The 71663-nt window shown below is 47.1% G+C and overlaps 2 protein-coding genes across 3 annotated transcripts; one reads left to right on the forward strand and one right to left on the reverse strand.

Annotated features, from left to right (window-relative positions):
* Positions 1-22362: 22362 nt before the first annotated feature.
* On the forward strand, positions 22363-30188 carry MYL2 (myosin light chain 2; the record flags this gene model as incomplete). Of its 2 annotated transcripts, XM_079762229.1 has the most annotated exons (6): positions 22363-22422; positions 24961-25036; positions 26883-26987; positions 27810-27888; positions 27977-28025; positions 30090-30188. In XM_079762229.1, exons 1-6 carry the CDS (start codon positions 22387-22389, stop codon positions 30186-30188), a joined length of 444 nt encoding a protein of 147 aa, XP_079618355.1. In that variant the 5' UTR covers positions 22363-22386. The 2 variants fall into 2 exon arrangements, with proteins under 2 accessions (XP_079618355.1, XP_079618356.1); XM_079762230.1 differs by lacking the exon at positions 24961-25036 and having other exon boundaries at positions 22372-22422; positions 26849-26987.
* A 2114-nt stretch (positions 30189-32302) lies between these two features.
* On the reverse strand, positions 32303-56389 carry CCDC63 (coiled-coil domain containing 63; the record flags this gene model as incomplete). The annotated part of the gene is made up of 10 exons (XM_079762947.1): positions 56316-56389; positions 52894-53083; positions 50897-51016; positions 48386-48567; positions 47403-47584; positions 46492-46712; positions 40400-40474; positions 36136-36328; positions 34715-34918; positions 32303-32454 (listed from the first exon to the last, which is right to left on the reverse strand). The coding sequence occupies exons 1-10, from the start codon at positions 56372-56374 to the stop codon at positions 32303-32305; spliced, it is 1578 nt and encodes a 525-aa protein (XP_079619073.1). The 5' UTR covers positions 56375-56389.
* Positions 56390-71663: the final 15274 nt, after the last annotated feature.

The raw sequence follows: 71663 nt of genomic DNA on the forward strand, positions 1-71663 counted from the left end.
ACTTCCCAATCCTCTTTCCTAGGCAAGTCCCTTCACCCCTTTGAGCCTCAGTTCCCACATCTGTAGAATGGGGATGATGATGGAACCCACCTTATGGGGACATGGTGAAATATAAAGAAAACAAAGTATCATCACCCTGGCTATATACATCACTGGAGGGGGTGGCGGTACTAAAGGTGATTCTAAGTTGGACAAAGATTAAGGGTTTTTATTTTAACGATTATGTTTTTATTTTTAAGGTTACTATCTGCTTTTGGCAAGTGATACTTGTTTGCTATTGATAGCAGTGACCTAAAGTTCCTTTTCAAATAAAAAGGAAGCCGATTTAAAGAAAAATATTAGGACAAAAACAGTACAGATGGAACTTCCAAAAACTGTGAAAGGAAACTCTAATGATTAGTTTGCTGGGATAATGCCGATACTTGAGATAATGCCCGATGCCTGGCACACAGTAGGTGCTCAATAAAAGTGTATAGATTGAGATGAGATGGCACTTGTCCCTGGCTGCAGGCAGCTGGGCTGTGACTGAATGAGAGAGAAGATGCCAGAGGTATGTGACCTGATGCTCTGATGCCTCTTAAAGGGTCAGACACACACTATGTGAACTCAAATGGTCCTTAAGGGGAAGCATGAATCTCAGAGGAAATGATTCTGAGAGAAGTCAGCCCAGGGGAAGCCCTGGCAATTGCAGCAGCAAACTCTAATCCCCTCTTTGGTCTGGAAAGCTTCCCACCTCAAATGCCTGACCCCTCTTGACAGCTGTCATCACACCCACCACGTAGAAGGAAGAGGGAGCCCAGGACAGAGTCCTGTAAGATGAGGACTTTTAGCTGCTCCAGGAGGCCACAGGGACTGGTGGGGGCAGATCACCTTCCCTCTGGAACTTGGAGACACAGTCTTCCCTAGAGTGAGGAGTTGAAGGGGCCCAAGTGTATGTCTTTTAGGGATCCTGAGAGACTCATAGATCGATGGAACAGAATAGAGAGCCCGGAAATAGACCCCCACTCACATGTGGTCAATTGATTTTCTACCAGATTACAAAGGTAATTCAAAGGATAGTCTTTTTCAACAAGTCCTGCTAGAACAACTGGACATCCATATATAAGACAAAAACAAAAACAACAGCAACCTACACCTAACCCTCTAAACAAAAATTAATTTGAAATGGGTCACAGATCTAAATGTAAAACCTAAAACTATACAACTTCCAGGTGACTTTGGAGAAAATCTTTGTGACTAGAGTTAAGCAAAGATTTCTTATACAGGACACAAAACCAAATAGTAAAGAAAAAAATGAGACATGGGACTTTATCAAAATTGAAAACTTCTGCCCAGCCACTGTGGTTCAGTGGTTGAGCATCGACCTATGAACCAGGAAGTCATGGTTCCATTCCCGGTCAGGGCACATGCCTAGGTTGCCGGCTTGATCCCCAGTAGGGGGCGTGCAGGAGGCAGCCAATCAATGATTCTCTCTGAAATCAATAAAAACATATTTAAAAACATTGAAAACTTCTGCTCTTTCAAAGACACTGTTAGGAAAATGAAAAACCAAGAAGCTACATCCTGAAGAAAATATTTGCAAAACACATATCTTATGAAGGATTTGTATCCAGGATAAGTAGATAAAAACTCTCAAAACTCAATTTTAAAAAGAAATCCAATTTTATTATAAAAACAAACAACCCAATTTAGAATGGGCAAGTCACTATCTGTCCTGCACTGAATTGCCTCTGCACCTTTGTTGAAAATCGGTTGTCCATTTATGTTTGGATCTATTTCTGGACTCTGTTCTGTTTCATTGATCTTTCCACCAACAGCACACTGTCTTGAAATCATGTAGTGTTAGTTCTCCAACTTTGTTATTATTTTTCAACATGGTCTTCACTGTTCCAAGCCCTTTGCATTTCCATATGAATGTTAGAATCGGCTTGTCAATTGCTATAAAAAGCCTCCTGGGATTTTGATTAGAATTGCATCGAATCTATAGTTCAATTTGAGAAGAATCGACGTCTCAACAATATTGAGTCTTCTGACCCATGAACAACAGACCTCTCTTTTTTTTTTAGGTCTTCTTTAATTTCTCTCAGCTTTGTAGTTTTCAGTCTACAAGCCTTATGCATCTTTTGTCAGACTTACTGCTAAATATTTCCTATGTTTGATCTACTGTAAATGGCCCTGTTTAAAAAAGCTTCCAATTGTTCACTGCCTCTATGTAGAAATACACTTGGCTTTTGTATAAACATCTTGTATCCTGCAACTTTGCTAAACTCACTAATTCTGGTAGCATTTTTGTAGATTACGTACGTTTTCTAAGTAGATGATCAAGTCATCTGCAAATTTTACTCCTTCTTTTCTAATATGAATGCCTTTTATTTCTTTACCGTGCTTTATCAAGGTAGACACAACCTCTACTACAGAGGTTAAACAGAAATGGTGACAGCAGATATCCTATACCTTGCCCCATATACAAAAATTAGCTGAAAATGGCTTATAGACCTAAATGTAAAAATATAAAACTATAAAGCCAGGTTAGCACCAAGACGCCAGCCAGATGAGTCTTAGTGGATCTTCCCACGCCCAGTTGAACTGCCTCAGAGAGGCCCCATGGAGCAGAGACAAGCTGGCCCCACTGTGTCCTGTCCACATTGCTGATTCATGAGCAAAATAAGTGATTGTTGTTTTTTCAAGCCAATAAGTTATAGGGAGGTTTGTTTCACAGGAATGAATAGAGCCCTTACCTAGAGATATTTTTAAATAATATAGAAATGACCCCAGAGCCTGGCCTGTGTGACTCAGTGGTTGAGGATCGACCTATGAACCAGGAGGTCATAGTTCGATTCCGGGTCATGGCACATGCCTGGGTTGCAGGCTCGATCCCCCAATAGGAGGCATGCAAGAGGCAGTCAATCAATGATTCTCTCTCATCATTGATGTTTCTATCTCTCCCTCTCCCTTCCACTCTCTGAAATCAATAAAAACATATATTTTAAAAAAATGACCCAGAGCTAAAGTAAGAAAAGATTGATAAATATTTTAAATTGTAAAACTTCTGCATGTGAAAAACTGTCATAAAAGAAGTTAAAAGTCAAAGTTAAAAGTTAAGGACACACTGCCCTGGCCGGTGTGGCTCAGTGGATAGAGCATAGGCCTGTGGATTGAAGGGTCCCGGGTTCAATTCCAGTCAGGGGCACATGTCTGGGTTGCGGGCTCGATCCCCAGTAGGGGGCGTGCGGGAGGCAGCCGATCCATGATTCTCTCTCATCACTGATGTTTCTATCTCTCTCTCCCTTCCTCTCTGAAATCAATAAAAAAAAAAAAAAAAAAGTTAAGGACACTTACTTCTGGGAATATACACAAAAGAATTGAAAGTAGGGACTCAGACATATTTGCACACTCGTGTGCAAAACATTATTCACAATAGCCAAAAGGTGGAAACGACTCAAATGTTCATTGATGGGTGAATGTGGTATATCTATACAATGAAATATTATTCAGTCTTAAAAAGGAAGGAAATTATGTCACATTTTACAACATGGATGAACCTTGAAGGCATTATGCTAAGTGAAATAATCCAGTCAGAAAAGGACAAATATTGTATTATAAGAGGTTCCTAGAGCAGTTAAATCTATAGAGACAGAAAGAATAGAGGTTACCGGGGCCGGGGAAGGGAGAAATGGGGAGTTAGTGTTTAAAGGGTACAAAGTTCCAGTTTGGGAAGTTGAAAAAGTTCTGGAATGGATGGTGGTGATGGCTGCATAACTATGTGAATGTACTTACAATGTCACTGACCTGTACGCTTAAAAATGGTTACAATAGTAAATTTTATAATATATGTATTTTACCACAATGGAAATGAAATAAAGACAAATAGAAAAACTGGAAAAATATTTGCAATATAGTTGCAAAAATAACTAATATTGCCAGTTGTTGATTTTTTTTTAAATTTCTTTATTGATTAAGGTGTCACATATTTGTCCTCATCCCCCCATTCCCATCCCACACCCCTCCCCATGGATGCCCCAACCCCCTGTTGAACTTAACCATTGGTTAGGCTCTTATGCATGCACACAAGACCTTTGGTTGATCTCTCCCTTCTCCCCCCACCCTCCCCTATCCTCCCTCTGAGGCCCGATAGTCCGATCGGTGCCTCCTTGTTTCTGGTTCTGTTCTTGTTCATCAGTCCATGTTGTTCATCATTTCCCCTAGATGAGCGAAATCATGTGTCACTAGAGATGTACTTATAAGAATTGAATGTGCGACGAGCAATAATAGTTATGCTGACAGGCAAATGAATCAGTCTGTAGTGAGTTTCTTTCTGGACCAACAGTTCTTTTGAGACCCAATATCAATGTCCACCAGTTCCTTATGAGTACATGTCAGCACTGACCCCTCAGCTCTGGATGGTGGACAAATGGTGGTAATGCAGGTCCGACTCCCTCTGGTTTGGTCTCGGCCGGGCCCAGGGGCACGGCTTCACCCGGATCCAGGCAGTTGTTGATTTTTTAACATGGGAAAATGGCAGAAACATGCAATGTGATATAAGAATGAGGATGAAGAGAAGGAGGAGAAATAAAAATGGCCAAAAAGCACTTTGGAAATATATTCCTTCTCCCAAGTAAGCAGTTTTAGTGAGGCTGTGGGATAACATCATATACAGCTGGTAAGTGTGTAAATTAGCATCTTTGGAGAAGGCAGTTTGGTTCTATGCATCAAATCTCTTTAAAAAGTGCCATTATCCCACAACGGCACTACTAGGAATTAATTCTAAAGAAGTAGTCAGATAAGACACCAGGAAAGCAATAGAAAATGGCTTTTCATCAGGAAAAAATTTGAATCACCCTAGTGGTCCATTAAGAGGGAGTTTGTACATAAATGCTGATCTGACAAACAAATAGGTATAATTTTGATTCATTCACATCAATGGCTATTGCTGTGTTGGCTATTGTCATTTTTTTACTTGTCAATCTAAGGGAAAAGAGGTCAGTGCTCCTGACTAAATAGTCAGGGATTGCACGTTTTAAAAATTCTTGCTGCACACCAGTGTGCTGTGGCACACCGGTTGAAAATCGCTGCTTTAGTTATCTCTTAGATATTGTTAAGTGATGAAAGCAAGAAGAGAAGACATGTTTAAATGAGCCCATTTGGTTGTTTTAAAATGTGTGGCATGATCTTAATTTGATTGACTGATTGATTGATTATTGTTTTGACAGTATTCTTTTCTTAGTGAAGTAAAATTCACAAAACATAAAAGTAACCATTTTTGGTTACTTTTATTCAGTTGCATTTAGTACATTCACGATGTTGTGCAACCATCACTTCTATCTAGTTCCAAAACATTTTCATCACTCAAAAGGAAACCTCATTCCCATTAAACAGTCCCTCCCCATTCCCCTTCCTCCAACCCCTGACAACCACTAATCTGCTTTCTGAGTCTATAGAATAACTTATTCTGGATATTTCCTAGAAATGGGATCATACAATATGTGACCTGTTATGTCTGGCTTTTTTCACTTAGCGTAATGTTTTCAGGGCTCATTCATGCTGTAACAGGTATCAGAATTTCATTCTGTTTTATAGCTGAATAATATCCCATTGTCTGTGTATAGCACATTTTGTTTGCCCACTTATCAACTGATGAACATGTGGATTATTTCCACCTTTTGGCTATTGTGAATAGTGCTGCTGTGAATGTTTGTGTATGAGATTTTGTTAGAGTACCTCTTTTCAGTTCTTTGGGGTATAAATCTAGGAGTGGAATTGCTGGGTCTTATAATAACTCTATGTTTAACTTGTTGAGAAACTGCCAAACTGTTTTTCCACAGTGACTGTATCATTTTATATTCCTACCAGCACTATACAAAGTTTTAAGTTTCTCCACATCCTCACCCATACTTTTTATTTTGCTTCTTCTTTTTTTATTGTAGCCATCCTAATATTTGTGAACTGATATTTCATTATAGCTTTGATTTGCATTTCCCTAACAACTAGTGAGGTTAAGTATCTTTTCATGTGCTTGTTGACCATTTGTATATCTTCTTTGGAGAAATGTCTCTTCAGGTGTTTTGCCCAGTTTTAAATTGGGTTATTTGTCATTTTGTTGTTGAATTGTAAGAGTTCTCTCTTTGGTTTTTAAGTATATGCATGTTTATGTGTGTCATTCATTCAACAATATCCATAAATGTTTATTGAGCACCTACAATGTACCAGCCATTGGACAGTGCTAGTAGACAAGACAGACAAAAATGCTTGCCTATAAAGAGCTTCTAATCTAATAGGGGAGAGCGAAAATAAAGAAGCAAGTAAACAAAATCTACTCCGATTACAACAAATATTAAGAAGAAAGTAAAGTGATGTGAAAGAGTGAGAGGAGGACTTCTTTACTCAAGTGGCCAGGGGAGACCTCTCTCTTAGGAGGGAACATCTGGGCTGACACAGAGATAACAAAGAACCAATCTTGTAAAGATCTGGGAGAAGGGCTCCAGGCAGCGAGAATAGTTGGTGCAAAGGCCCTGAGGCCAAATGAGCTTGGCGTGTTTAAGGAGCAGTGAGAAGGCCAGTATAGCTGGAGCAGAGTGAGCACAGGAGAGAGAGAGATGTGTCAACAAAATCAGACACGTGGACAGGGGCTGGACCATGTCTAAAAGCTGGACACACAAATCGACAGTGGCTACTTCTAGGGAGATGCAGATTTTCCTTTTCTACTTTACATATTTCTCTTGTGTTTGACTTTTATAAAAAGCATGCATTTATTTTGTGAGAAAATTTAATATAAAAAGCAATGCATGCCCCAAAATAAAATATTTAATATAGAAACACATAAAGAATAAAATTAAAATTACCCATATGGCCAGACCCTGGAACCAAGCCAGCATTGGGATATTTGTTTCTCTTCAGGAAGAACAATTTTTTACCAAGAAGCATAACCTTGGGCCCCTGTAGGGTCCCCCTGAAACCCTCCTAAAGGCACTCTCAAGGAACACACAGCTCTCACATAAAATAGCTTCCGAAGTGTGCACAACCTTGGGCCCAGCATTTCCACTTGTAGAAGCACCCCCTAGGGAAAGAACTGGGTACTTGGATAATGTAAAAATGTTACAAGAACGGTGCCTGCATCACCATTTATTATTGAGAAAAAAGGGAAACAGCTGAAATGCCCATTAAAGGGGGAGATGGTTGAATAAAATATGGGACATCCATACAATGGGATTTTAATGCTGTTATAATGATGTGGATCAATAGTTATTAACAAGGAATGATCTTCTAGTTATGTTAGTAAGCAAACAAATGCTTCTAAAACTACTAGAGGCCTGGTGCACGAAATTAGTGCACTGGGGGAGGGAAGAAGTCCCTCAGCCCAGCTTGCGCCCTCTTGCAGTCCAGGACCCCTCAGGGGATGTCTGCCTGCTGGCTTACACCTGCTCCCCGTGGAGCGAGCCTAAGCTGGCAGGCAGACATCCCTCTTGCAGTCCAGGACCCCTCGTTCCTTACCGCCCCCCCCCCGCTCACTGCTCCTTACCACTTGGCTCGCTACTCCTTAGTGCTGCCGTGGAGGCAGGAGAGGCTCCTGCCACCACCACTGCACTCGCCAGCCATGAGCCCAGTTTCTGGCTGAGCGGCACTCCCCCTGTGGGAGCGCACTGACCACCAGGGGGCAGCTCCTGCATTGAGCATCAGCCCCCTGGTGGTCAGTGTGCATCATAGTGACCAGTCATTCTGGTCATTCTGCCATAACGGTCACTTAGGCTTTTATTATATAGACTAGAGGCCCGGTACACAAAATTCATGCATGGGTAGGGTCCCTAGGCCTGGCCAGCAATCAGGGCCGATCGGAGCCTTCCGGCTGCTGGCCAGGGCCTTCCTTCATTCTGCGCCACCCCGATAGTCAGCACACATCATAGCGAGCAATTGATCTCCTGGTCGAACTCCCACAGGGACAATTTAAATATTAGGCTTTTATATCTATAATAATAAAAGCATAATATGCTAATTAGACTGGACGTCTTTCCGGACGTCCTTCTGGACGACCTTCCAGATGAAGCCGGGCTGAGGGAAGCCCGGGTCCTGGGTGCCAGAGGGAAGCCGGTGCTGGCAGCCAGGGGAAGGAAGGCCTACTCTTGCATGAATTGTGCATCGGGCCTCTAGTTTTATTATATAGATTATATAGATACTAGATGCCTGATGCACGAAATTCATGCATGGGTAGGGTCTCTAGGCCTGGCCAGCAATCAAGGCTGGTCTCTGGAGCGACCCTTGGGAGGCGACCAGCAGGGTGATTGGGGACCCCCTGGCACCCGTCTTAGCTGGCCTGTGGCCTGTGGGCTGGGGGCAGCTCCTGCACTGAGCGTCTGTCCCCTGGTGGTCAGTGGGCATGTCATAGAGACCGGTAGTTTCACCGGTCATTCCACTGTTCGGTCAATTTGCATATTAAGCTTTTATTATATAGGATATATGGAATGACCCCATTTTGTAATACATATGTATACATATATCTTGTATATATCTGTGTGTACATATTTACTGTATATATTTGTGTATTTGTACATGTGTATGCTTAAAATAGACCACAAAAATATGAATCAGTTACTTCTAGGTAAGAATTACAAGTGATATTTTTCTTTTTCAATATCTAATGTACCCACAAGTGGATATTACTTTGTACTTTTAAAAACTAAAACAAAATAGCATGCCAGCTCAGCCTCACCAGGGCCTTTGCACTGGCAGTTCCCTCTGCCCGGAATATTCTCCCCGAAATCCTCCACTTTCTCCAAGTCTTTGCTCAAATGTCATTTCTCCAGGAGCCTTCCTTCCCTCACCACTCTCCTTAAAATCGCCATCGCACACCTCTCTCTCTTCCCTCTTCCCATGCTGTATGTCCCTCCTTTGTCTCACAGAACTTATCAACTTCTAACCTGCTATCTAACTTGCTTATTTATTATATTTATCGTCTATATTTTCCTCTCCACCCCACCTACCCTATCCCTCGGCCCCACTGCAGCCCCCAGCCAGAAGTTCATCTTCAGGAAGGCAAGAATTTTTGTCTGTTTTGTTCCCTGTTGATTCCCAGAACCTAGAACTGGGCTTGGAGTATATAGTAGAAGTTCAACAAATATTTGAGGGATGGATGGATGGGTGGATGAAATATAAACAAGCAAATGGTTTTCCTTTATAAAGACTTCCATCCTCGCCTTTCTCTTGTTCCGAAGTGATGTCGATGAGATGGATCTGGCAAGCCCGGTGAGGGACAGGTGGCAGAAAAAAATGTCCCTCTCCCTGTTCAGATTTCTTCTCCCTTCATTTGCAAGCGAGAAGACAGCTGTGTTGAGTCCTAAAGTAGCACCGCCCCCTCCTGGAAAGTTTGGAGAACTGCAGCGTTCAGCTGTCCCAGATACAATTCATACTATTAAACCCAGGAATTTGGAAAGGAACAAAGTAGGGAGGTGATTGGGAGTGAAGCCTCCATGTTTTCCTCTGGGCAACCAGATAAACCTGTGGGGCCTTTTCGGGCTGAAAGAGGGGCTGAGAAGGAAATGGGGCGCACTCTCTCCAATGCGGGGCCCTGAGTTCATCTCTCACAGTGGATGGATTTCTCCTGATGAGAAATTTGGCCAAGACTGGCCCTGATGGAAATCAGATGTGGCAATTCAAAGTCAACTCTCCAGGGATCTTTGTTGGACCTTCTGGCTTCCCTGGGGTCAGTTCAGGTCTAAGGTATTTCTCAGGTTGTGTATCTGTTATCACCCCACACAATGAGAATTTCAAACCCAGTTTTTACCCAGCCTTTTGTGCTGGCTCCATTACGGAGGGTGGAAATGGATTGGCCACGCCAAGTTTGTTCATTGACTCAGCATTTTTATTGAGCAGGTTACTGTGTGTCAGGCATGGTCGGAGGTGCTGGGGCTGCAGCAGAGAAAAAGACAGACAAAAATCTCAGCCTTCATGGCGTTGATATTCTGGCGGGGGAGACAGATGCTTGACACATAAATACATTCAAATATCTAATTTAAAACTGCAGTAAGTGCTCTGAAAGAGAAAAGCAGGGTGTTGTGAAAAGAGTAATGGGGGTAGACTTCAATTTTGGGAAGTCCATATGAGGATGTGTTTAAATTTGGCTTTTTCTCCCAGTAGCCAGGGGCAGTGTGGAGGAAGGGAGGAAGTGTCCAGGCTTTCGACCATGGCACAGTATCTCCCCAGAGAGGAATAATTTGTCCATTTTAGTCAATGTTTGCTCTGTGGAGTATGGTATCCTAGTGGTCTAGAATCACAACCCTGGGTTCAAATCCTGGCTCTGCCCTCTTCTTTAGTTCCCACTTCCTTGTCCCATGGAGTTATTAGAAAGATTTAGTGAGATAATAGAGATAAAGCAATTGATAACGTGCCTGGCAGGCAGTCAGTGCTCAATAAATGCTAATTGCTATTATTAAAGGCTCTAAGAAGTTCTGAAACTAAGAACCTATTTAACTAGACTCACTCTTCGGCTATAGAAACATTTTGTTGCTGAACATTTTGTATTCCACTATTTATTTTTGGGAAATATTACCTAAGCTATATAAGGAGAGGTGGGGATGAATAGACAATATTCATTGCCTACCCCAAATCTATTTGCCTTTTTTTTTTTTTTTTTGGCTAACAGAACTCTGTTCAGGATTTGGCTAAAAAGCCTTTGATCTCATAGAAGAAAGGCCACGCTTGATCTAGACATGGGCACCTTACTTTGTTCTGGCCAATGAAATGTTTGGAGAGTCTCCTGGGGGCTTCTGGAAAAGCTAGCTATTTTCCCCTGGTAAGAAGGAGATATGCTCCTAAAAAAAAAAAAGAGCTACCGTGACACCCAGCAATTTCACTTCTGGGTATCTAGCCAACGAAATCCAAAACAATAACTCAGAAAGATATGCACATCCCTATTTTCACTGCAGCATTATTTACAATAGCAAAAATATGGAAGCAACTTAAGTGTTCATCGATAAATGAATGGCTAAAGAAGGTATGATACTTATATAGAATGGAATATTCCTCAGCCATAAAAAGAATGAAATATTATTATTTGCAACAACATGAATAGACCTAGAGGGTATTATACTAAGCGAATTAAGTCAGACAGAGAGACAAGTACCTTATGATTTTGCTTATATGTGGAATCCAAAAAACAAAATAACTGAACAAACAGAACAGAAACAAACATACAGATTGGAGAACAAATTGATGGCTACCAGAAGGGAGGGTGTTTGGGGGGTGAATGAAAAAGGTGAAAGTGATTAAGAAGTACAAGTTGCCAGTTATAAAAATACTCACAGAGATGTAAAGTACACATAAGGAATACAGTCAATAATCTATATATATAAAAACCTAATATGCAAATTGTCCCCTCAGGAGTTTGACCAAGAGACCAGGAGTTCAATTGCTCAGTATGACGTGTGCTGACCACCAGTGGGCGGCACAGAATGAAGGAAGGCCCCAGCCGGCAGCAGGCAGCCAGGGAAGGGAGGCCCCAGCTGGCAGCCAGAAGGCCCCAATTATCCCTGATCACTGGCCAGGCCTAGGGACCCTACCCGTGCATGATTTCGTGCACTGGGCCTCTAGTATAACAATAACAATATATGATGTCTTATGGGTACTAGACTTATTGGGGTGAGCACTTCATAAGGTACATAAATGTCTAATCATTATGTTGTACCCCTGACACTAATACAATATTTTATATCAACTATAACTGAAAAATAAATGTAAAAATAAGTAGATGTGTGTGTAAAGAAACACTACCCCTGCCCTGCCCCAGCACCCTAGGATACTGGGATCTGTGAATGCCATTTGGGAGCATGAAGGGAAGTCAATAGAAACACAGTAACAACACCAGGATCCCTGATTATGTCCAGCTGCTGAACAACCCCTGGACTGTCTATTATTCACAAACTCCTGGTTATGAGAGAAAATAAACTCCCATTGGTTTAAGCAGCTACTAATGGATTTCTGTCATTGCAGCCCAAAGAATTTCACACTGATCCAGGGGTCCCTGCTCTCTGTTCAGAATTAAGATAAGCCTTGCTTTCTCCATTTATATTAATATTCACTCGGTTGCCCTGAGCACAGCCTCTGGGCATTGTACCAGGCAGAACCGTTCCCTTCACTGGGCCTGTTCCCTTCGTAAAACCATGACTCACCTCAGAGGCCCTTGTTGGCCTCACACCTTCATTCCACAGCGGATTCCATAATCCACCCCTCTTTGTCTTTCCCATTTCACCCGTCTATTTTTGTTCTTTGTAAAATGCCCTGGCCTCTGGCCAGGATACAGAGGTATTAGGACACACTCTCCCTTAATCCCTCCGGCTCCTGTTTCATTGTCTAAAGTCACCCAGGAGAACAGGGCAAATGTAGCTGTTTCTGTCTGGCTTTTCCTGGGGAAACGGAATTGCTCCATTGAGTGTCGCAACCTCTGAATTCTCTCCTATTGTCCTTGCCTAGGACTTGCTTTCTGTCTCACGTCTCAGAGGACACCTACAACGGAGGAATGGCAACTACATGGCACATGGCAGGTGTGCACCACTCCCTGATCCAGCGCCCATGGCAGACATTGCTAATCAATCACGGCTCAATTGGAGTTGGCAGGAGAGATGAGCTGACATTCTTGACCTTTCTCTCAAGGTTAGAGGCAGGGGATAAAGAATGTCATCCACACTCAACTCAGGAAGGTTTATCTGAGGCCTGTCACCTTGATGCCCTCTTAGCCAGAGGGGGCCCAACCTGAAGCCTTGACAGTAGAGGTGGGTGCAAGGAGCAGTGACTTCAGTCCCCAAGACACTGCATTGCAAGTGTGCCCAGGCCTTTCCCGCCTGTGTTCTGGACTAACTTTGGGACCATCCTCAGTTCTTTCGGAATAAAGTTCCATGAAACAAGTCTATAGTGATCACCTACTATGTGCCAGGACTGAGAGCCCTACAAGGATGAGTGAATCCTAGCCTCTGTCCTGACAGAATGCAGTGAATGCCGCAATAGAGCATCCCTCAGCTATTCAACAAATACTGATTGAGTGCCTACTACGTGTTAGGCACTGTGCTGGGTGCTGGGGGAAGATGGGGAGCAAGATAGGCATGATCTCTGCCTTCTGGCACTACAGCCCAAGCAGGAATCAGATGCTCATCGAATTATCAGACAAATACATGTGCCATGCAGCTGTGGTAAGTGAGTGAGCCAGGAGCCAGATACTGAACACCTTCATCCGAGGAGTTGGGGAGCAATGAATAAAACTTAACTAGCCCAGTGGTTTTTCAATGGGGATGATTTATACCCTGAGGGGACACGTGGTGATGTCTGGAGACATTTCTGATTGTCATGACTGGGTGGCATCTAAGAAGCCAAGTGGTGCTATTTAATATCCTTCAATGCACAGGTCAGCCACCCCACAAAGAATTATCTGGCCCTGAATGTCAATAGTGCTGATGACCTCTCTTGACCCACCCACCCCATCATGTGAGAGAGGTCAGGATGTCAGCTTCTCTCTCCTGCCAACTCCAATTGAGCCATGATTTATTAGCAATGTCTGCCACGGGCGCTGGGTCAGAGAGTGATGCATGCATGCCATATGCCAAGTATTTAATATTCCATCTCCTTTGTAGGTGTCCTATGGAAGAGTTTTTATCTTAAGAAAGTGGGCAGCCATTTAAAAGTAGGGGTTGTGACTGGCTTTGAAAAGGTCTCGCTGGCTGCCAGGTGCCCAGGACTGTAAGGGCCAAGGACTGGAGGCAAGAAGACAAACAGGGAGCCTGTTTGAGTCACAGGTGAGCGGTCACAGGGATGTGATCCGTGTAGCTGTGTGCTCACTGCAGGCTGGCACTGACACAGGACAGAAGACTAGACATGAATTCCAGGGAATTGAATTTTGGTTACCACTTGGGGCTGGACGTTCTGAATAGTGAAGACTATATTTGGGACTCAATGACTATAGAGTAAGCAGAAAAGTCTTTTCCTCTGACGGTGAGCATAGATTACCCCAGGATAGGATCTGTGAAGACAGCGGGAGGCAAGAGCCAAGTTCCGTTTTGTTCAACATTCTCTCAGTCCAGCCTCACAGCATCCCATGAGGTTGGCATTCTTATTCAACCCATTTCACAGATGAGAAAAGGCAGGTTCAACAAGGAAAAGCACTTGTCCTGTATCACCAGCGAACAAGTGACAGAGGTGGCATTCTATCCCAGACCCGACTCCAAACTTCCCCCCTTGCCCACGGCCAGGACAGGAGACACCAGCAGGAAAGGCAAAGGGTGGTCCGTGGACTTCAGCACCCCTAAACCATCTCAGAGTCTACTGGCAGGGAACCCGTCTCTCTCATCATGGTAACGATTCTCTAGGTCAGACTGGGGATGATTTCTCCTTTAAGGGGACAGTTGGCAGTATCTGGAGACATCTTGGGGTGGCGGGGAGAGGTTTGCTACTGGCATCTACTGGGTAGAGACATGGTGCTCAACGTTCTAGAAGGCCCAGGACAACCCCCTGCCCCTAACAAAGAATGATCTGGCCCAAAATGTCAACAGATCTGAGGCTGCAACTCCTGCCCCAGGATCTCAGCCCCATAAACACCAGTGATAGTGCCAGGAAGGGGTCAGGGGTGTGTTAGCTAAAGACACGCTGAAAGGTCCTTCACCTGAGAACCTCGGGTCGGATAACTGAGTTGGAAGCTTGTCCTTGAAGCAGCTCCAGAGCAGGCGTTACTGACAGGCATTCGTGACAGGTTCAGCTGTCAGGGCACCACACGGTCCAGCAAAGGGGGACTCCAACAGGCAGGCAGCGGAGAGTGCGGAAAAGCTGGTGGGGGAGGTCGGGGCAGCAGCTGTCACTGGAATCTGGGCCTCACCAAGAGGACAATGCCCCCGGAATGCCAGGCGTGCCACCAAGACAGCTGAGCCTGCCGGGGCGGGTGAGGGTGAGGACGGGCAGACGGACATCTGAAGGGCACCAGTAAGAATGGAACTGTCTAGGTGCCTCTGTCCCCGACACGGGCAAAGCAGATGATCGACAGCTAAAAATACCAGGAACAAAAACACCATCAAAGGGTTGTGTGGCTGCCTGGTGCTGGTGCTCCCTGGAGTGGTGAGAGCTGGGGTCCAGATGCCCAAGCCCTGAAACCCCAATAGCAAGGTGAGGAAAAGTGCAGTGGGGCCCTACAAAGTGACTGCTCTTCTGAGCCTCGGTTTCCTCATCTGAAAAATGGGTCTACTATTAATTAGTGCCTTCCTCACAGTGTTGTGAGGATGAAATATATGATAGGTAATGCACTTAGCACAGTGCCTGTCACACAGGAAGCTCTAGATAAGTGGGATGGTGATGATTTTATTTCTTTGGGATCACAGTTTGGCAAGCTCACAGAGCAGTGGCTGGATGGAGGCCGTGGTGGGCAGGCCTGCTTTCCCCAGTCCTTATTGCCTACCCTCAGGGATCCAGAACAGCCTTAATATCCTTTCCAGGACTCGGTCAGTTTGCGTGTATCCTTCCTCCACCAGGAAGTTATCACTGAAGCCAGGAACAACTCCACAAATGAAATGTAGCCAACAAGTGCCATGGAGCATCTTCCCAAGAGCTCCGCACGAGGGACCTGGAGGGTGGGGTGGGGCTGGAGTAGGAAATGAGGCTGGAAAGGTAACTGATAATAACCACACACACACACACACACACACACACACACACACATGAACTCATGGTGCAAGTACTCTGTGCCTGGTGCTGAACAAAGCCATTTACACATATTGCATGAGTGGTAACATAGAGGGCACTTGGAACAGTGCCTGGCAGAGTAAGCACACAATAAATGTTAGCTGCGATCATTAGTATCACAATCACCTGGGTTTACTATAAAGGATATGTTCTTAGCAGCGTTATTTACAATAGCTAAGATCTAGAAACAGCCCAAGTGCCCATCAGAAGATGGATGAATGGATAAAAACAAAAACAAAAAAACCGTGGTACATTTACACAATGGAATACACTGCAGCAGTAAAAAGGAAGTGTCTCTTACCCATTGAGATAGGATGGAAGGACATGGAGAGCATTATGCTAAATAAAATAAGCCAGTCTGAGATAGACAAGTATCACATGATCTCACTCATATGTAGAATCTAATGAACAAAATAAACTGATGAACAAAATAGATCCAGAGACATTGAAGCATGGAACAGACTAGCTTATTTCAGAGGGAAGGGAGTGGTGGTGGGAAGAGATTAACCAAAGAACTTATGTGCATATATGCATAACCCATGGACACAGACAATAGTGCAGTGAAGGCCTGGGGAGGGCGCGGGAGCAGGGTAGAGGGGATCAATGGGGAGAAAATGGAGACATCTGTAATACTTTCAACAATAAAGATAAATTTTTAAAATGATATTAAAGACAATCTCCTAAGATCAGCACTATTGTTTCTCCCATTTATCAAGTAAGAAATCTCAGGTTAAGTCACTGACCAGGGCCCCACAGCCAAGAGGCATTGACCTGAAATCCAGCTTTCAAACACTGCACCATTCTCGTAGGTCAAGGTCAAGTGGCAAAAAGTCTTAACACTCAAGCCTAAGAGGCGAGATTTTGTTAGGTAGTGGGGAACCATTGAGTGTTCTGGAACATATGTGGGTCATCATCATATGTTCTTGGGGGAAAATATTTAGAGTGTATTGGAGGCAAGAGAGGAGAGGCACCAGACCAATCAAAAGCCACTACCATAAGCCAGATCTGGGCAGGACAGGGGGAGGAGAGAAGGAGAGAATGTATTCATAAGACATTTTAGAGGCAGAATAGATAGACTTTGTCACCAAGGGATAGAATCAAGATAGCTAAAGATTTGGGTCTGGGTGCCTAAGAGAGCAATGAAGTTATTAATAGAAAAGGGGTTTGGGAGAGGAAGAGGAGAGGAAATTAATTCATATTTGACCCTGTTGTCTCTTTTACCCCATCTCTCTCAACACAGGTGACAGCCAGCACTCTGGATTAAGAGCTGACTTTTACTGGACACTCACTTTGTGCCCAGCAGTGCCCTAGTACTTCACAAGTATTAGTTAACACATTCGAACACCATGAGGACGCTTGAAGGTCCACTATTGTCCCCATTTCACAGATGAGAAAACTGAGGTGTGGTCTACTCATGTTGCTTGCCCACATTGCACTCGGTACACAGTGGGTGGCCCATCAGTGTGGCTGACCCATTTCCCCTGGGTACAAGGCCCAGTCCTCTAACTGGCAGCTCTCGCTCACGCCTGGGGGCCCTGACACAGGGAGATAGGCGCTATCACTTGATGACAGAGTCTATCAGCCACCCTGCTTTGGGCTGGCAGGGCCTGGTATGCCTTTGTTCTATACGAGATGGCTGACTTCACCTCCGTCCTTAAAGGGGCATTACACCCCAAGGCAAGCTGACCTGCTAAGCCAGTTACTTCCAATGATATCAATATAAGCACTTCCATGGCACTTTCCTGTGCCAGGCATTTTCCTAAATATTAATAGGTTACTAAGTTAACTTTTAATTTACTGACATCAACATATGAGTTCACTTGGTCTGCTGAAGAATGGCACTGAACAACCACACAGAGAAGGGCTTCCCTTTCACCCTACCAGGTAGGATATAATGACTTAGACTTGAATTCGGGGAACTGAAGAGAAGGACACAGGTCCTCAGCGTAGGGCTGGTGCAGTGGTCGGCAAACTCATTAGTCAACAGAGCCAAATATCAACAGTACAACGACTGAAATTTCTTTTGAGAGCCAAATTCTTTAAACTTAAACTATATAGGTAGGTACCTTGTTATTAACTTAATTAGGGTACTCCTAAGCTGGCCTTTGCTAACAACTCAAGGGGCCAAAGAGCCGCATGTGGCTCGAGAGCCGCAGTTTGCCGACCACTGGGCTGGTGAATCTCCCCAAACATAACACATCTGTGCAAACAGCCCCTGGGTCAAGATACATTCCCAGTGCCCCAGATGGCACCCAATGACTGCGTGTTTTTCTCAAATTCCGATTTAACTGGTATTCTATATGCAGTATGTAGGTACCAACAGCAGAGATTCGTTTTGCCAGTCCATCCACATATCATTTTGAAATTGAAAGGTTAATGTTTACTTTAGCAGTGATCTGCAAAGCGGGGAATCAAAGGCTTACAGGAATGCAAACGTCCCTTACCTGTCTCCTCTCCTTCCAAGCCCTCCTTGCATGACACTGAAAACACAGGGGACTCAGGCTGAGGCGTTGGACCCAATTTCAAATGGAGGTTCCGACCCTGCGACGCTCCACGGCGGGCTCCAAATAGGCGGTGGAAAGAGGATAGTTCCCGGCCAAGGATTCCCCTCCACCTGGTGAGGCCACGTTTTCCAGGCCTGAGAAAAGGTTAGAAACTTCCTGGTCCCAAGTGTGGGGGGTGCACCCAGGTCTGAGAGCCAAGCACCCCAAAACAGTCACGGTGGCTGACAGTTATCACGTGCTCACAATGCGTTCATCCCATGTCATCCTCCTGAGACCCCTAAGCGGTGAGTGCCACGGTCATGCCCATGTTACAGATGAGGAAACTGAGACGCGGAGAGAACAGACCTGCACGGGAAGGTCACGCAACCGGCCTGGGTTAGCACCTTGGTTTCTCCGATTCCCACAGTCTGAGCAGCCGCACTAGGTCCTCTGGAGGAGAACCAGGAGGAAGTGTGCCTCCTCCTCAATCGGGCGGACGACAGGCCCCTCGGGGGCCTTGGTGGCCTGTGGGCCGCAGCCCCCTGTCCTCGGCTCGCCTCCAGCATGACCACAGGAGAGTCCGATGCCGGTCAGGGTGTCTCCACTGGAGCTCTGTTCTTTCCCCCCGGAAGCCCGTCAGGTTCTCTCTGAGTCCTGGGAGTTCGGTGAATTTTACCAGGACATATACTGGGGTGTGCGCGTTGTTTCCTCACCCACCCAGCGTCAGAGTCCTGCCCAGCTCCTCCCGTCCTCGGCGGAAGAAAATGTCCTTCCGTAACAGCTGACCCTTGAGCAACGCGGGTTTGAACGGCGGGGGTCCACTTACAGGCGGGTTTTGTTTTGTTTTCCCCCCAGAAATACAGGTGGCCCTTGGTCTCCGCGGGTTTCGCATCCGGGGATTCAACCAACGGAGGGTCTGAGACAGCATTTTCACACGTGCAGCCGCAGATTCGCAACCGCGTGTACATTACGCCGCCTGTGTGTGTGTGTGCACCGCTTCCAGGTGCAGTTTGGCGAATCTGCGAATCTGCGCATGCGAAGGGCCGTCAGTCAGAAGTGATCCACGGGTTTCCTGGGGGGGTAAGCACCCCTAACCCTCGTGTTGGTTGAGGATCAACTGTGCCTGCTCACTTCCGGCCTTTCCTTCTGGACGGTTTATTATTGGCATCTCTCGGTGGTTTTACTCTGAGGTGTTCCCTGCACATCATTTTCCCAGCCACTGTGTGGACGGCAACACCCTTGCTGGAAATGCACCTCCTTGTTTTAGTTCACAAATCAGGTCGTAAAGTCCAGGAAGTCATTTTTGGGTTTCGCTTGTGTTTCCCTAAGTTTTGCTTGTTTTAGCTTTCGTTTTATGTAGTAAACGAATACTTGAACTTTAAAAATAATGAAATAATACACTGCTATACTATCAAAATAGATCACTGTACCACGTTACAGTTGAACATGAATTCCTACTCTTGTCAAGTTGAAGTTTATGATGTGTGTGTCCCTTACCTGAGTGAGGGAAGCTTCAGAGGTCATCAGACCCTTAGCGTGTTATCAGAGAATCTTGGGCAGAAAAGCTCTTGACCTGTCTGTGTGCTTGAGCATGTGTGTGAGTGTGTGTGCCAATGTGTATGTGCATGGGTGCATGGGAGTGTTTTGCCTGTGCATGTGTGTGTGTGTGCGTGTGCAGTGCAGGTGCCACTTGAGTGTCTGTGTACACACCTATGAATACACAACAAAACACGGATTTTGTTATTAAAGACTCTGTTAGAAGATGCTTCGGGGTAATTCTAACCCATGTATAACTAGAGAGAGGGGGGAAAACACATCTTTTTTTGTCAAGGCTATAAATGGTTCTTGGGTTTGTGCCTCCAAAATGAAATTTTTTTTTCACCGAGAAGGAAAGTGAGTGATGGCTGCCATTTACCGAGAACCCGCCTGGCCCATAGTGAGTGCTCGGTTGGTAAGTGAGTTATTTCTTCAGTCACCCAACAAGTATTTGTTGAGCAGTTGCTTTGTGCCGGTCATGAGCGGGGAGCCAGGGAGAAATTGGTGAGGACCCTGCCCTCTGGAGCTGTCTACCGGCACTGAACAACAACAACAACAAAAGTAAGTGAATTCCGCTCACTCTGTAGTGCATAGTGCATTAGGGGGTGAGAAATGCTGTGGAGAAAACAGAGAACAGAGTGCAGGGTGTGAATGGCTATTTCACTCAGGTGGTGGGGAAGTCTCACTGAGAAAGTGACATTTGAGCAAAGATCTGAAGGAGGAGAGGAAGGGAGCCTGCAGATGTCGGATGGAAAAGCATTCCAGGTAGAGGGACCTGCAGGTGCGAAGGCCCTGCGATGGGACCCGTGCCTGATCACGTGAGACTTCTAATCCCCTCTCCCTGCCATTTTCCATCTCAAACTGACAAGCACAAGTGTCGCCCGCCCAAGCGCTGCAGAAAGCATCTCTCCCCACGACCCAGCCGCCCGCCTCTTTAACCTTGAATGCCTTTTTGGGTCTCAAGTGTCACCAGGTGTCGAATGAGCTGCCCTTACTTCAGAAGAACGGCATGGGGCGGGGGCGGGGGGGCCTTACCTATTAACTGCCAAAAGTGGTCATGCGGTTATTTTTAAACACGGGGAGGAAGTATTTATTGTTCGGGCGAGGAGAGTGGGAAGCCTGTGGGATTCTTCTAGGGAACCAGCGCTGAGTCCCTTCCACCATGGTGAGTAGCCAGGGCTGGGTGAGAAGGGGACACCACCTATAAGCAAAGGGCTAAGGGGGCAGGAGGGGGTGGGGCGGTGGCTTTTGAGGACCCCAGGCTCCGGTGGGGAAAGCGCTGCTGGCTGTGTACGCACAGAGGAACCCCAATCAATGCCCTGATAAGCCACAAATAACAGCAGCTCCCGGGGACTTGCAAAAACAAAATAAGAGAGTTGGCTTTTTTATGGCTTGTCTACTGACCTCCGGAGGAATCAATAACTCCCAGGGCTTGCAAAATGGGATTGAACGCTTTTAAGGATCAAATTGTAATTCTTTTCTCTTGTTCGGGCAGCTGGGGAAAAGATCTTTTTGTTTTCACCTTTTGAACTTGCAAAATTAAAACCTTTTTCCAGGCGCAGTTCGGTTAGGTGTCCCCCTCCCGAAGCAGGAAGCCCCCAAATTAGGGCCAGCATAGGAGAGTGGTCGGGAGCACAGACCCTGGAGCCAGACTGCCCAAGTTCAACTCCAGCTCTGCATTTTGCTTTGTGACTATGTGACCTTGGGCAAGTGACCCAACCTCTCTGAGCCTCAGTTGCCTCCCCAGTAAAAAGGTGACGGTAATAACAGCCTCTACTTGATAGAGCAGTTATGAGAATTAAATAATGTATGTACCAGTGTTTAAGCTGTAACTATTTAAAGTCATCTTTGCACTGTCTGTGTGGTGCAAGGCTGGAACATTTAGAGAGATTTCGCTGCCATTTGGATCAGGGGGAAATTGTGTGTGGGGGTGGGGGAGCGAATGGGTTTTAACACCCTGAAAAAGTGTCATTTCATCTCGACATTCCTCATGGTTTAGTGAGCCCGACTCCCGCCCCCAATCAATTCTCCTTCTGTGCATTACTGAACTTTTTGTGAAATGCATTGGAACAAAAGCGCTGGACCCTGCAGGGGCTGATCTGAAAGCATGGCTCCATCCCCAGAGACACACCTCTCCTAGTTTTAAAATATTTTTAAATATGTTCTTATTGATTTCAGAGAGAGGAAGGGAGAAGAAAAGAGAGACAGAAATATCATGATGAGAGAGAATCATCCATCAGCAGCCTCCTGCACGCCCCCCTCCTCCCCGCACTGGGGACCTAGCCTCCAGCCCAGGCATGTGCTCTCACTGGGAATCAAATCACCGCCTCCTGGTTCATAGGTCGACACTCAACCACTGAACCACACCAGCCGAGCAAGTTTTTAAAAGGAGGCTGCTGCAAGATCCTCAATCTCTTATGATCCACAAGAACCCGGGGGCCTTTTAGAAATGTCATGTTGTGTCTTTTTATCCCTCCAGCATCACTGTTTTGAGAGGAGTGTGGACACCATACCCCCATTTTACAGATGAGCAGCTGAGGCTCACCCAGAGACAGGGTCTGAGCTAATTTTCTAATTTCTGACTTTTTTAATCGATGCCTTCCCCCCACTCTAGGCACCCAAGAAAGCCAAGAAGAGAGCAGAGGGCGCCAATTCCAACGTGTTCTCCATGTTTGAACAGACTCAGATCCAGGAATTTAAGGAGGTGGGTGCAGCTATGGAATCATTAGCCTGGAGGCAGATTCCCACCCTTTGAGGAGCACCTTCCCCTCATTCCGTGTTCCTTATGGGAACCTCTTGCTTAGATGTCTTTAGCCTCCAAACAACCCCAGATTTTTAATAACTTTTGCTAATCATCAAAGTAAAGCTTTTGTTGTTGAAAATGTGGGAAAATTTTCAGAACACACAAATGACCTATAATTCTACAACCCAGAGGTAGATTATCAGTTAACATTTGGGTATACAGCCTTCTAGTCATGTTTGTTATACATACATATATATTTTTGTTGTTGTTGTTGTTGTTGTTAAACAAAGTTACAGTCTTCTGCACCTGCCAATGGGTGTCTGCTAATTTTCTTTGAGCAATACAGTATCAACATTTTCTATCATTTATTTATACCACTTCCTACAGTGGGATGTTATATGTGTTTAGAATGTTTTATTTTTTCATAAGTAACACATTTTTGCTTGTATCTTTGGTTATTTCCTTGGAGTAAAATTCTAAAAGCAGGATTGCTAGGTCAAAGGAATTAAATACATACATACATACATACATACATACATACATACATACATAGCAGCCCTGGCCTAGTGGTTCAATTGGTTAGAGCGTCATCCCGTACACCAAAAGGTTGCGGGTTCAATCCCCAATCAGGGCACATGCGGGAGGCAACCAATCAGAAGTTTCTCTCTCGCATTGATGTTTCGTTGGTCTAAATTGTCCTCCAGAAATGAGATGCTAATTCCTGCTCCCATTGGCCCCAAGAGGAAAAAGTGCTTTTTTCTCTCACATCTCTGTCAACATTGGCCAATAGTCTAAAATATTTTTGCCAATCTGGGAGATGAAAAACAGTCTCTTGGATTTCAAATTTTGCAGTCCTCGATTGTTGAATACCAGCGAGGTCTGAAACCCTATCACATTCTACGGGACTGTGCCTTAGGAAGCAAACTAAGTACCAATCAGGCAAAATGAAGCCACCACCTGAAGGCTTTGAAGGACAGACAATTAATTATTTTTCCAGCAGTTGTGACTGGCTCACACTGAGTCACCCACGCTCCCAAACCTGGCCCTTCAGAGGAAAATATGCTAAGCTTTGCTAAAGAGGCCAGTGTGTTTTACACCAAAGGGGAGACCACTGGGATGTCCAAATGGGATGTGCACACTTGGACCTTTTGTCCGCACTAACATTCAATCACAGGAATGTTGTGTCCCACAGGCCACCAGGGAACGAGGAATTCCTGGGATGAAATGTCATATCTGAACTTAAAATAGTCACCTTCCAGGGAGGAAAAGCCACTACCCCTCTCCTTCACCCCATCCCAACCTCTGAGAGGAGATCAGCTGCTGGAGGTGGGGACAGGGGACATGGTTCCAGCTGCTGCCAAGAACTCAAAAAAATATAGTGATGACATGTCATTTATAAAACCCTTGGGCATTTACACAGCTCTTGGAGTCTCCCTGCTAGCTGGCTGAGAAAGACTACCAGCTCTCTTTTACAGATAATGTGGGCTGGCGAGTCGGGGGGCAGACACGAGATCCTAGTTTTTAACTTGTTTTCTTTTTCAATAACAGCTTTATAGAAATATAGTTCACATGCCACAAATTGGCATTTTAAAAGTAAGTGTACAGTTCAGGGGCAATTTAGTACAGTCACGGAGTTTTGCAACCATTATCCCTATCTAATTTCAGAACATTTTCATCACCCTCAAAAGCAAGCTCATACCTGTTAACAGTCACTCCACACTTCCCTCTTCCCCAGCCCCTAGTGACCGCTGGTCTATTTTCTGTCTCTATGGACTTGCCTACTCAGGACATTGCGTAGAAATTGAATCACACAATATGTGGCCTTTTGTGCCTGGCTTCTTTCACTTGGCATCGTGTTTCAAGGCTCACCTACATTGTAGTACCTGCCATTATTTCCTTCCTTTTTTACGGCTGAATGGTATTCCATTGTATATCAGGGATGGGGAACCTTTTTTCTACCAAGGGCCATTTGGATATTTATATCATCATTCACTGGCCATATAAAATTATCAACTTAAAAATTAGCCTGCTATATTTGGTCCAACATTTAATTAACTCACCCCTGGAGCCTTGGCAGGGCCAGGCCAAATGATTTTGAGGGCCTTATATGTCCCGCAGGCCGGATGTTCCTCACCCCGGGTATAGATAGACCACATTTTGTTTATCCATCCATCCATCGATGGACAGTGGGCTGTTTCCAGTTTGGGGCTATAATGGACATGCTGCTATGGACATTCATGTTCAGGTTTCTGTGTGGACAGATGTTCTAATTCTCTTGACTGGAAACCTGCCAGATGAGTTTCTGGATCATACGGTAACTCTATGCCTAACATTTTGAGGAATTGCCAGGTTGCTTTAAATCTTTGACTCTGGATTTAATGTCCTTCAATGTTCCTTGAAAATCCCAGAATCCCACTTCCCCTACCCCCTGGCCCAGCCTCTTGGGCTCCTGCCCCCGATTTTTCCTGGGCTGACCAGCCAACCACCTCCCTTCCACAGGCCTTCACCATCATGGACCAGAACAGGGATGGCTTCATCGACAAGAATGATCTGAGGGACACCTTTGCTGCTCTTGGTACGTTGCCCCTCTAGGCCTGCAGGAGGGTCCATCCCACGCCCATTAGGGCCAGGAGGTGGGACCATTGAAAAGGTGAAGAGCTTGCCCTTTTCCAAAGAAACAGCTCAACCATGATTGACCTTCAGGACAAATTTCAGAGGATAGGAAAGAAGAGTTTAACTGTTGAGTGTCCACATATCTTTTCTTTTCTTTTTATTACTTTGTGTGTGTGTGATTTGAATGCAGGGCCAGCTCACAACAGAAAACTTGGAAAATTTAGAGAAGTATAAAGGAGAAAACAACAGTACCCATTAGGCCACACTCCACTGTTAACATTTCAGCCTCTAAGTCTTTTCTAGGTATATTGGAGGGGGAAGTTAATAATTGGAATCATTCTATTTTGGATTCAGCTTTTTGAAATGTACATCTCAAATGTGAGCATAAGTGCACAGAGCTTTTTCATAATATACTAGAGGCCCGATGCATGAAATTCGAGAGTAAGCCTTCCTTCCCCTGGCTGCCGTCACTGGCTTCCCTCTGGCACCCGGGACCCAGGCTGCCCTCCAGCTGCCGGCACCCGGGACCCGGACTTCCCTCACAGAAGCCCACTGGCCAGTGGCCTGGGCCTCCCCCTGTGGGGCAATCATGGGTGATGGCTGGGCCCCCCAACCAATCACATCACACCCGCCTTGGCTGGCCTGGTGCCAGTGGGTGTCATAGTGTGGTCCCGGATGGTTGTCCGGATGGTCATCTGGATGGTCATTCCACTGTTCAGCCATTTGGTTGATTTGCATATTACTCTTTTATCTAGAGGCCTGATGTATGAAGATTTGTGCAAGAATAGGCCTTCCTTCCCCTGGCTGCCAGCACTGCCTTCGCTCCCGCCCAGAGCTGCCTTCCGCCTAACCCCTTGTTGCGTCAATTTGCATATTCCCTCCTTATTGGCTGTGGGCACCGCCATCTTTGTCTCGGAGTTGCAGTCAGTTTGCATATTCCCTCTTTATTAGATAGGATATGTCCCACCTGCCACCACTTACCCCCCCACACACACATACACATTCTGATCCCCAGAGCTCAGGGTCACTGTGAACAGCAGTACAGGTTGTGCAGTGCACAGTTCGACAGAGGACTCTTCATGTTTGTAGCCGTTGTGGATTTTTACATTTAAAACAAATTATCCTGCCCTGGCTGGTGTGGCTCAGTTGGTTGGAGCATCATCTTATATACTGAAAGGTTGTGAGTTTGATACCCAAAGACAGCCAATCCATGTTTCTCTCTCACATCAATGTTTCTCTCTCTCCCTCTCTCCCTCTCTCTCTTTCTCCTCCCCCCCCCCTCTAAAATCAATAAGCATATCCTCGGGTGAGGATTAAAAAGAATAAAAATAAATTAAGAAGGGGTATCTTTTTTAAATTTGCGCAAAGGTCCTATATAGGCCTGCGGCAAGGACTAGCGTGGGGATGTATGTCAGAATCTCCAACTCTGCCTGGGTTACAGCAGGCATAATTTGAACAAGCACCCTCCAGGGACTCTGATCTGTCTCTCCCACCTCCGGCTGAGAAGGGCCAATTTATAAGATGACCATTTCCCATTGGAGTAAAATATTAAAATATCTGTATAAAATGTTCCAGGTTCTAAAGACACTATTTTAAATGTAACTAACCCCTCCTACATAAGCGTTTGGCCTGGCTATTATAAATAAATAACACTGTTGGGAACATCTTCTCACGTGAATCTCTGGCGGGTCCGCTCTGATTATTCCTAGACTAGATTCCCTGAAGTGGAATCACAGGGCAAATGCCGGTGTGCTGCGCGCTGTTTCAGTCCCCGCTGGGAGGCTCTGAGTTTGTGTTTCCCTTCCTAGGGCGCGTGAACGTGCAAAACGAGGAAATCGATGACATGATAAAGGAAGCCCCAGGTCCCATTAACTTTACGGTGTTCCTAACGATGTTTGGGGAGAAACTTAAGGGTAAGCTGGTGTGCACCTGTGTGTGTGTGTGTGTGTGTGTGTGTGTGTGTCTGTCTGTCTGTCTGTCTGTCTGTCTTTATGTGTCTTCATCTTTGGGTATGAATTAAAGCACTAGAATAGACAAGGATTGCCAGAAGACAGAGGCAGGGTAACATTGCGGGCGGAGGGAGGTACTGCTCAGGAACGGAGAATAAAAACAGCAGCTAGCCCGGCCAGCATGGTTCAGTGGTTGAACATCGACCCATGAGCCAAGATTCACCAGTTTGATTCCTGGTCAGGGCACATGCCTGGGTTTCAGGCTCAATCTTCAGTAGGGGGCATGCAGGAGGCAGCCAATCAGTGTCTCTCTTTCTCATCGATGTTTCTCTCTCTCTAAAAAAAAAAAAAAAACGAAGACAGCAGCTAATGTTGCTCCAAGGCACCCACTGAGCCAGAGTTCATGCTAAACACTTTGTACGCATCACCTCATTTAACAGCATCTAGGAGTGGGTTCTATTCTGCTCCCCAGTCTGCAGATGGGGACTGAGGCTCAGAGAAAGTCACATAGCTAACAAGTGCTGGAGTCAGGATTTGAACCCCAGTCTTTCCAAATCTAGATCACCTTTGACCTTGAGTTTTGCTCAAAAATAACTGGATTCTTAACCCACTCTTTAAAAAATATCAAGGCTCCGTGCTCAGAGGAAGGCAGGGTCTCTCCTCCAAGCAAGACAGCCTTTGCCCTGGCCCCCCAACCTGGGCGGAGGGGAGCTTAGGTCCTGCCTCCTGGGGTCCAACAGGTTCCAAGCCACCCGCAGCACCTTTCAACCCTGTTTTCTGTTTCAGGGGCAGACCCTGAAGAGACCATTCTCAACGCATTCAAAGTGTTTGACCCCGAAGGCAAAGGGGTGCTGAAGGCTGATTAGTGAGTGGGGTCTATGGGGGAGGACGTGGAGGCTCCCTGCTTCCCCCACACACACCTTGAGCCAACACCTGCTTTTCTCTCTCTGCAGCATTAAGGAGATGCTGACCACACAGGCAGAGAGATTTTCCAACGAGGAGGTAACAGGGCCCTTTGGACGCTCTCTGCACCCCAGCTCCTGGCATCACCCTTCCGGGGACTCCATCTTCCTCTTTTCTAAAACATCCCTGACCCACACTGAGATAGAACCTGCCATTGTTTACTGAGCCCTTATTTCATGCCATTCTCTCAATCACCCCACGAGGTCAGAACTAGTATTATTGTCATTTTATAGATGGAAAAAACTGAGGCCCAGGGAAGTAAAGTCACTTGCCTAACAGGACAACACTGATGGTAAATGCAGGTGGTACCTCCCTCACAATGCAGGGAGCCCTGGTTAGAGCACCAATCCCCTGATGGAGGAAGGGCAGCGTGCAGGTACCACGGACTGTCATGTAGGCTTCACACTACACAATTCGCCTGGAAGATGTTCTTATAATATTCACTGAGTGGCCAGATTATTATGATCTCTGAATGCATAATAATCTGGCCACTCATTGTGTATATATATTAGAGGCCCGGTGCATGAATTCATGCCAGGGTGGGGTCCGGCCAGCCTGGCCAGGGGAAGGGGACATGGGCGGTTGGCCGGCCTGCCTGCTGGTTGAACTCCTGTGCGAGGGGACAATTTGCATATTAGCCTTTTATTATATAGGCTATACACTGAGTGGCCAGATTATTATGCGTTCAGAGATCATAATAATCTGGCCACACAGTGTATATCAGAGTGTGTATTTGTTGCAACAGTTTTCCAGCAGATGGCAGTAAAGTGTCTTTACATACATATTTTAATCAGAATATATAATTTTCTGGGAGGTAGCAGTAAGGTGCCTGGAAGAAGGGACACTTAATACTTTGCCAAAGGTCCTATATGAACCAGCAACAGTCCTATCGATATTATTAATGTTCCCTAAGGAGTCTATTTAAAACTAGAGGCCTGATGCACGAAATTCGTGCAAGGGGCTTGGCCTTCGCAGCCGCAGCGGCTTGCCTCGGCCCTCGAAGCCCCGACCCTTGCAGCCCCGGCTTTGCCTGGAAGGTCATCCAGAATGTCATCCGGAAGGTCATTCGGCCCTCTGGTCTAATTAGCATATTATGCTTTTATTATTATAGATAGTCCCTTCTCAGGCCTGATTCCATCAAGTTCCACATTTTACTAAAAATTCTATTTAGATTTTTCCCTCCAAAACTCAAGCAGATAAAAGAGCCTGCCTTCACCTTTGGACCTGCTCCTTAACCTCCCTGTGCCTCAATATCCTCATCTGTAAAGTGAAGACAATAATAGAACCTACCTTATAGTACACTGTGAGGATTAAACAAGTTAGTATGTGTAAAGTGCTGACATGTGATAAGGGTAATGTTATCACATGTTAGCTATTAGTAGCCAGTATGGTTTTTTAAGATAACTAGCCAATAGTTTTTAAGTGTGGAAACTGCATGTTTTTTTTAAAAAAAATCTAGATTTCTAGACTCAGATTCCCTCAGAGTCTGATCTCCTTAACCACGTGGCCATAAACAGCTGGCCCTGAGCAGTTGCCACTTTTGTAGGTGGCCCGTGTGTCCCCATTTAGCCATAGTCCCCACCAGGCCCACGTTGCTCCCTTCCATAACCTGTCCAGCTCCTTTGCACACTTGAGTGAGTGATACCTGTTTTACTGTCTCAGGTTGGGTTCTGGGGACATCCCTGCAGAGTGGCCCTTGGGGTCAGCACCTGGGAAGGAAGGACAAGGAAGCAGATGGGCTGGAGGGAGGTGTTGACCCAAGATTCAGGCCCAAGGAGAGTCCTGGTCGACACTCCCTGTGGCTAGAATAGCCCTTCCGAGAGGTCCCGAGCTGGGCCCACTCTGATCAGTAGGCTATGGGCTGCCTCAGGAAGGGCGTGACCTTGGGTCCTGCAGCTCTGCAGCAACTGGGTGACAAGACCTTCCTGGAGGGGGGTCTAGTGATGCATCTCCACGTCTACTACCCCGCTGACACGAATCCTCACCATCCCCATCCCATACTGTGATCCCCACTGCCTCGCCACTCAGGCCTGTCTCTGCACACAGCCCTCCTTCCTTCTTGCCCTCCCATCATCCTCTGCACCTCTTGCTGGTTCATTGCAGATTGACCAGATGTTTGCCGCCTTCCCCCCTGATGTGACTGGCAACTTGGACTATAAGAACCTGGTGCACATCATCACCCATGGAGAAGAAAAGGACTAAGGGAGGGGCTCACTGCCCCACCTGGGCTGGTCTTTGTGGGGAGGGGGAGTCCCCGCTCTCCTATCACTTGGCCCAGGAAAGCCGCCATCCCTGCCCCTGGCCTGTTAGCTGTGGCTGCTTCATGTATCTACCTCCACCTTCTTTGCAGCCTGGGTGGCTTATCGACACCACATGACCATACATCCATGCAGAGGCCATGTCCAAATAAACAGGAGGTCGTGTATTTGTTCACGGTGTTTCTCTGACAGTAGTGCCTGGAGAATGGATGGCCCTTCGCTAGTTCCCACAAAGGCAGTGTATAAGCTAGTGATGGCCCTGCTGTCATTATTATTGAATCTTAGTGGCTTTTTATTTAAAATAGACCTTTGCAGCCACTCAGCACTATTTCTATCAAGGGCCACATTTTACTGGAATGTTAACTAGAGCTCAAGCAGTTGTACAGCCCAGCTTCCCCGACACCCTTTCCCCCAGGACACCATTGGAGTGCTTCTCCAACAAATGTGCTTAGCCAGGCCCCATGATGATTTAAGAGGAAGAGGCTGCACGTGCATGCTGAGAATATGTTCATTTGGCCAAAAAAAAAAAAAAAATCACATCTGTTCATTGTAAGAGATCAATTTCTAATTTGAGATAAAGTAGAACTTGTCTACTTCTCTCTAGGAAGTTGGAGAATGGGTACCTACTTCTGACTCTGTCTGAGGTCCAGGAACTAGGCCTAGGCATGGATCGACTCTTGATTTTGAGTGATCAGTCATGGTTAAAGCATTCAGGTCTATTTTGGCTGTGAGAATACCAACTTAGGAAACAAATGGGTTCACGTAACTGGGAAGTCCAAGGGCCTCAGGCACAGCCGCATCAGGAGCCCACACGGTGCCATCAGTACCCGAGGAGGCCTCTCCACTGCGCTGCTTTCTTTCCTGTTGCTCTGCTCTCCAAGGGAGCAAAATGGCTCCTGTCCATCCCCTCAGCAATCTTACTGGAGAGGGCACATCTCTCCCAGCTCCACACCCATCCCAGAAGAGGGCCTTTGGGCTATCTAACAAACCCTGAAACAGGAGGAGTGCTCTGACTGGCAGAGCTGGGTCACATGATTAACCCTCATCTCATCCTGGGGCTAAAATCAGCCCCTTCCCCAAACACATGGCTGTTCCCCAAAGGAAAACCCAGATGCCTTCAGGAAGAAGAGTGAACGTCAGACCCTCGTAAGTTTTCAAGAGAATCTCAAGAACTCAGGACACAGCCCAAGCGAATGATGGGATGGGAGCCAAGAGCTGAAAGTGGGGATGGGAATGGCAGCTGGAGCCACCTAGAAGGAATGACAGGGTCCAGGCAGTCAGAAGAGCCAGAACTGGAGAGAGTCTTCAAGGCTCAAGAATAACCATGAGCCCCTGTAGGAGCTCAGTCAGGGGCAGCCCCATCAGCACGAATGATGACCGCAGCCTGGGCTGCCAGGAAATGGGGCCCCTTTCAAAGTCAACAGCAAGCTGGGCAGGCAAGGACTCAGGGTGCCCCACCATGTTCCACTCACTGCAATGACCCACATGCCTCATGCCCAGAACCTACTTCCTGGGGCTCTGCAGAAACACAGCCAGGACCCGGGAAGGCCTGGGAGGGGCCCCAGCTCAGAGCATTCAAGTGCAGCGTGTGTTTCAGGGCAAGACGCCCTGGATACAGCTCTGCAGTGATACGTTCATCCACCACACACACACACACACACACACACACACACACACACACACAGACGCAGAGGTTATGTGGCTCCCAGTTCTTGCCTGTGAGTGGCTGCTGTACCCCGATGTGATTCTGCGACGTGAAGTTAAATATTTTGGCTTTCCCCAGGCCCCTACGCTTTACTCATCCCTGCTTCACCGAGTCGACATGACAAGGGGAGATCTGTGCTGGCCACAATCTCAGGTTCTCCAGGGCCATGGTGGCCTCACACAGCTCTTGGATCCTGTGCGGGCTTTAGACCTCAACCCCTCCTGCTCCTCTACCCTGTTCCGGGGTGGCTCCCAGCGCCCTAGTCTCCTAGTAGTGAATGTGAAGAGGCAGTGGGGTTACAGAACAAAACATTTATTCTCTCAGGTTATGGTACAAATGTGGCCCCACCCATGTCAGATGCTGACTTGGGCCTTCTTCTTGGGCCTCAGGTCGTCCCCCTTTTCAGGGATGCTGTCCGGCGGTAAATCCTTATTTCGAGACTCCCTCGCGGTGTAGTTGCCGAGGACCATCCGCCGAAGGCTGCTGTGGTCCAGGGGGTGGTCCACTGCGCCAGAAGTGAGACTCGGGTGAAGAGTGTGAAAGTCGAACCCAGCACACCGCCCTCCCAGGGACAGTGCCTCTCTGCCCTATTCGTGGGTGCCCAAGGCAAGAATGTCCAGGCCTGGTTTGGGTTCCTCCACAATGCTGGGGTTGGAGTATGACCGTTCTCGAGGTTCGGGGAGGAAAAGGTTAGGCAGAGATGTACTGCTCAGGGATGCCCGGACAATAGCTGTTGTTTTCTCCCGGGTGAGTTTGGTTTAATCTCAAGGAGACAGGGCCACTCCATGTGCCATTGTTCAGGAGGTAGACTGCACAAGGATGCCAGGTGGAGACAGATGAATGAATGAATGAATGAATGATGAATGAATGGGCTGAAATCCAGCCCCTACTACATTGCCAAACCATGTGTACCCAAAAGGGGCACCTTTTTCTAATTAATGTGCCCAGAGGGGGTGTCTCTTTTAATCCACACATGTGAGCCACAGGGGTGAGTGAGCTAAGAGAAGCCAATGTTTATCAACATTCCCTTGAACAGAGGAGAAGACATCTGACCTTGCCATCTATGCCCACAAACCACCTCTTTCAGGAATTCAAAGGGCCAAGGGAAGCTGGCCTAAGGCGGCTGACACCAGACCCAGCTTTCACTCCGGCTAAGTTTCGGTTGCCTCAGCTAAATCGAACAGAAGGCGTGCCCACACGTGCACATGCGTGTTGGCATGTCTTTCTATCTGTCCCTGGCACACCTGCACACTTGAAATGCTGCTCAGAGAGGCGGGGCAGCATTTTCAAAATCTACTTTTTTCTCTGATTACTAAAGTGATACAGGTCATTGTAAAAAAACAAACAAAAAAAAAACAACAACAACTTAAACAATACAGAATTGTTTAACTCAGAAATGTAAAGTTCTCTGCAAACTACCACCCAGAAATATCCACCATAAGTCGCCTCTACATCCTCTTTGTTCTCAAGTGCATAATCAAGGTGTCATCCTCTTTCCCTTCCTCTCAACTTTCCTCCTCCTCCTCCTCCTCCTCCTCCTCCTCCTCCTCCTCCTTCTCTCTCTCTCTCTCTCCTCATATATATCAGGGTTATGAAGGCCTGTCCTATGCATTGTACGATTGTTGGATTTTAGTATCATCCCTGGCCCCTAATGCCAGTAGTATCCCCTCCTCCAAGTTGTGACAACCAAAAATATCTCTGGACATTGCCAAAAGCCCCCTGAGGAGTAAATCACCCCCCGTTGAGAACCACTGAATATATTATATACCATCACATTCTTTTCAGTGGCTGCGTGGTATCCCATTGTATGTGGGGTGAATGGTAACTTCTTTAACCAATCTCTAATGAGTGGGCATTTCAGTCACTTCCAGTTTGGGGCTGCCGAGAACATCCTACCACCTTCATCTTAGACCCCTGAATATGTTTTCCCTGGAAGACCAATTCCCACAGGTGAGATTACAGGCTTAAGGGGTGCATCCACTTCTCAGGCTTCCCATACAAGCTGCCAAACTGCCCTCCCCAAACCAAGTGGGGCCGATTTTATCCCCAGATTCAGGGAGAAGGGCTGGTTCCTCACCCTCCCTCCGCCATGAGGGGGAGTGTCATGAACTCTGAAAGGAAGGAAGATCAATGGAAGGCTTCTGGATGGGACGGGACCAAGGGAGGTCATGGGTGGAGTGAGGCTCAAGAGCATAGGGTGAGAGGTGAGAGGTGAGATCTTGTGAGCCCTTAATCTGCCAATTTGGAAATTTTGGATATTTTAAGATTCATTTTATTTTATTTTATTCAATATATTTTTATTGATTTCAGAGAGGGAGAGAAAGAAAAACATCAATGATGAGAGAGAATCATTGATTGGCTGCTTCCCGAACATCCCCTACTGGGGATCGAGCCTGAAACCCAGGCATGTGCCCTTGACTGGAATTGAACCTGGGACCATTCAGTCCGAAAGTCGATGCTCTATCCACTGAGCCAAACCAGCGAGGGCTTAAGATTCATTTTAAATAGTCATAAAACAGTTGTGATTTTAAAATATATCCAGGACAACTGAACGTCAGGGTCTGCGGCAAGGCCATGGGCCACAGGGAGAAGCATCCCTAAGGGAACCATGTCAAGTGGCCACAGCCAAGAAGGTACCCAATGAAAGTGATGGGCTCGTAAAAGGGGGGAAACTGAGGCTCAACACTGCAGACCCTCATGACCGCGGGCTTCCTAGGAGCCTTGACCCAGTGACCTGGGCAGATCTGGGTAGAAAGAGAACTCACCTTCATCCAACCTGTCGCTGAAGGGGTCAGTCCTGAGCACTGGGGGGTTGACCTTGATGGGGTCTGCACTCTTGAAGAGGGCAGAGCTGCCCCAGAAAGGGTTGTTGAAGGACGGCGGGGTCTCGGTCTCTGCCTCTTCCATTTCCTGGAACCGCCTGTAGGACTCTAACAGCAGCAGGTCGTTGGTCTTCTTTTCAATAATGGCTGGGGGAAAACAAGGCGATCAAGATCACCGCCAAGAGGGGAATCTCGGGGTGGTGTCCCCCGCTAGAGAGGAATGGAAGGAATAGGAAGTGGGGGCTGCCATGCGCTCTTATATGGACAATGGCTTTCTCTTGGGTTACACCATGCATTCTTAAGGGGGCAGTATCACCCCAAAAAGGTAAAATTTGGTTCTTGAGAGGCAAAAAGTAAACTGACTATAAGGAAGGGGTGGGGAATGTCTGGCCCTTGGGCAAAATCATTTGGTCTGGCCCGGCCAAGGCATTAGGGATGAGTTAATTAAATGTTTCACCAAATATAGCAAGCTAATGTTTAAGTTGGTAATTTGTATGGCCCGAGAATGATGTTATAAGTACCCAAATGGCCCTTGGCAGAAAAAAAGGTTTCCCACCCCTGCTCTAACGTATAAAGTACACATATACATACAGGAGACAAACAGTTATACAGTGTATCAACAGTATTAAATTTTTATGAGGATGGGGCAATTAGGGAAAGAATATTTTAAAAGGCTCCTTAGAAGGTGCTAATAAAAAGAAGGTTGAGAAACACTGGGTTACAGTAAAAATTGGAAGGCTTGGGCTGCCCTGCTTTAAACTGCTGATTTTCCCCAGTGCTCTCTCTGTCTCAGACTTCAGGACTTGCTCATGCCGTGCCTTCTGCCTAAAATGCTTTCACTACACCTTCCCTGAATAACCCCTACTGGAGTTTTAAGACCCAGGTCAGGCCTTGCCACCTGCAGGAATGTTTCCCGGATCTGCCTGGGTTGGGGGGTGGGGGGAAGGGCTGCCCTTTCCCCTGTGTTACATAGCCCCATGCAGTCTCCGGAGTCAGTCATTCATTCTACAGATGATTACTGGATGGATGCCTCCTGTGCCAGGCACTGTGGTAGACTGTGGATGCATGGAAGGAAAAATCAAGTATCAACAAACTGGCAGTCCTGCCCTGATAAAGATCACTTCTTTCTTTCTTTTGATGAAAAAGCTAAAGCACAGAGAGGTTCAGAAAGTTGCCCAAAGTCACACAGCTTGTAAGAATACAATCAGGATTTGAATCCAGGCAGGCGAGCATTAGTGCCCACATGCTTTACCACCAGACTTACTACCACAAAAACAAAACAAAGAAAAACAAGTCCTTATGCCTGGTGACAGAAAGCTCTGGAAATGGTTCCTAAGAATTTAACGGGCCCCAGCTTGACTCACCAAAGTACTGTGGAAGGTTGATATCGGTGACTTTCCCTGTCTCCCCTAACTGCACCAGGATCTTGGTGGAATCACAATTTATTTTCTTAAAAAGATTCTCCACTGAGCTCTTGAGTTTCTCCAAGGTCTTTTGGATCTCCTTGTAGCTGTCCTCATACATATCCGCCTCCTCTCTGGTCTTCCTCAGTTTCTCCTGGTGGCAGACCCCAATTCCCACCCCAGGTCAGCCAGGCTGCCACTTTAGGGTCAGCCCACCCTAAAGACTTTCAGTGGGGGTGAGGGCTCAGGACCCTCTGGGGCCAGGGTCTCCACACTGCAGGTTTTCAAACCTCAAAGGGGGTGCAAGATCAATTAATGAGCCTCAGTCAGCATTTAAAAATGAAGTAGAACAGAAAAGAAAGAGAAAAATACTAGTATGCATTGCCGATAATAGGATAAGTATTACTTAATGTAAGTTTTATTGTATACCAGTACATAATGTATGTTATGTATTGTATACATAACTTATGTATATCTACATGTGTACTGGGTAGTTAGTTTTTTTTTATAATCCTCACCCAAGAACATTTTCCCATTGATTTTTAGAGAGAGGGAAAGACAGAGAGAAACATCGATCTGAGAGAAACACATCGATCGGTTGCCTCCTGCATGAGCCCCAACCAGGGTCCAGGCCTGGGCCAAGGAGGAGCCTGTAACCAAGGTACGTGCCCTTGATAGAATCGAACCTGGGACCCTTTGGCTCACATGCCAACGCTCTATCCACTGGGCCAAACCAGCTAGGGCGTTGGTTAGTTTTGTTTTTTAATGGAAAGCTGGTGACTCATTTATTAAAAATTATAGCCCACCCACAGGAAGAAATGTATTTTATATTTGCAGCCTACCTACCTACATACATATGTATGTGTATGTGTGTGTGTGTGTGTTCATATATATTATCTAATCAAATGAAATTAAAGTTTCACAAATGAATATTCTTATTGTGTGTTCTAATATTTTCTTTTCTATTCTGTCTCATTATTTTTTAAATGCTGGTTGCAGTCCAACAAACTAATTTCACCACTCACAGGCTAAAACATTGCTCGAGCCCCATGGTTCTCAAAGTGGGGTCCCAGGACCAGCAGTGTCAGCTTCAATGGGGAACCTGTTAGAATACAAGTTATGGGGCTGCAGTGCAGACTAAACCAGAGGCTCTGGGTGTAGCCTGGCAATCTGTGTTTTAATGAACCTCCAGGAGATTCTAACGCCCAACGAAGTTTAAGAATCTCCTAGAGTCCACTGGATCGCAAGCTTGCCTTCAAGTTAATATCACCTCAGAGCTTTAAAATATTTGCTGTGCAGCCCAGCTGGTATATGGTTCAGTGGTTGAGCTTTGACTTATGAATCAAGCGGTTAGGGCTCAATCCCCAGTGGGGGGCGTGCAGGAGGCAGCTGATCAATGATTCTCTCTCATCATTAATGTTTCTATCTCTCTCTCCCTCTCCCTTCCTCTCTGAAATAAATTAAAATATATAGAATATATATATATATATATATATATGCTGCACAGACCCCAGTCTCAGATTCAGAGTCACTGGTCTGGGGTGCAGCCTGGGCATGGGGAATGTTAAAGCCTCTGAGGTGATTCTGACTCGCAGCCCAGGCTGAGAATCACTGCGCTCGGGTGAATGCTCCAAAGCTTCCAGCATCGCCCTCTGAGTCCTCAACTTGCAAAGGTAAAATGGGCCCTGAAGGACCCACCCCCTTCCCCAGGGCTCTGTCCCAGGTAATCATTCCAAGGGGTCAGCCCTCCCTCCACGCCCATTTTCCAGGTGAAGAAACTGAGGCTCTGAGACACACACCCAAGAAAGGGAAGTCAGGATTCCAACAGTCTCTCAACCACTGCACCAGGCAGCTTCCTGTCCTAGCTACTAGAATGTTCAGTGCCCAGGACTGCATTTTTCTCATAGTTCAGCAAGAGCTACCCTCTCGTCCTAAAGGTGCATCAAAGGTTCACAATTTGTTCTAGCTGGTTTGGCTCCGTGGATAGAGCGTGTCTGCCTATGGACTGAAGGGTCTCAGGTTCGATTCCAGTCAAGGACACATACCTGGGTTGCAGGCTCGATCCCCAGTAGGGGACATGCAGGAGGTAGCCGATCAATGATTCTCTCTCATCACTGATGTTTGTATCTCTCTCTCTCTCTCCCTTTCTAAAGTCAACAAAAATTTTTTAAAAGTTCACAATTTTTTTAAAGCCTAATGTGATCGTGATAACGTGTCCAACACCTAAAATGTTCCAGGCATTTTACATGCATCCTCACAACATTGACCCAGTTTTCAGATGAGGAATATTGAGGTCAGAGAAGAAAAGTAAATTTGTTTTTAGCTCTCCTGTATCAAGTTGTCTAAGTACCTGACCTTGGGTTCAACTCTTTACTTGGACAATTATTAGTAACAACGTGAAAGTAACAGTCCTATGAAGTGAGAACAATTATTACCCCCACTTTACAGGTGAAAAAACTGAGGCTCAGAGAGGTTGAATAACTTTCCCAAAGTCACACAGCTAGGAAGTGACTTTCCCGAGAGTTACAGCCACGCATGTGTTCCCAGGGCCTGGTTACTTAACTCCTATGCAAAACCCTCCTGTCAAAGACTGGCCCCAGCTTTTCTCCCAGTGGGGCTGGAGATGATGAAATGGAAGGTGTGTGGCAAGGTTCCAAGAACAGAGCAGATGGAAGCAGAACTAAGAAAGCCGGGGGCTATTAAGACAAATCCTCCTGTTTTGCATTTGAAAAGGCCTCCAGAAGTCCCTTTAGTGCCAAAGGAAGAAAAGCTGATGGTGGGAGAGGTGCTTGGGGTTGCCTGGTGAGCCCAGCTTCCCTAAGCTGCCCCCCTTTAGGCCTTCAAAACCCAGAGGTGCAGAGCAGCACTAACCCCAACCTCAAGAAAGCACCTGGACGTTGGGTGACCCGAAGCCGAGGACATGGGACTGCAAGTCTGTGCCCAGCGCGGGAAGGGTGTCCTTGGACTTGGGTCCTGCCTGGAAGTCTAATTCCTCACACCTGGACTCCTGGGGAAGGCCTCTCTGAGCGGCAGCAGCGCAATGGGCATCATGTGCTTTGCTTCCCCCCAGTGGCCCACTAGAGAATGGCACCGCCATAGGTGTCTACCAGGTGCATTTGCCAAGAACAGAAATAAGCCACAGAGAAGAGAAAGGAAATGACCTAGGAACACAGTTCCTGGGCCAGAAACCATTGGATTTAAAGGGGGCTTTAGAGTCAACTCTCTGAATTCACATCTTTGGCAGATGTTGGTATCCATTCTCCCTTTATACCTGGGTAACAAAACCTTGGTTGTATTTAGGGCGGCCATGTGCCCAGCTAAAAATTGTATTTCCAACTCTCCTTGGCAATAGGAATGGCCAGTGAGGTGTAAACACAGAAGTCATTGGCTGAGACTTCCAGGAAAGAACTTTCAAGCTGGCTGACTCAACCAGCAAGGCAATATATATGTGTTATGGCTGGACCATCGGCAGCCATACTCATCCTCACAACTAAGAGGCATCCTTGGGAGTGTAAGCCACACACTAAGAATGGCAAAACAAAAAAGAGGAGCCTGGGTCCCTCATGACATCATGACTTCAGTCTTATTTCTTAACAAAGTAAATAAACTCCCATCTTGATTAGGCCCCAGTTATTTTGGGTCTGTGTTATTGGCAGCTAAATACAATGCAAAGCTCAGACAGTATTCCAGCTCCATGATGTTGGTCAAGTGACTTTGCCTCTCTGAACCTCAGTTTCCTCATCTGTAAAATGGAGCACCTACCTCATAGGGCCGCTGTGAGGATTAAATGAGAGTGCAAGCAAAGCACTTAGCCTAATACCTGGTATGTAGTACTTGCTCAAGATATGTTTGTAATAACTATTATTGATTGAGAACAGGCTACAGCCAGGACAAAAAAGACTGAGAAAAAAGACTGAGGCAGAGATCTGTCTGCCATTTGCCAACCTGGGATAAATTTATAGTTGCAAGGGCCTGGGCTAGGCTCCCTGAAGTGGGGGAGTCTTTAAATGGACAAAGTGGCCCTAGGGACAAAATTCTGCAGCAATACCTGTAGCAGAGGCTGCCTGGGACAAACGGTCAGATCTGCCAAGATGTGACTTAGGCTAGTAGAGAGTCACAGGGCAGGTTTCTTACTCCTCCTGAGAACCAACGGACAGGCTGCCTGACAGACAGACAGACAGACAACGGAAATTCCTGTGTCCCTTCCTTCCCATCCTGGTCTTACCTCCAGCTGTCTCGTGACAGAGAGGTCATAATCATCAGACGTCTTCTGCTGGGATTGCAAGTAGAGGATCTCATTCTGCTCGAGAAAAAAACCAGACCATGGGAAAAAGTGGGTGCTCCCCTTCCCGCCACACCTGGAAATGAGGCTGTGCCTCGAGGAGTTTGTGAGGATTTAAATTATCCAATCCAAGGAGCCCAGAACCCCTGAGCCCCTCTTATGCCCCTGGAGGTTTCCTAATTTAAAAAAAGTGAGGGCCCGGCCAGTGTGGCTCAGTGGTTGAGTCGACCCATGAACCAAGAGATTGCTGGTTCAATTCCCGGTCAGGGCACATGCCCGGGTTGTGGGCTCGATGCCCAGTAGAGGTTATGCAGGAGGCAGCCGATTGATATTTCTCTCTCATCAATGTTTCTATCTCTCTATCCCTCTCTCTCTCTCTCTAAAATAAATAAAACACATATTTTTTAAAAAGAATACTGCACTAGTGAGAGGCAACAACAACAACAAAAAACATTGTGGGAATAGGAGGGTAGATAGCTCATTTTTTTTTTCTGGATAAGTGTCTAGAACAGGGTAGTCAATAGAATTTTCTGTGATGGTTGAAATGCCTTGTCAGCATCACCCAGTACTGCAGCCACTAGCCACAGGTGGGTACTGAATACTTGAAATGTTCTAGTGCCACTGAGGAACTAATTTTTAAATTAAACTTAATTTAATTTAAACTTAAATTGCCACATGTAGTGAGTGGCTACTGTAATGGACAGGCAGCTCCAGAGCAGGGCTTCTCAAGCTCTAGCATGAACCAGAATCACCTGGAAACTTTATATTCTCTTGAATTACATTTTCCCACAGGCATATAGATTATATTTCCCATCTTTAAAGGAAAAGGAATCTACCAAAAGATTAACCAATGCTATGCCCGGGTGATGGGATATTCCTTGATTTGGTGTTTCTATTTATACTTTTTAGTATTTTCCAAATTTCGTACATAACCTGAGTAGGTGGCATTCCTCTTCTGCCCAGAACTCTCCCACGGCTCTTGTTTCTCAGCGTGACTGCCAAAAACTCTTCTGGAAATATACTCTGCCCGGCACCCATAGCATCCCTCCCCTCTCAAACTTCAGCCCCCACCCCATCTCTCTCCATTCCAGGCACCCTAGCCTGCTTGTACTCTCCTGCCTCAGGACCTTTGCACTGCTGTTTTCTCTGCCTGGAATAGTCATCCCCCCAAAGATCTGCACAGCTTATTCCCTCACCTACAAGTCTGATTAAGCTTAACTTCTCAATGGCCATGCCCTCACCTGACTCCAGAATCCCTCTGTTAACATGCTCCACTGTATCTTTTTATCCACATTTCTCACTTTCTAATATACTCTATCAGTTATGTGTTTGTTGGGCTTGTTGTTTATTGTCTGTGTCTCCCTGGCAGAAAAGAAGCTCCATGAGGGAAGAGCTTTTTGTCACCTTGCTCACAGCCACATTACCAGTGCCCAGAACAGTGTCCGGCCTATAGTAGGTGTTCAACAAATAACTCGTTGAATGAACAAATAACCCAAAGAACACTTTTTCCATTATAATATACAACTTTATGCATAATGTGTGATAATAACTATGTTAAGTTTTTAAAGCATCACCAAAAAAGATCGGAAGAAAAGAGTTCAAAATGATTGTCTTTAGGCAATGGAATAATGGGTGGTTTTTAAAATTCTTTCTATCCTTAGGTAGTTTCCAATTTTTCTATAATGAGCATATCTTTCTCTTCTAAGATTTTTAACATATTAAGCCGTCCCATTGGAAAGCAGAGTTTTCAGGATTTATTCAACAAGCATTTGCAACTCTATTTAAGCCCCCAAAGGCACTTCTGTAACTTCAAAAAGGAGCTCAGAAACTACTATTCTGGTCCAAACATCATTCTACAGATGGAAAATCTGAAGCCCAGAGAGGGCAAGGACCTGCCCCTTCTTCATCAGACACATCCCGTCCTAATGCCAGAGACAAGCTGTGTAAGCTAAGAGTAAGTACCATCGTGGTGAATGGGAAAGATCTAGGTCAATTCTGTTGGGGAACCATTTCCTGGCCAGGTCAGTTTCCTCAAATCCCTCTCTATGGCTTGTCTCTGTCACCCCACTGGGACTAGTAAGGTGCTCCTTCCTGGAAAATAAGGATTCGGGGTCCTGCCAACTCCCAGACCATCCTTCCATGTTCCTTCAGATCTCCTTGTATTCAAAGACCGTCCCTGCAATACTGCACATGGCCACCAGAGGGGAGTGGTGAAGCACCTACATGGGAGATGCAAACTCAAACCCAGCTGGTCTGGCTGAAAGAGGGCAGGCTTGGGGATTATAGGGGCAGGGGACTAAGCTTCCCATGCGAAAGTGGGCAGGAGTTGTCAAATCTGATTTTCCAAGAGAAATCAGAAATCCAGAGTTTCATTTTTAAATGCTAGCAGCTAATAAATTTTTTAATATGGGGGTGGGGGAGACCAAGCTAAAAAGAAGGAAAGCTGCAAAAAAGAAGGGGCAGGTCCCAGGGAACCAGCCCTACCCATAGCTCTAACCACAACCCTCCAGGTAGGGGTGAAGGCAGATGTTAGAATCCTTTTTTTTTTTTTTTTAACCTGAGCCCTAGTTTGAGCAGAGATGCCACAAGAAAGTCAAAAGGTAAGGTCTCAGGCACCTCCTCCAATCACCCATCCACCTCCACCCTACCCCTTTCATCAGGGGCCGCTCCACTGGTTTCTCACTGGTGTTTCCTCATAACCTGAGTTTAAACAAAAATTTTCTATAGATTTTTTATAAAAGCTTGGAAACTTGCCGAAACCGGTTTGGCTCAGTAGATAGAGCGTCGGCCTGCGGACTGAAGGGTCCCAGGTTCGATTCCGGTCAAGGGCATGTACCTGGTTAAGGGCACATCCCCAGTAGGGGTTGTGCAAGAGGCAGCTGATCGATGTCTCTCTATCATCGATGTTTCTAACTCTCTATCCCTCTCTCTTCCTCTCTGTAAAAAAATCAATAAAATATATTTTTTAAAAAAACAAAACTTGGAAACTTGCTCTAGTGCAAGTAGTCACTCTACAGATGAGGAGATTGAGGCCCAGAAAGGGTAAGAATTTGGCCATCTTCATCAGACATGTTCGTCCCAATGCCAGAGGCAGTCTGTGTGGCAAATGGAGGAAAGGAGAGCACCCTCCAGGTGAATGGGAAGGTCAAGGTCAATTACTGTTTGGGAACCATTACTAAATGTGCCTCCCATTGTGTGCGGGGCCGTCCTGGGCATCAGGAATGCAGAGGGAATACACTGTGAGTTGGACATTCTCCATCTCTCCCAGAATCTACCTTCCTACCCTCTGGCTTGGGTTGGGCCTAGCCAATGAGAGACACCAGCTGGAGGTTACAGGGCAGAAGGAGAGTGAGTTTGGGGGTTACTTGCCCACTCCTTGGCAGGTCACTACTTTGGTCACATCCCTCCAGGAAGGGCACACAGACAGCTTTCTCCGCACACCTCGCTCCTGATTCCAGAAACTGCTCTCCTCCCCGCCTCACCAGTTCTGGAGCCCTCTCCTCTGGCTGGTCCTGCACTCTCCCTTCTTAATTTTCTTTGTAAATAGTCCCTTTTAAAAAACTCACCTCAATTTACCCATTTGGGGCATGCCATCTGTTTCCTGAGACAACCCTAACTGATACAACTGCCTCCATTTCCGCCATTTCTGCATGCCACCTATACTATTATTATCTATCAACCTACTGTTACCTTTTAATAGTCTTTAATTAAACCAAACTTTATTTTAATATGTTGATCATTATTTGTTTACTATTATTATTACTGATCACACTAATAATATCCAAGTCACAAGTGTGCTCTGCAAGCTACATTTTTCCTAATCCTCATTACAGTTAATTCATTGCTGGTAAATTAAAAGTTTCACCTATATATGCTAGCTATGATCTACTTACACAAGCCCCACACTCAGGAAACAGTGACATTACAAAAGGAAGTGGCTCCTCTTGTCATATAAACAGAACACTGAGACCTCAGAGGGAAGAATAAATTCCCAGAGGAGATGACATTTGTGCAGGGCAGGGACTAATGAGCAGTATTTCATCAGAAGAAGGGCAAGGGGATGGCGAGGAGGAAGCAGCACAAGGAAAGCCTCGGGCAGGGAGATGCGTGGCACAGCTGGGTCTGGCAGCTGCAGAGGGAGCCTTGGGGTCGTGATGGGAATGGAGCCTGCAGGGGCAGGTTGAAGCTACATTTTGAAGAGCCTGGAGTGTCACCCTGAGTTTAGACTCTATCCTTTGTAGCCATCCCAAAGGCTGTTTATGTATGCTCTGGGGAATAAGTAGCCCAGGGAGCCTATTAAGTTTGGGAAATGATAGGTTCAATGAAGGCAAACAGGTTTCTTCACCACAGGACTTGTCAGAGCATTTACTATGCTCATAGACATCAAGTCTCTCCAAGATGAATTGACCCATCTCCTCTCAATTCTGTGAAGCTGTTGATTAACAGAGGGTAGCAAGCTTTTGAGGCTAAGAGCCAGATAGATTTCTCAGGATTTATAGGCCACATATGGTCTGTCTTATATATTACTAGAGGCCTGGTGCACGAAATTCGTGCACGGGGGAGGGGTGTGTCCCTCAGTTCAGCCTGCACCCTCTCCAATCTGGGACATCCCTCTCACAATCCAAGACTGCTGGCTCCCAACTGCTCGCCTGCCTGCCTGCCTGATTGCCCCTAATCGCTTCTGCCTGCCAGCCTGATCACCCCCCTAACCACTCCCCTGCCAGCCTGATTGACACCTAACTGTTCCCCTGCTGGCCTGATTGCCCCTAACTGCCCTCTCCTGCCAGCCTGGTTGCCCCTAACTGCCCTCCCCTGCTGGCCTGGCCACCCCCAACTGCCCTCCCCTGCAGGCTTGGTCACCCCCAACTGACCTCCCCTGCAGGCCTGGTCACCCCTAACTGCCCTCCCCTGCTGGCCTGGTTCCCCCCCAATTGCCCTCCCCTACAGGCCTGGTCACCCCCAAACTGCCCTCCCCTGCAGGCCTGGCCACCCCCAATTGCCCTCCTCTGCTGGCCTGGTCACCCCCAACTGCCCTCCCCTGCAGGCCTGGTCCCCCCAACTGCCCTCCTCTGCCAGCCCAGTCACCCCTAACTGCCCTCCCTTGCCAGCCTGGTCGCCCCCAACTACCCTCCCCTGCAGGCCTGGGTCCCCTTCAACTGCCCTCCCCTGCCGGCCCGGTCATCCCTAACTGCCCTCCCCTGCAGGCCTGATTGCCCACAACTGCCCTCCCCTGCTGGCCTGATCGCCCACAACTGCCCTCCCCTGCCAGCTGTCTTGTGGCGGCCATCTTGTGTCTACATGAGGGCGGCCATCTTTGACCACATGGGGGCAGCCATCTTGTGTGTTGGAGTGATGGTCAATTTGCATATTACCTCTTTATTATATAGGATTCTTATTTTTTATACCCCTTTAAAAATATAAAAACCATTCTTAGCTCATGGGCTATGCAAAAATAGACCACAGGCCATATTTGGCCATGGCTATAGTTTACTGAACCCTGGATTATAAAACATGCCATGGATAATAGATATCACTTGGAGTGAGGGGACATGACCACATTAAGCGTGTACATGGATTGAAAGGCAAATACCGATTCCAGGAAGGTTGAAATGCAGGCAGGACATTGGGGGAAATGTAGTGTTTCCCAAACTGATTTGACCTTGAGGCCCTTTTTGTTGCAGAGCATCTCAAAGAGTGTTCCGAAGAGTCCCCAATGGGGAAGGTTGCTGTGGGGGCGGGCCGGTCTCAGGCCTAGGAAAGAAGAGTGGCCCTGCCCAGCCGGCATGGCTCAGTGACTGAGTGTTTGTGTCAACTTACGAACCAGGAGGTCACAGTTCAATTCCTGGTCAGGGCACATGCCCAGGTTGTGGGCTTGCAGGAGGTACCTGATCAATGATTCCCTCTCATTATTGATGTTTCTCTCTTTTCTCTCTCTCTCTCTCTCTCTCTCTCTCTCTCTCTCTCTCTCTCTCTCTCCCTTCACCTCTGAAATCAATAAAAATAAATTTTATTTTTTTTTAAAGAGTGGCTCTGACCTGGATTTTCTCAGTCTTCTTCTGCATCGTCTCCATGTCATTGTTGAGCTCTGTGACATACGTGAACCGGGCAAAGTTCTTTTCCTCCTTGGCCAGAAATTCCTCAATGAGCTGATTCACGTTCCCATTCTCAGTCAGCTTCAGCAGCCGGAGGTGGGCCACCTCATAGCTCTCAAAACTCTCACCCTTGCTCTTCCTCCTGGCCTTCTTTGGCTTGAGAGCTAGAAAGGAAAAGGCAGCAATGTGAGTGTGGAAAGGAAGGCGCTCAGTGCAGTGCCCAGCAGAGATGTGTTCTGTGTTTATTATTATCGTGCCTTGGGGAGGCTTTCCCAGGAGATGGGGCAGGAACTTCACTTCTTAGTTGCTTCACAAATATATTCACTGCACACCTACTATGTGCCAGACACTGAGTGGGGCCCTGTGGGTACAAAATCTTTGCCCCGTGGAGTTTTCGTGGGGGGATCAGACAGAAAGAAGAGAGCCAAGTAAAAAGAAAAAGAAATCCAACAACTACCATTGTGGCCTGAGAATGGAGGTGCTGTGATGGGGAGCTGGGTGGTCAGGGAAGTCCTCTCAAAGGATGAGACATTTGAGCAGAATGAAATTCAAGGAAGCCCTGGGGACAGGGGCCTGAGACAAGGCTCAGAACTTGGCAGATTCATGAAATCAGAACCAAGAAAGTTCTCTAAACCTTGCTCTCTCCAGCCTGGATTCCTGCAATAGTTCCTACTCTCCTGAACTCAGTCTTCTCTCTCTGATTTGGTCCCCATGTGGCAATTAGAAGGATCTTTCTAGGCACATCTGGTCACATGACCCCTTTACATGTTGTGGCTCCCCATTGTTGTTGGGCTGAAGCTACAGCTTCTCAGCCTGGTTTACCATCTGGTCCCTCTGCCTTCAGGAGAGTGTACCTTCTTCCTTTTTGGCCTGCTCTTCGAACTCCATTCGATCATTCAGCTTGATGAGCAGAAAGGATTTGAGCTTGGTCTCGTGGGCATAGACACGCTCCAACTCTCGGATCTCTAGGTTGTACTGAGAGATGTCCTTCTGCTGGCGATCCTTCATGGCAGCCATTCGAGCCGTGGCTTCCAGTCTGGGTGAAGGGGGCACAGAGCCTGAGTGTCCAGAGGACCCTCCCCTCTCCCTGCCAGCCCAGAGCGACTTTCTGCCAATGACCATCTTCCCTTTAATCAGGGAGTGGAGGAACAACCCTCTTTACCTGAATGACAGGAGCTACCAGGTCTAGACCACACCCAGGAAATTCTTCTTCTTTCATCACCACCAGAACACACATCACCATCATCACCTCCACCATCAGCATTATCACCATCACCATCATCACCACTTGTCAATGACTATGTCCCAGCCACTCCTTAATACATATATATTATTTAATCCTCACTACCACCCAAAGAGGTCCTACAACGATATAGTAGTGTTGGAGCCAGGATTTGAACCAGATCTCACTGACTCCAAAACATGTGCTCTCCACTGCTGAACTGTATGTCTTTTGGCCCTATGAGAGTAAAGCCAGGAGACTAAGAGAGACCCCTAGGACTAGAGGCAGGGGCACCTGAAGGAGATAATATAACATAGAGCTTTGACTCTCAGCTCTGCCGTTTATCTGGATCTCGGGTATTTTGGCATCTGTAACCTTCCACTTCCTGGTCCATAAAATGGGGGTATAACTCCTATGGCATTTGTGAGGGTTGAAATATTACCCAAAGCACCTAGCATCAGGCTTGGCACACAGTCAGCACTTAGAGTTATTGTGATGATTTAAGGTTTCTCAACACATAAGCACCGGAGGCAATGGTGGCCCAGAGTAGGAAATTAGATGCTCAGCGGGGGTCTAAGAGACATTTTTCCCCCGAGGGTCTCTCCCTCAGCCCACCTCTGCTCATAGGCCTGAGCAGACTGCTCAATGGCCTCATTCATGGTTTTCTTCTGCATTGACAGGCGCCGATGGAGCTGCTGGTAGACGTGGTCATAAGCTGCCTTCTCATACCGTAGGTCCTCAATCTCCTTCCGGAGCTTAGCATTGGTGGTCAGCATCTTGTTAAAGTTCGTGGTGACCTGTGGGGAGGGGTGTGCTTCAAAACAGGGCTCATTCCTAGGGCATGAGATAAGCTTCCAAAAAGCAGCCGGAGGGTTGGAGGTCTTCCCCCAACCTCCCACCCCAGGCCCAAAGGACAGTGGCTTGCAGCACCGGGTGAGAGGCTAAAGTTGGCCACCAACTGGCTCAGTGGCCTTTGACAAGTTACTTCTCTTGGATTTCAAATTTCTCACCTATTTTTATACCTAACTTCTGGTTTTCAGTAATTACAGGGGAGAGGGGAACAAGCTAAATGATACCATGAGGAGCAATCAGCCAAATCCAGAAAGTAGAACTTTCTACAAGACAATTGACCTGGTCTCTTCAGTAAATTGATGACAGGAAAGAAGTTGGGATGGGGCTGTTTTAATGCAAAGCTTCTCACACACAGCACTGTTGACATTTGGGCTGGAAGATGCACTGTGGTGGGGCTGTCCTGTGCTTTGTAGAGTGTTAAAGAAGCAAGACACTACTGAATTGACTCAGGAAGAAATAGAAAATCTGAATAGACCTCTAACAAAAAGCCGACTTCTACAGACCAGTCATCATTAGATCATGTATGCATTTATTAATTCATTCAATCAACAGAGGTCTGCTGAGCACCGACCGTGAGCCTCACACTGTGCCAGGCATTACTGATTCTTAACCACCTTTAGCCTCACTGGGGTTGTTAATAATAGTGCAGCTCTAGTTGGTTTGGCTCAGTGGATCAAGCCTGCTGGGACTGAAGGGTCCCAGGTTCGAGTCCGGTCAAGGGCACATGCCCGGGTTGTGGACTCGGTTCCCAGTAGGGGGCATACAGGAGGCAGCCAATCAATTATTCTCTCATCATTGATGTTTCTATCTCTCTCCCTCTCCCTTCCTCTCTGAAATCAATATAAATAAATAAAAAAAATTTTAAATAGTGCAGCCTATGTCCAAGCCTGGGAGGTTCTGATTCAGTAACTGTGGAAGGGGTCCAGGAACCTGCATTTTGACATGCATCCTAGGCATTCTGCACATGGCAGCAAATCATGGTGCAGGGATATTAAAGAGATACTGCCCTGCCCTCAGGCAGCTTCCAGGCTATGGGGGGAGGCAGACAGAGACCAGGTCAAATTTGGTTCAGCCACTCCTGGGTAAAGCTTAGTGGTCAGAGTTTTGGCAAAGCTAAGATCTTTGTGTAGTGAGTTAGTGACAAGCTTCCCTCCAGATCAATTCACTTTCCTTCTCTTCTGGCTGGTGTCCTGGGAGTTGCAATCTCACAAGCCAGACTGGAATGTGCTGTTTGTACCTGCCCAGCATTTCTTCTCCCTTTCTTTACGCTTTTCTAGGGCAACCACTTCTCCCTCAATCTCAGACCACATCATTGGATAGGGCTGCCTTCCCCGATTTGGTGGGAGGAGGGGGTGGGGGGAGGAATGCAGTCCAAAGGGTAGCCACGTGACTCCAGACCACAGTGATTGATTCAGGGACGGGCACGGGACCCAGGCTGGCCCCATGGGAACCCTGGGACTTGTGTCTGAACTCTTAGGGAAGAGAGACTCCCTTTCTGCTGATACCTGTTCACATTGGAGGCCGCCCCAAAATGACGTCCACCCAGAGAAAAAAATGGACAGATAAAGTGTCCTAAAGACATGTTTGGAGCACCTAGACCCACCTATGCCTGAAGGTACCACTTCTTCTCTAAAATTTTCACTTCTATGACCAATACATTAGCTATTTTTGCTTATACCAGTTTGCAACAAAATCCTGCTTAATGCCAAAACCACAGTAGACTGAAGGTGATCAGGAAACACCACTTTCTTTTTATCAAGGTATGCACATCTATGCCTACTGTTTCTCAGAGACATCAATGACAACCAAAAGGCACTCGCTCTAATAGAGGCATGAGCAGATTGGCATGGGGGAGGAAAGTCTAACTAATTCTGCCTGGTGAAGGGTAATATTTGAGCTACTTCTTGAAAACAAGTAGGAGTTTATGAAGCAGGGAACTAAGAGTAGGCATCCCAGACATGGGGGAGGGAAAGGGGAGAAGTAGAGGGTATTCGGGCATCCACATGTGTTAAGGTGCAGAGAGCAAGAAGGAGAAAGGCACCTTGGGTAACAATGGGCCAACAAGAGAGGATGGAACAGAGTGGGTGGAACAGAGTGAGTGGATGGTAAATTCTAACAGGCTGCCTGATCTAGACGTACACCATTAGTTCACCACCTCCTGAGTCTGTCTACTAAATGAGTATATATATTCTGCTAATGGCTCCACAGACATTCTTTACTCTGAGCAAAAAGAGGCAGAGTTGTTTGCAAAGCTGCTGAGAACCCTTTACGTACAAGATTCAAACGTGTCTCTAACGTGTGGATCTGTTTTTGAAGTTTCCGGGGGTTATTGGCCTCCTGTATTTTTGTGAAGATCTGTTTTTGGTTTACAATTTTTTTCTCCATCTGAGTAATCTGAAAAGATAAAAAAAGAAAAGAAAACCCAGCTGTGTTAACATCTGTATGGGTACAAATCCGACAGTTCACTAACTTGAGTGTGCTAACAAAAATTGCAATGTTCTTTCTTTTCCTATAAATAGAATTTTAATTTCTCAGATACATGCTCAATTCAACTTAATCCTAGCCAGTTTAGGGTAAAATGAGGCAATTTAGAGGTTTTTTTGGCTTGTTTGTTTGTTGTTTTGTTTTTAATCCTGACCTGAGGATAGTTTTCCATTGACTTTTAGAGAGAGTGGAAGTGAGAGGGAAAAACAGAGAGAAATATCAATGAGAGAGAAAAACATCGATTGGTTGCCTCCTGCATGAGCCCCGACCAGGGTGTGGGATGGGGAGGAGCCTGCAATCATACCTGGGACCCTTCAGTATGCAGGCCGACACTATCCACTGAGCCAAAGCAGCCAGGGCAATTTAGAGTTTTTGCTGTAAATTTCATTCACCTGTGGGCATAAATTCCACCTTACCCTAACCCAGTGGTCGGCAAACTCATTAGTCAACAGAGCCAAATATCAACAGTACAACGATGGAAATTTCTTTTGAGAACCGAAAACCGACTTCTGCGCATGGGCCACAAAGTTTCAATCGCACTGTACATGCGCGCCCGCACGTGGTATTTTGTGGAAGAGCCACACTCAAGGGGCCAAAGAGCCGCATGTGGCTCGCGAGTCGCAGTTTGCTGACCACTGTCCTAACCCATGGTTCCCACAGAAAGTTTCCAGCAGGTATTTCCCCCACAAAGGGCCTTCTGTAACCTTGTGGAGTGTTTTGGGGCTCTTGCAATGATGGGACTCTAGTGGCACTTAATGGGTGGGTCAGGAGATGTCACACATCCTGTAACATCTGAGACAACAACAGACATCCAAGAATTGTGCCCCATTCTTGGTGACTGTCCAGTGCCCCTCTGGAAGTTATGCAGCTGTAAAATCCTCTATGATTTTCTGTACCTAGAATCAAGCTGTCTCCTACATATAAACATAGTTTATTAAAAAAATAATTGAGCCCTGACCGGTTTGGCTCAGTGGATAGAGCGTCGGCCTGTGGACTCAGGGGTCCCAGGTTCGATTCCGGTCAAGGGCATGTACCTTGGTTGCGCGGGCACATCCCCAGTAGCGGGTGTGCAGGAGACAGCTGATTGATGTTTCTCTCTCATCGATGTTTCTAACTCTCTCTCCCTCTCCCTTCCTCTCTGTAAAAAAATCAATAAAATATATTTTAAAAAATAATTGATAAGTAATATCCTTTTAGTCCACATTCCTCTTGAGTATTATATGTTACCTGCAGCCAAAAGCATCTTTAGCTGTCACACCATGGATGTTATCCACCACTTTATATAACCCCTGATCTCCCAGCTCTATTAATCCATTTCTCCACTGTGTTCTCCAGTGCCTCCTCACTGTATTTCGAGTAAATTTTCAAATTCTTACTGCATCAGTCAGGAGATGTTTGGTTACGCTGCAGTAACAAACACCCCCCAACTCAGTGATTTAAAACAAGAAAGTTTTCTTCCTCATTCGTGCTTCATGTCTATCAGTGATTGGTGTTTGCAACTAATATTAGTCAGATTTTGGATTTTACCTGGACTTTACCTCTAGCCAATCCCTAGAGGTAAAGTAAGAATTTGGAAATTTATCTGAAGTTTGGGGAGGCACTGGAGATCATGGTGGAGAAATGGATCAATAGAGCTGGGATCAATAGTGGTGGAGACAGTGACCAGTCACATTTAGGAAAGTGAAGACGGGAGGGGTGTTATACCTGCCCTAAGGCATCATAGGTACTTCTCATACCCTTTCCCCTTGCTCTGTGTTCTGTTTGGCCCTTTAAGAGTAAAACCATACCTTCTCATCCAGTTCAGCCAAGAGCATTTTCATCGATTTAATCAAGGAGTCGTAGTCCTCTTTGGTTTGCAGCAGGAAACGCAGCTCCAAATAGTTTTTCTCATTCAGATCCAAGTTCTTGGAGGACTTGATGAGATTCAAGCGCAGGGTGATTTCGTCCTGCTCTTCTTGCAGGGTCTTGATTTCCTTGCTGTTAGGAAAGCAGTGCATGATTAACCCTGAACCCCGAGTTCACCTTGATCAGACACTCCAGCGCCCTTCGCTGTGGAAGGAGACTCGGAGAGGTACAGCCCACTGAAGCAGTGGAAGGGACCTGCCCAGGTCATTGGTCTGGAACTCAGATCGCCTGCGACCCAGTTCACTGCTCCGTCCACTGCTCTGCCTTCTTCCTAGGCCCGTGGTCGGCAAACTGCGGCTCGCGAGCCACATGTGGCTCTTTGGCCCCTTGAGTGTGGCTCTTCCACAAAATACCACGGCCTGGGTGAGTCTATTTTGAGGAAGTGGCGTTAGAAGAAGTTTAAGTTTAAAAAATTTGGCTCTCAAAAGAAATTTCAATTGTTGTACTGTTGATATTTGGCTCGGTTGACTAATGAGTTTGCCGACCACTGTCCTAGGGGCATTTTTTCCCCCTAGGGAACAACTTGGAGCTGTGCCTGTCAAAACCCATTACCCAGACATGGCGGGGGGGCCCCCACGTTCTCTTTTGCCCCCAGCTCACTGGCATCTGTCTGATTCCGCAGACTTTCTTTCCAGACTTTACAACCAATTATTTCTAATAATGAGAGGCAAACCCATCAGATAATTTTTTCAATTTTGAACCAACACAGTAACCCTAACTTCCACTAGTTTCTCTACTTGGGGTGCTAATGATTTGTTAAATTGGCTGACCTGAGTCTCCTCCTTTCTCTCCCTCAGTCTACTGTGGAGAAGAGAGAGGGTGGGGGATATGGGCGAAGGGGGGTTTCAGGAAGAGAAAAGGCTCAGGAGACTGCACAACAACTGAACAACAGAAAACGGCACCGAGGCAAAGTTTCTGGTGAACACTGGGCACCCCACACCCGCTGCCCAGTGCGGTTTGCAGGCCAGCTGCCTCAACATCCTCAGGGAGCTTGGAGAAATGCAGAGGCTCAAGTCCCAGCCCAGGACCTACTGAATCAGAATCTGCTCTGTAACAAGATCCTCAAGTGACTCGAATGCCCATTGAAGTGTTGGCAGTGCCACACTAGAACAGCGTCTGCAAAGCTCTTTCTATAAAGGGCCAAAGAATAAATATTTTAGGTTTATCCGGCCAGACGGTCTCTGTTGCAACTACTCAACAAAGTAACCATAGGCAATGCATGAACAAATAAATGTAGCTGTGGCTGTTTTATTTACAAAAACAGGCAGCCAGCCAGACCGTCCTTCGCCGACACTGTCCTAAAACAGCACCATGCAATAGAACATTTTGCAATGATGGCAATGGTCTCTGGCTGCGCTGTCAGATAGCATCCACCAGGCACGTGTGGCTTTGAGCACTTCCAATGTGCCTAGTGCAACTGAAGAACTGAATTTTCAATTGTATTTAATTAATTGCAATTTTTTAAAATATATTTTTATTGACTTCAGAGAGGAAGGGAGAGGTGGAGAGAGAGAGAAACATCAATGTTGAGAGAGAATCATTGATTGGCTGCCTACTGGGGATCAAGCCCACAACCCGGGCATGTGCCTGACTGGTCATCAAACCATGACCTCCTGGTTCATTGGTCGATGCTCAACCACTGAGCCACACAGGCAGGGCAATTGCAAATGTAAATAGTCACATGTGGCTAGGGACTACTAGCGTGCACACCCAGTTCTAGAGCATCTAGTCTTCCAAACCTGGCAGGTGGGACTTTTCCCCCCATCTAAGTCCAGGCACAGATGTGCAGGCTGGGGACTGCATGGCCCAAAGGAGCACCATCTGCTTGAAAAGATATTGATTTGTTGATTTATTACACTTTTCTGGGAGACACTTCATCTTGTTCTAACAAACCTCTACGTGATGACGTTTCCAACAGATGGCAGTACATTGTCTCGAAAGAGGGTGCCTTTTTCTAACTGACATGCAGATCCCATGTGGACTAGCAGTGGCTGTGAGTCAAATCCATGGGAAATCTAAAGAGCCCCTTTTCCCTCTCTTCCGACCCCCACGCATCATCTAACAGCAAGCTCTTCTTCCTAATAATGGGCAGCCTCTGCCTGTACAAACATTAGGGATGGAGCTGAGAAATTGCATTCTCTTGGAGGGAATCTAAAAATACCTGTTTAATGTTTGCTTATGTAACCTCAGGAAACACCTTCCTTCTGCCCAAAGAAACTATACATACCGTAACCCTAGGGCAACCCGATTTCAAACATTCTATCTTTTTTTAATATATTTTTATTGATTTCAGAGAGGGAGGGGGAAGAGAGAGAGAGAATATGAAAGAAAACCATTGATCGCCTGCCTCCTGCATGCCCCAACTGGGAACCGAACCAACACCTCCTGGTTCATAGTTCGATGCTCAACCACTGAGCCATGCCAACTGGGCCAATCATTCTACCTTGCAGATCCCTTAAGGATGCACAAGCAGGAAACATCCTCTGGGGCAGCGGTTGCCAACCAGTGGTCCGCGGACCACTGATGGTCCGTGAGGTCCGAAAGGTTGGCCACCGCTGCTCTGGGTGTTGACAGCCTGGTGACTTCTCCTTCTCTGGGCATTCCCCACCTCCAGGGCTAGGACCATGGGAATGATACCCACAGCCATCTTGTGTCCTAGGCCTCGGCCCCACCTCCAGCCACCGCTGATTGTTCCAGGAGTAGACATCTGACCCAAGCTGTCCCAATCAGATTCTCTCTCTCCTGGGAATTTGGGATTGGAATTGATTCACAACAGTCTCTCTGTGTGACCTTTGGTAGTTCAAGAGTTGGAGGCAGCCTGGCTAGTGTGGCTCAGTGGTTGAGTGTCAACCTATGAACCAGAGAGTCACGGTTCGATTCCCAGTCAGTACACATGCCCAGGTTGTGGGCTCAATCCCCAGTGGGGGGGCGTACAGGAGACAGCTGATCAATGATTACCTCTCATCATTAATGTTTCTGTCTCTCCCTCTCCCTTCCTCTCTGAAATCAATAAAAATATATTTAAAAAAAGAGAGTTGGAGGCAGCCATCTCCCACCAGCCATGGCTGAGATTCAGAGAGAACACCCATGTATAGAAAGAAACAAGACCCAGGAATGGTTTCTCATTTGGGTCCTTCCTTAAGACATGGGTGCCCTGTTCCCCTTGGAGTCCCTGAGACACACTGGATTCTGAGAAGAAACCCCCCCTCCCCACTGAAGCTATCCCAGGTGGTCCTCAGAAACCAAAACCAAAGCCAAAATTTTCTCCAAGTTCGCTTAGCACAAAACCCCAACCATCACTCACTGCTGATTCAAGATCTTCTGCTGGGAGCTGAAGTTAAAGGACTTGCGACTTTCCACCATCTTCCGGAACTGCTGCCTCAGCTTCCGAAGCTCCACCTCAGCCAGCTGCTCTTTTTCCTTCTCCGAAGGTTCCTGGGGAGTTTCGGAGTCTTTTCTCCTGATCTTCTTTGACTGGGTGAGTCAGAGAGCAGCAAGTTAGGTAACCAGAGAAGCCCACATTTCAGCTCAAGGGCAGAGGACAGGGGCCCCTGGGGCAAGGCTGGAGGTGGAAGGTCATCCTTGAGTGATGTCAACTGCTTATCTGTTACATGGGAAGCATCCCCACCCCCAGGGTGCCAGAATGGAGAGGAGGCTAGGCCCATTATTGCATACTGAAGAGGCAGCTTTGCTGGATGACCTTGGGTGAGTCACTGCACATCTAGTCTCTCATCCACAAAAGGGCACCCATAAATTTGTGGTCAGGATTCAAGGAGTTGAGATGTGTACACTGGACGGCACAGCACCTAACCCACAGCAAGCTGTCCACGCGAGAGCTATTATTACCTACCGTCGGCATCTTGAAGGGATTGTGCTTTCCCTCTGCTCAGCCAGCGATTGCTCCTTCCTCTCTCTGCAGTGTCCTGTCCTCAGAGGCAAAAGGGAGAGAACCTGTGAGCCACCCCTGTTGGTGGTGCAGGAGCCAGAGGCACCTTCTCCCCCTCCCCCCTCCTCCCACAGCTTGGCACATGAGGAGGGCACGGCAGATGGCTGCCCGGGTGTGAAAAGAGGCTTCTTCTTCTTCTTCTTCTTCTTTTTTTTAAGCAATGTTTGCCTGAAACCTGTTCCTCTCCCGATTTATTATTAGGAGCTGGGCAGATGGTTCCAGCATGTTGGTTACCCTCCTGCTCCCTGTGTTCCCAAAGAAGAGGGGCAAATGGCATCAGGGCAGTGTGTCCTCTGAGGGGGTTTGAGCAAGATTCGCCCAGCTTCAGCTGTGGGAGACCCCCTGGTCTGAAGGTATTCAGAGGAGAGGGCGGCCATGTTAACCCTACAAGTCCTCCAGGGCTGTGAGATCCCCTGCACCCCAACTCCCAGACCTCAGAGGCTAGATTCCTAAGGCAGAAACTACTAGTTCTGCTACCCACTGAGGGGTCCCCTGCAGTGTAAAGCGGTGGTTGTGTCAATCATCAGAGCTCAGCAAAAACTCCTCCTCCACCACGTATTAACCTTAGACACGTTACTTCAGTTCAGTGGGCCTGTTTCCTCCTCTGGAAAATAGAAATTCTAGAAGCCTCCTCACAGGTTGTTCAAGGTGTTAGGCACTGAGCCTGGCACATGGTAAGTGCTCAAGAAATGGTGGCTGGTATGATATGGGTTGTTTCCTGTGGTGAAAGTCCATGGTTTATAAGGATTTGAGGAGTGTCCAGAATTTCTCTGTCTCCTAGATACACACCACCTCCCACTCCTGGTCATTTTTTGTCCCTGTGGGGATGATCCCACTCTCCCATCTCCTGTTTGTCAGTGATTGGTCTAAGAATGGGCATGTGACCCAGATCTGGCCAATTAGACAAAAGGAGAAATCTATTTCTATTCCTTTGGAACAGAAGGAGCTTGTCCATGTTCTTCTCTCCTTCGCTTTAGGAAATTACTGTGAAGGCATGATGGTTGGTGCTGCAGCAACAACCATCCTGTGACCATGAGGAGAAATATCACTGTCACAATAAGGAGACAAAAATGGAAAGATGGGAGAAAATTTAGGTCCAAATGACCATTTGCCACCGCCCCATTCTTGGAACTGCCTACCTCTAGGCTTCTTGTTAACTAATAAGTATCACTATTGTTTAAGGCATTCTTATCAAGTATTTTGTTCATTGCAGCCTAGAGCATTCCTTTCTTACATAATCAACTGCCTTGGAAATGATTTTCAAGCAGCTGAGTGATGGGACAATAAAGGCTAATAATATCGGAATCTCTGGCTTTTCCCTGAGATGTTCTAGAGGGTTTCTAGAGGGTTTGAGGACTAACTGAATTTTGGTAAATAATAGGTGGAGAAAAATATCTAATATTGGGAAATTCCCACAGGCAGGGAGGTGGGGTAAAGACAATGGTTCCATAGCTTGATTATTTCTGGGAGAGCCTTCAAGTTGGGGTAGAGGCTGTAGCAGGATTCACCTGACTGATAAGGTCTGAGCAAAGGACACTCACTTTGGGATCTCTTTCACCTCTGGAATGTCACACAGCTCCAATTTCATATCATCCAGGAGCTTTTCTAGATTCGCGGGTGCTTCTCTTCTGTTCCTAATTCTGGACCTGCAATGCACCTTTCTAAAAGCATGACTCAAGTCAACCTGACATTCACTGAAAATGAGATTTTACCCCTCTGAGCCTCCGTCTCCTCATTTGTAGAATGGGGATACCCACATCCACCCTCAGCAGAAAATAATGTATATAATGCTCTTAGCTCAGTGGCTAGCATGTAGCAAGTGTTTGATGAATGTAGCTTGCTTGTGAATCAGGATATTTCCAGTATCAGTTCATCTTGCCCTTGAAATATTTGGTATGTTTTGTGTTTCTCCCCAGGAGCTGGAGATAACACACACACACACACACACACACACACACACACACACACACAGAACCAGGCTCCCCAAGGACACTGGCTTCTCTCCAGTTCCCAGATGCCCACACAGGCCTTTCCCTTTCTGTGCCCTCTGGGCTGGGCCCACTCCTGCAAACAAATCTATCCCCATTCTCACAGTGAGGCCTTCAGAGAGTCCCATGCCTATCCTGGCCCCGGCCACACCACCCTCTCATTCAGTGGTCTCAAACTCAAGGCCTACAGGGCACATTCAAACTACCTTCAGTTCTGCTTAGTAGACAGTGTTTTAAAATGAGAATGTGGGTCATGCACTCACTCTCTTGACTGCAGGCTCCACTCCTCCCTACTGCCTAACTCCCCCCCCCCCCCCCCCCACCGCCCCCAATTCCACATTTCAGCAGGAATTTGAGTTTGCAGTTCCTGGGAAGAATCTCAAAGCTGCCCACTTCGGGGAGCAGTGTGTGTGATAGAAGGTGCTGAGAAATCCAAAGGTCCAGGTCAGGGAGAATCAGGCAAGTGGGCCTCGGTCTGTCCACTACAGAGTCTCTGGGGTTGAGCACATGATCAACTCTCAGCAAATACTGTTTGAATGAATGAAGTCTGCTCCTAGGTAGACAGCATCTTTACTGTCTAACATTTAATCAGCTGAGGCAGGGGAGGCCTGCTCCTCCTCTGCTGCTACATTTTAACCATCTGCCTTTACTAGGAAAAGAAAAGCCTGGGTCATGAACGGCTCTGCAGGCCCCCGGGAGAAGCCGCTACGTGGATTATAAACGCCAGTTCTGAGAGAGGCGCCTGGAGAAACAGAGCCAGGGCTGCCTAACCTGGTGGAATGTTAACCATACGCTTGGGACACCAGCCAAGCAGGGATGCAGGAACACCCACAGATTAAAATCAAAGTTGGGGGATCGTTATGGGGTGAAATGGAAGCTTGTTGGACTTTCTTGGCGTTATCTTACACACTGTAATTTATGTTTAAGTGAAGGGGGCCATGATATCTCCAAGGTTAGGGCAACCCAAAGTCTGGGTGGGCTGGGGACAACCACGTCGTTGCTTTTACCCAGTAGGGGACGCTGCGGAGCAGCGGGTGCAGCCACCCGGGCTGGAAACTTACCTGGGAGCCTGCAGAAGCGCTGCAGCTGTGGGTCCTGTGCGCGCAGCCCCAGGTCCGGGCGCCTCGGACCCCTGGAACAGGCGCCATTGTGACCCGCACAGACGGGCGTTCTCCTCTGGAACGCACTGGAAGGGCGCAGGGCCCATAGGTGGGGACCACAGAACAGCGGGGGACTGGGAAGCTTTGGGGGGAGGTGGGGACGACATACTCCTCAGCGACCCCTTACCAGACTAGCTGGATGCTCAGGACTCAGTCCGTGCTCTGCTCTCCTTCCCTGCATGGGCCACTGCGAGGCTCTCCACTCACTCTCTCCTTACCCGCCCCTGCTCCCTCTCACACTCAGGCATACTTACCTGCTTTACATGCACAAACTCAAGAGAGAATTTAAGAGAACTTCACCAGTGCAGGGGAATCTGCCCATCAGTTTTCTTCAGGAGCACCCACTCCCACCGTCTGTGAGCATGACACGGGAACCCTAGTCTGACCCAAGTCACCTGTGACTCCTGGCATGAGCATTTTTTCACTGGCCTAACCCAGTTTGTTGGTTTAAAAGATAAACATTTTTATATACAAATACTCCTGAAATACAAGTCGACCACGTCCTCTGGGGCTAAACTCAAGAAGCAGCCACACTGCTGAAGGGAAATGATTGGGCGTGTGTGTGTGTGTGTGTGGGGGGGGGGGGGGGGAGGGGGTTGGTAATAATAGTTTTCTATGGCAATTTTGATTTCATGTGATTTCTGCCCTACCTCCTAGCCCCTTGAGTGAACTGTAGTTCAATCATACTAAGATCAGCATTCTCTTATCCCTAAACTCTTGGAACAAATGTGTCTTAGGACTTACCATATTTGTTGGTTTCAGGAATGTAATATGGTGCACAAGAAAGCATGTTGCCCCAGATGTTGATGGCAGCCCTATTATAAACATAAAGATGTTCGTGTGACAGTATATTACCTATGAGCAACATGCCCAAATCAAATGAGCTAACATTTCTGCAAGGAAATTTATGCATGTTAATGCCAAGTAGAATAAATAAAGATTTAGAAGTTGCTCCATGTCATGCCTTGACGACTCACATGGAGTTGTCAATAAAAGAGGGGGAAAAGGAGAATATTAAGGTTTGCAAACCCAGGGAAACACAGCCTCAAGAGGAAATCAAAAGCATGCTCTCCCACACAAGGGAGAATCTGCTTTTTATAGTGAAAGTTCCCACTTTGTGCCCTAGCTGGTTTGGCTCAGTGGATAGAGCGTCGGCCTGCTGACTGAAGGGTCCCGGGTTCGATTCCAGTCAAGGGCACATGCTTGGGTTGTGGGCTCCGTCCCCAGTGTGGGGCCTGCAGGAGACAGCCAATCAATGATTCTCTCTCATCATTGATGTTTCTATCTCTCTCTCCTCTCTGAAATAAATAAAAATATATATTTTTAAAAAGTTCCCACTCTGTTTCCTGATTGGTCCATTTTATGCAAGTGAGGAATCCAAATTTGCACAGTCTGATTGGTCCAAATAGCACTGTCTTGATTGGTCAGAGCAGTTCCGATTGGAGGGAGCAGGTCTCAGTCCATTGGTGGAAAGAGGATTCCAGGAGTTCCCTTATGAGCTGGCAGGAACACAGCAAAAGGCTGATGGCTCAGTCTCTGGCTTTTCCCTGAAATGCAGGGTGTGTGGGAGGCCTCTGTGAGCAGAGGCTGGCAGACTCAGGTTATGAATTTGTGCCCAGTTAATCACAAGGAGCCTTTCCTTTCACAAGGTTCACAAGTGTTCTGGAACACGTGTAACCATCCTAATTTTACAGATGAGGAAGCTGAGGCTTGGAGAAACAGACTGACTTTTGCAGTAAGTGGGAGAGCCAATATTTGAACCCACAGCTATCTGTCTCTAGAGCTCCATGCTTTACCATAACCCCGAGTGAAGCCACAGCTCCAAACCTGAACAGTTCTTCTGGAAGCTGATATCTACCATCTCTCTGATGGGCCACTCCGTACATAGCCCAGTGACTCACACATTTCAAGTGTCAACAACTGACAGATGATTAAGTTCAATTAGGTTCAGGGCTTGTTAAAAATAGGCTTTCCTCAGAAGAATTTACTCTCTCTACCTTTGTGGGCACCAACTTCAGCATCCCCCGTGCAGAGAAGTGCAAGGCTTTTAAAATTAGAACATGCCAGAATCAATTCTGCTAAAGGGATCTTTAGCTCCATCAGCAGGGCTTGGAGCAGAGTGAGATGCCAGCTTGCCAAAATGATGAGCCAGCGGTGAGAAATGTTGGCGATAGCACAGTCTACAGAATGGAGGAGGAAATTAGAATCAAGCTGCAGAGGGGCTGGGCAAAGGCATTTGGCCACAGACCAGCAAGTTGATTGTCCAAGGGACTCTGTGACTATAAGGATCAGAAACTCACTTGATATTATTCAAAATGATGTGTGTGGGGTTTTTTGCCTCTCAGCATCTGTTCCCCCCTCCTCCTTCCTAGAAGATCCCAATTTAATTCAGGTAATCATCCCTTTCCCATTCAGCATATGTGACCAGGAGAAGTTTCACATACACAATAGATCTCGATCACTCTTAGCCAATCACAGCCATCCCTCATCAATAATTGGACTTAGGACCTAAGTTTAAGCCCATCTGTGCACAGCATTCTCCTAGAGACTGCAGCTGGTCCAGGAATAGGCACATAACTGACAGTGGCTTAATCAGGTAAAAAGGAAGGACTTACAGTCCAGGGTTAGAGGGAGGATGCTTTTTCTAGCTCTATGGATGGGAACAAGGAAGTATGTGGCCCCTGTTGTTGCTAGCAGCCGTCTTGTAGTCATGAGGAAAGCCAGTGTGAGATCAAAGCCTACACATTGTGGAGGGAAGAGTCCAGAGAGAATTGCAGAACGATGTAGCTGGAACTCTGATCATACCATGCCTGAAGTCCACCTTGGCTCTGTACTTGTTAAAGGAATCAACAAGTCTTCTTAATGTTTAAGACCATCTGGATTGCAATTTCTATTACTTGCAGCCAAAAACAGGTTAAATTCTATGAATCCATTATTGCATGTAAGCGGGAGGCAGATCCTCCGGAGGAACAAGAACCAAGGACTAGAAAGCTGTCAGAAGGCAGCTCCTCTCTCCAGAGCGCTCTCTCTGGAACAACCTACTCTTTCAACCTGGCCTCTTATTTTTAAAGACTATTTTCTCTGCTCTCCCCTCTTCCAATCAGCTTGCTTCTCACGAGTTCCCATTTGAGCCTAGTTTTTAAAAATCAGTGTCCTGATCTCAACTTCCCAGGAAAGAGAATCCAATTCACCCAGTCTGATGTCCACTGCTGGCCCCATCACCTGGGCCAGGAGCCATGATCAGGTGGCTGTGAAGATAATTCTCAAAAAATGGGACACAAGTAGGGTGGGCATAGTGATATAATGAAGAGAACACTGGACAAGGTGTTAAGATATCCAGGTTCTAGTCCTGGCTATGCCACCAGTTTGCTGTGTGCTTAGAAAAGTCAGCTGACCTCTGAGCCTTCATTCTTCAGACTGAGAGGCCCAAATTAAGAACTTCAAAACCTGAAAAGATTGTGAAATATTTCACCCCACCTATGGCATTCAAGTTAAGAATAATACTAATCCATAGATAAGGGTCAGACAGTCTGGCAGGATTCTGACTTCTTCCATAATGCCTTTTTTTTTGTTTTTAATCCTCACTGGAGAACATTTTTCCATTGATTTTCAGAGATAGTGGAAGGGAGGGGGAGAGACAGAGAGAAACATCGATGTGATGAGAGGCAAACATCGATTGGTTGCCTCCCACATGTGCCCTGACCAGGGTCAAAGATCAAGCCTGCAACCGAGGTACATGCCCTTGACCAGAACCTGGTGAGTGGCCTAATCTCCATGTTGGCATGGCATGTCACCCAGTCCTCCCTCCTGCTTTGGCTGATTGGACAAGAAGAGAGTACCGCATCCAGTTTAGGCCAATCAGAGTTTCTTTCCCAGGAAATGGAATTCGGACACAAAATTTCCTGGGAAACAAAAGACTGATTAATAGGTGTTGGGCACTGGAGCAAGAGACTGTGAAGTCAGGGCCGGGGCAGCCCTTTCCCCTGTATAAACCCTGCTCAAAGGTTGGCCACACACAAAGCCCTTCCCTCATGTCTTCCTTTTTGGGAAAATCCTGGTTTGTGTTCCAGAATAGAATGAAGAATACTGAATCTTATAGAAAGTGAGCCTGTCTGAGACCTCAGGTGGCCAATGAGATGCGGGGAAGTCTGCTGGGGAATTCTGGGACAGAGGTGCTGGCTGACTGTCCGGTGCCCAGAGCCCATGAGCTGAGAGGTACCTGGGCCCAGTGGCGGGGATTTGAGTTCCTTGCTTCGGCATGGCGTCTCTGGTGGTAGCTGCATACCTCCTGTCCAGACGGCCCTCACCCCAGCTCCTGCCCTCCCTGTGCTTCTGTCACACCCGTTCCTTCGCCTGCCTCTTCCTACCTTTCCTGTGGCAACGGCTTCCCTCTGTTGCCGACTTCTTGGTGCCTCAAACTCCCCTCTGATCCCAGAACCCTGCCCACCCTCTGGGAGAAGTCCTTTCTTTAAAGTCCCCTGGGCTATATTCAGTTTTCTTCTTGGGTCTCGATTGTCACAGCTCCTCCCCATCTTCCCCAGTGACAAGCGAGTGACCTTCCTGGATTCAATGCTGTAGACACTCTGCCCTCCGGATGGGATGGGAACCAGCCTGGGAGTGAAGCCAGCATTAATTTCAATTTGGCATCAGGAGCAGGGCCAAATGCTTCCGTCTTTTTTGAAAAAGTAAATAATTGGACCCTCCCCACTCCCCATCTGTGCTTTCTCTCCTGGTCCTGGTCCCCCCCTTTCCCCCCAGAGCCAGGTTATGAACAGGTAAAGAATGCTGAGCTAGGGAGGGAGGGAGAGAGGGGCAGAGAAGGCTCTGGATGCTCCTAAGACCCTTGTAATTTCCTAAGTGGTAAGAGCACTAGGAGCATCTTTAAAAAAAAAAAAGTTAAAATTATTTCAATTACAGTTTACACTCAACATTATTTTGTATTGGTTTCAGGGGTACAGCACAGTGGTTCGACAATCATCTACTCTACAAAGTGTTCCCGCTGATATTTCCAGGACCCACCTGCACCACACGGAATTATCACTGGGAGCATCTTTTGTTCTGTATTTGGTCTTTGATCCTGGCTCCTGACACAGAGTTCCTAAATCCTTTACAATTTCCTGGAGTGTATTTTGTCCAAATGAGGTGACTCTTGGAGGCTAGTCACCAGATTAAAAGCTTGGCATTTTCAGCGCCACCCCCCATTTTCCAGAGAGGAGCTGGAAATGGAGTTAATGGTGGGTCCTGCCCGAGGCACAGCTCTAGAACAAGTGAGAAGTCCGATGCCATGGAACTTCAGATTCTCTCAGGAACTGCCAATGGGCCCATAGTGGGAATATTTATGTATCAGAAGCATTAGTGCAAGAGAAAGGAGAGTACAGTGGTTAAGAGCAGGAAGCTGGAGCCACACTGATCAGGTCTGAATCTCGGGTCATCACCAGGCTGGTTTCTCAGACGGAAGCATTTCCTGGGACATGAGACTTCCAGTGCTAAAACTGGGACAGTCGCTCACCCTGTATTCCAATTCTACCACTCGCCAGTATGTAACTCTAGAGCATGTTATGTGATCGCTCTGTGCCACAATTTCCCCATCTGTAAAATGGGGATAATAACAGTATGTACTTCAAAAAGCTATGTCGCCCTAGCCAGTTTGTTCAGTAGATAGAGGGTTGGCCTATGGACTGAAGGGTCCTCTCAATTCTAGCCAAGGGCACGTGCCTGGGTTGCAGGCTTGATCCCCAGTGTGGGGCGTGCAGGAGGCAGCCGATCAATGATTCTCTCTCATTATTGATGTTTCTATCCCTCCCTCTCCCTTCCTCTCTGAAATCAATAAAAATATTTTTAAAAAAAAGCTGTGTCAGTATTTAAGGTGTTTCTAAACTTCCCAAATGTTTGCCATTAATATGATTATTAAAACTTGGGTTTCTAGATTTACTTCCCTTGAAAGATTGGAAGATCTGGCAACAAAGGATTCTTATTTACCTATTTAGCAAATTTTCATATATAGTTCTTTTTACTATATTTCAGGCACTGTGGTAGGCATTTGTGAACATTCATTCATTCAGGACATCTCCATGAGGTAAGTCCTATTATTGTCCAATTTTACAGATTAAAAACAAACAAAAAACTGAGGCCCTAGCTGGTTTGGCTCAATGGATAGAGCGTCGGCCTGCGGACTGAAGGGTCCCAGGTTCGATTCCGGTCCAGGGCACATGCTCGGGTTGCGGGCTCGGTCCCCAGTTGGGAGCATGCAGGAGGCAGCCAATCAATGATTCTCTCTCATCATTGATGTTTCTATCTCCCTCTCCCTCACCCTTCCTCTCTGAAATCAATGAGGCTTGGGAGGGGAAGTGATTTGTCCAATGTCACATAATGAGTAAGAGGCCCAGTCAGGACCCAAATCCAGCCCAGCTGGGTCTATTTGGTGACAACCAGCCAGCAATGGGTCTTAACTGCCCCCTTGAGAAGGGCGAACTCCCAGTTCACTCCAGCCCCCCTACCCTGAGTTCCTATTTCCATTCCTTCCAGGCCCCTTTGAACTCCCTGTTTTCCACCCCCCACATCCCAGGGGGTCTCAACCACACTGGCAGCTTTTCTAAATTATTCCAGTGAGCAAGCCTGAGGTCACTAAGTCCAACTTTCATTTCTTGGGTCCCAGGCTTTCTCAAAAATCGTCCTCTCCTCGGAGAGATTTAGGTTAATCCCCTTATCCAGGGGCTCAGTGGCTCAGGAGAGGCAGAGAGTCAGGTCACCTGCTTCAGCCTGGCCAGACTGGATTACCTACCATGACCCCAAAATTCACTCATGCACACCTGCTCCTGAGGCATTTGCTGATTAATAACAGCAGGGAGTTTGGAAATGGTGTGTTTTTCACCTTCTGGGAACATCTCCGGCTTGAACATAGCAGCCATCCTGCCCTGAATTTGCATCATTTGAAAGTTACACCGTATTCCACATAATTTTAATGTCCCAGATAAAAGCTGATCAAGTCAATGGTCATTCAAGAATGGCCAGGATGCCCTAACCGGTTTGGCTCAGTGGATAGAGCATCGGCCTGTGGACTGAAAGGTCCCAGGTTCGATTCCGGTCAAGGGCATGTACCTTGGTTGCGGGCACATCCCCAGTAGGAGGTATGCAGGAGGCAGCTGATCGATGTTTCTCTCTCATCGATGTTTCTAACTCTCTATCCCTCTCCCTTCCTCTTTGTAAAAAATCAATAAAATATATTTTTTTTAAAAAAATAGAGTGGCCAGGATGTTCTGAAATCATCCTTCTCAGGGCCACATGATAAACATCTGCCCAGTTTTCCTGCCTTCTTGTAGTAAGAGCATCCCAGTTTCCCTTGTCTACTCCCAGTTCCAGTCTGTGAGGTTTGGGGGGCTTCCCCCATGTTGTCTGGATGCAGGCAGCCTGGCCAATGGGAGCTGCATTCCTCTACCTACAGCCCAGCTTCTGTCTCAAGACTACAGCTCTCGCCAAATTCAAGGACAGCCTCTCCCCTCGCTCCTTCAGGACTGGGGCTCCCTGCTCCTGCCAGTTCCAGAAGCACCACCATCCCCTGCTGGTTCCCTTTTCCCCTACCCACAGCTCTGTTACAAGCCCCTGCATTAATGCTCATCAGTCCCCCCATGCCTCCTAGGGGACCCTAACTGATTGACGCACCTGCAGATGGATACTCCGGCAGCCCCTTCGAGAGCTGAGCAGCCCTCTCACCCCCAAATCTGTTTTCTTAGCCCCCTTTACCTCTTTATACTGGGCTCAAAACTCATCCGCTTTTCTTCCATTGCAAATGCCGCTGTCACCCTCTCTATTTAGGGGTGCCTTCTTAGCTTCTGAGTGGGGTTCAACCTCCCAGCCAGCCTCTTCCTCCCTGTTCTGAATGACTTTCACTGTGCACCTGGCCCCGTGCTCAGGATTGCACAGGCACGAGCTCCTTTGCCACATATCCCTGCGGGGAAATCCACATGGGGAAGTTGCAGCTTAAGCAATCTCCCAAAGTTTAGTCACGAATAAACCTTTTTCCAGATTTGGCAAATTGGTGGTAGGCAGGAGGGCATGCTGGTTCCAGGCTTGGGCTGTGGACTCAGACAGACTCGTGCTCAAACCCATTTCTGTTGTGTGACTTAGGTAACTGACATAACCTCTCTGGGCCCCCGTTTCCTTATCCAGGCTGCCAAGTCCCACAGGACACCATTCATGTTGGTGCACCAGGAGGTGCCATTCACACAGACTACTGAGTGACCACTACCCCTGAGTCCTGCAAGAAGTATGTCATTGTTGTCAGGCTTCACTCAACAATCACTCCAATAGCCTTCCCCCATTTTAGAGAAGGGAAAACTGAGGTTCAGAGAGGTTAAATGATATGTCCCAGGTCATTCTATCTAATAAAATAGTAATATGCAAATTGACCATCACTCCAACACACCAGATGGCTGCCCCCATGTGGTCAAAGATGGCTGCCACAAGATGGCCAGCAGGGGAGGGCAGTTGGGAGGGACCAGGCCTGCAAGGGAGGGCAGTTGTGGGCAATCAGGCCAGCAGGGAGGGCAGTTAGGGGTGACCAGGCCAGCAGAGGAGGGAAGTTGGGAGCAACTGGACCTGAAGGGAAGGGCAGTTGGGGAGGACCCAGGCCTGCAGGGGAGAGCAGTTGGGGGGGACCAGGCCTGCAGGGGAGGGACCAGGCCTGCAGGGGAAGGCAGTTAGGGGTGACCAGGCCTACAGGGAAGGGCAGTTAGGGGTGACCAGGCCTTCAGGGGAGGGCAGTTAGGGATGACCAGGCCTGCAGGGGAGGGCAGTTAGGGGCAATCAGGCTGGCAGGAGAGCAGTTAGGCATCAATCAGGCTGGCAGGGGAGTGGTTAGGGGGTGATCAGGCTGGCAGGCAGAAGTGGTTAGGGGCAATCAGGAAGGAGGTAGGAGAGTAGTTGGGAGCCAGCAGTCCTGGATTATGAGAGGGATGTCCAACTGCCTGTTTAGGCCTGATCCCGGTACCCGATCCTACCGGGATCGGGCCTAAACAGGCAGTCAGACATCCCTCAAGGGGTCCCAGATTGGAGAGGGTGCAGGCTGAGCTGAGGGACATTCCCCCCCCCCCGTGCACGAATTTCATGCACCAGGCCTCTAGTACATTCAATAAGTGGCTGAGTCAGGATTTGAATCAAGTCTCTTTTCATCCAGAGCTTGTGTGCTCTCTAACCTGCTGTCTCCTCAGAGACCTCCAGTTTGGAGAGCTGCTACACCACAGCTCTTCATAGCCACATCCACTCCTTACCCTCAGGGCACATCTCCAAAGTTTCCCTTAAGTGCAAATGGTTATTTCCCCTTCCTCCTTTCTCACCCCTGCAGAGCTCCATGCAGAAGCCCCATTTTGCTCTTATCAGTCTCTGGCCACCTGGAAGGCCTTTCCAAACTCTACCTCTGATGTCTCCATCTCAAGACCTGGCCAATACTTAGTTAATACTTAGTTCTCCATGGCTGCTCTGTGGTAGACATTACTAATCAATATCGGTACTTTCCCCCCACAGATCCAGGATGTGGCACTCCAGCATTATTGGCAGCCTTTACCAAATGATACGGACTAACTGTCAGGAAAGAAAACCACATGCGCTATTCCTTCCTGAGACTGTAATCTCCCTGAGAGCAGAAGTGGAGTCTTATTCAGCTCTGCCTACTGCCTGCCCCAAATTAGTAATATGTTTTCATATATTAATGACTCAGGAAATGTGTGGGTGGACAAATTGGCTTTCCTTCTTACTGGCATGCGTTTGGGTAAGTCCCATCATCTTTCTAATGTGAAACAGAGATGGAAGGTCAGAAACACAAACAGACTTGCCCAAGATCACAAAACTGGTAAGAAAGGGAACAAAATGATGTAAACAGAGACAATAGGATCTCCTTCACTATATGCCAGTGGAGATGTGGATCTATATAAAATTCTTATCACACTGCTTGGCACATAATGCCAGACTTCTGTTTCCTGGCCCCAGCCTTGCACAAAATTGTCCTCTGGGGCTTTCCGGCCAGAGTCCTTCCTTGATATGAGCACACAGAAGGTTCCAGAAATCACAGGGTATTGGCTCATATCCATGTGAGAGTGCTCCCTCTGGAATACTGGAGCAGAGGAACCCTATGCTGGACTCGGGTGTTATGACATCGTACTCTTGAGACATCAGTTTGCTCAATTAAGAAGCAGAGGTTGGAATGCTGATCCCAAAAGGCCCCTCTGACATTCCAAGCTGCCTTTTCCTGCTCCCTCCTTGCAGCCCAACGCAAGCTGGTGGGTGGCATGTTATGTAAGGAGCTTCCAGCCTGCTGTGCAACCCTAGGCTGCCACACAGCTGCAGGGAAAGCAGGGAACCCAGTGGCTGGGCCTGGCTCTGAAACAGATGACAACTTCCAGGGGGACCTGGCTGGCCAGGGAAGGCATAACCACAATGGGTTACCCTGGTGTGGATGTGTTCTTCTTCTTCCTGTTCTCCTTCCTCCTCTCCTCTCCTCTCCTCTCCTCTCCTCTCCTCTCCTCTCCTCTCCTCTCCTCTCCTCTCCTCTCCTCTCCTCTCCTCTCCTTCCTTTCCCTCTTTCTTTCTTTCCCTCTTTCTTTCTTTCTTTCTTTCTTTCTTTCTTTCTTTCTTTCTTTCTTTCTTTCTTTCTTTCTTTCTCTTCCTTCCTTCCTTCCTTCCTTCCTTCCTTCCTTCCTTCCTTCCTTCCTTCCTAACCTACTCATAACCAACTGATTGAAACATGAGTTCAAATCCCAGCTGCACCAGTTACCTGTTGTGTGACCTTGGGAAAGCTGCTTAAACTCTCTGTGCCTCCGTTTCCTCTGATAATAACAGTAACAACCCTTACAGTACAGCCTCACAGTCCCTGGTCTCACAAAACCTACAGCCTAGGAGAGGAGATCAGCATTAAATAAATAATTATACAGGGGAGGGCAGTTAGGGGTGACCAGGCCTGATCACCCCTATTAGACCAACCCAATTAACTGATTTCCTATTAGTGGGCTAAACACTATGAAAGATCATGAGTACATCTAAAGGGGGTTTCTGATCTCTTCTTGCCAAAAGGGCAGGGGAGTCAGAGAATGTTTCCCAGGGGCAGTGGGAGTTTGCAATTGTGTCTTATTGGCTTGTCTCTTTCACTAGCTTGTAAGCTGAAAGAGGACTGGGAGCATCTATCTTTTATTTATTCATGTTTACCTGCTTTGGGAGGCGCTCGATAACTATATTTAGATCAATGGATGAATGACGCTCGATAACTATATTTAGATCAATGGATGAATGAAAGATGTTCCCCTGGGGATCAAAAGGATGAATAGGAGTAAACCACATAAAGACAGGGGATGGAAAGGTTTCCCAGGTAGAGGGAACAGCAAATGCAAAGGCCCTGTGGCTAGAACAAGGTTGGAGTGTTTGAGAAAACGAAGCAAAGATGGTATGTCTGGAGCAAGAAGAGTCACAGGAAGAGTGGGGCAGGCCACACAGGGCCTTGGGAGCCACATGGTAAATTTTCTCCACCAAGCGCCCAGCCAGGGTTGCAATGGGGACCCAGCTGGAGTGTCAGA

Source organism: Cnephaeus nilssonii (assembly GCF_951640355.1).
Source record: "Cnephaeus nilssonii genome assembly, chromosome: 22".
Lineage (NCBI taxonomy): Eukaryota > Metazoa > Chordata > Mammalia > Chiroptera > Vespertilionidae > Cnephaeus > Cnephaeus nilssonii.